A 66,923-nucleotide genomic window follows, 5' to 3' on the forward strand; every position below is an offset into this window, starting at 1 on the left:
AAAATCAACTATGTTGTTGAACACCCCCTTATTCTTTAGTAAAAATCAAACAAAGAAAGAGAAGTATTCATTTACTACAATATTCAAAAGCACAGTAATCAAGAAAATCGAAAAAATAGGTCCAAATAAGAAGTTATTCTGGAAGCAATACCAACCACAAGGTAGTCATGCAAAACCAAGATATTGGTAACAATGGAGGTCAACCACCGAAGAAACCCTTGAGAAGCATTGTGTATACATTCAAGCAAATAGTCTTCATGACAAACTTTATATCGTTTCCATGAATTTACCAGTGAGATGGACTTTGAAACCAGAGATCCAGTGTATAGAAGATAAGTCAAGTCAAGTGGAAAGAGCACAGCATACCACTGTTTCAAACATAAAATTGCATTTCAGCAGGCAGATTTAGCAACTATTCACCCCTTTTCCCAATCTGCAGGCCATAAAAGGATGGGATTCGATGACTACCACAAGCAAAATTCATTGTTGGGGATAATTAGATAAAAATATGAGAAAATCCGTGACCTAAAAGACAGATAACAAACTTTCAGTATTTTGTACATTACCATTTGATCCACATGGATACCATAAACACCGCATATTTTGGCAACAATAAACATCCTAATTACAGCAAAATTAAAATACCATGACAACATAACTCCATTCACAAGTATGGCTTGATTCACACGTCAAAGTGAACCAAATGTTTGCTTTCATTCACAAGTATGTTTTCAATTACATGTCCAACAAAAAAGAAGGAAACATATAGTTTCGATCACATGTATACTTTTATTTATCACTCCAATGAAATATCTATGTAAGGGTGCATTTTGATCTCTATTCATGTTCCCAAGTATAAAGCCTAATGTTAAGAACAACTTTATGTTGATAACACAGTTTGATCACCAAGAAGATATGCATCGGATTGCAGAAAAGAGATGCCCATCATATGAGTGGCCTTTCACCATGTGCAATATAACCCAAAAAATGGATAATTATGATCCTTAAAGGGGCTCGAACAGGCAAGCTAGAAGACAGTGAGCATGGAGCATCATATGAAAAGGAATCTCCTTACCATAAAAGCAAGGCATATTCAATCTTCAATTACTAACATCTTATTATCATAATGAAGAGATGAATCCCAAAGGACCCAAACACTGTAAGAATAACATAATTTTTATTATAAATAAACAATATATACAACAGAATGTTAGGCTGAAACATCACCTAACACCATGGACAATGCTTAAACCCCACTAAAACCCAGTATTAATGTCAACTGATTATCCCAATAATAATATGAACTGATTACAACATAGACCAAATCAAACTCTCTCTGCTCACCCCTTTGTTTGGCCATCCCATCTGCTAAGCCACTGTACTGTGTATATTCACAATCCTTCTTATCTAATTAACAATGAGTGATCATAATGAATTAGATTAAAACTGTCACCTGATCAGCACTTATTCCTCATTACACTATGATACACCTGTAGGTACTCCATGCATTTTAAAATTCAATCACACCATGATAACTGCTGGAACCAAACTTCTACCTCCGGTTGCTTGAGGCAAGCAAATATAACCTTGTTGCTGACAAAGTTACTAAGCTGGCAACAAACCAAAAGTGATTCACTTGGATATTTAAGACGATGCATGTTCCTTTCTCTATCCCTGGAAACAAACCTATCAACCAAGAACCAAAACACCATGTGTAAAAATATAAGCAAGAAAATGTAAAGGTTATTTTATAATTTCTTATCATGCCACAGGAAGTTTTTGCAATAACATACATCTTAGAACCATCAGATAGTGCCTGTTTAATGCTCTATCTGGATCACAAAACTGAATTATCATCCATGTTGGTTCTATAAATTCCAATGTAGGAGTGTACCAACTAATGGTGGCTCAGTTGGTAGGGTCTCTGGCTCATTGTAGTGGAGACTTGCAATCAAATCCCGCTGCTACCCAAAGGGTCATAGCAATCAAATCCCGCTGCCACCCAAAGGGTCCTGTTTAATGCATGTTTTTACTTGATTTTGTTTGCCTGGAACCTCCTAAATCAGATAGAAGAATTTGGTCTTTGACCTCAAGTGGCTCAATCTTATTTCTGTCCCTATGCTCTACTCCTTCCCCTTTGTTGTCCCAGTTAAAGAAGTTTGGTCAAGGCCAATTCCACCTAAAATTGCCGGTTTTTCTCTGGGAAGTGTATTAACTATTATGGTAAAATTAATATTGTGGACAACGTACAAAAAAAAGAAACCTTATTCATGCTTGTCCCCCAACTGGTGCATTTTATGTAAAGTACAGAACGAGGACTACTATCACCTACTAATTTCTTGCTCTTTTACTGCAAATATTTGAAATTGGGTTTTTATACTATTTGGGTACAGGTAGAACCTGCTTCCTAAGTAAATCTGCTTTTTGACCTGTTTTTTTTTTTTTTGTCAACAAAGAGGGGGAAGTTGATGTGAAAATGCATTAGGGCAGCCCTCTTATGACCATTTGGGAGGAAAGAAATGCTAGAATTTTCTAGGAGAAGGGGAGAAGCATTGTTAAATTAAAGGGGCAACAAAGAGGGGGAGTTAATGTGGAAATGTATTCAGGCAGCCCTCATATGGACCATTTGGGAGAAAAGAAATGCTAGAATTTTCCAGGAGAAGGAGAGAAGCATTTATGAATTAAAGGATTGTATACTAACAAGGGCAATCCTTTGTCTAAAAACTATTGATCTCTTTGTGGATTACTCTAGTGATGACCTTCGAAGGAGTTGGGCAGCAGTGGGCTCCACGTCATCCAAGAAAAATAAAGCACAAGCAAGTTGGTTACCCCCTCCGGAAGGGATTGTAAAGTTGAACTTTGATGGGAGTAATCAAAGCAATCCAAGACCTTCGGGTATAGGAGACTCTACAAGGGCTGAGATATGAGCTGCGGTACAAGGACTACAGATTGCCAACCAGCTTGGAGTGACTAATTTGATAGTTGAAGGAGACTCTAAGGTGATAGTGGATGGATGTCGGACCCAAAAACTGTTGTTTGGGGCTAATAGGGACATCATCAAAAAAGTCAAATGGATTACAAGAACCATGTCAGTTAGATTTCAGTGGGTTAGTAGATCAGCAAATGCCTTGGCAGATTCTCTAGCTTAACAAGGGGCTTCAAGGGATTCTCTGTTTTTAGGCTACTTTGTAATTGTAATATGAAAAGAATTGGGTTTGGAACCACCCTTAAGGGGAGGTAACACCTCGTGCCTCTTCTTAGGGTGCTTCATACTTGTACTATTCAGCAAGTAAGTTTGGAAATTAGGCATAAAGTACAGGACTGGAGATTGAAGCAGGACCAGGTTCTGGCCTGACCCTTTGTGTGATGAAAACACCTCAGAATTTGTATCCCACTCTTTTTGTGTATCTCAAGACAAAGAGGTAATAGTAGCAGATATGTTCATTAATGAGACAGGTGCAGTGTATGGAATCTCATATTTAGAAGAAACCTTAATGATTGGAAGGTGAATCAAGCAGTATTTCAAAAACGTATGTGTTTGCTCCAAGCAGTTCGGAAAATGACAACAGGGTTTGGAAATAGAGCGAGGATGGGGTCTTTTCAGTTAGGTCTTTTTATAACAAACTGATAGGAGACCCAGGAAGAGTGGCTTTCCTTAGAATAGAATCTGAGGTACAGTTGCCCTAGCCAAGGTAGCCATTCTGTTGTGACCGGTGGCCTTAACAGGTGCATGACTGCTGATAATATGATGAAGGGATGGACTGTAGATAATACTAACTGTATGTTTTGTGATGAAGAGTTAGAAATAGTGAATCACATTTTTTTTTTGCACTAGTGTGATTTGAAGACTGTGATCAAGGTTGTTTGATATTTTTGGAATTCGATGGTGTTTTCCATTCCCAGAGACTATGTTGGAGGCCTTAAAGGGCTTGTACCTTCATGGGCTAAGCAAAAGAGGAAAAGTTGTTTGGGGAATCATGCCTTTGGCCTTGGTATGGACAGTGTCGCTGTAAAGAAATTCTATAATTTGAAAGATGTGAAAAAACAGAAGATGAAATTGTCAAGGCTCTTTGGGACAGAATCTATTCATGGGTTGCAGTGCATAATTTGTTCAGAAACATACCTTATAGTACTATTTTTTGCTTACAATACTCTTTTTTGTAATTACCAAAGAGCAAGCTAATGCATAGACTTTTGTTTTGCACAGCTCCTTGCTGTGTTTGGGTGCTATTGCTGTATATGTTTAATCCTTTTATTTTAATATATTACTTTACCTTTTCTCAAAAATTAGAGAGAGAGAGAGAAGGAATGAAAAGAAAAGCTCAACCTGACATCTGCATCAAAATGCCTTGACTCCACTGCTATGTTGGACTGCATCTTCTTGTCTGGAAACAAGTTGCAAAAGAAAAATGAAATTGAGACATGTTCATTACATGTAAGAAATACATATAAGCATTTATATATAAAGTCAAAACCTGCATATACTTATTTCATCATCTACCATGAAGAGGGGTGAAAAAAGCTTTTCATGTGGCAGACAATGGCTACCATGCAGATTGTGACATACAAGATTTACATAAATCAGATGATCATAACCATGATCATTAAGGGGTCACCTAGGCCCCATCTAGGTGACAAGGCGAATTTTGGTGGGCTACCCACAATGCCAATGGTTATATAAAAAGGGAAAACACAATAGGTATGAAGCAACCACCTAGGCAACAAAACTTACAAGAGTGTGTTGTATTCTAACATTATTATGGATGCATATAATTAGCATGGTGATACACCCTGTCATATACTATGTATGTTTTTTTATCAATAACCAGAAATTTTCATTAATTAATGAAAAAGATACAAATGAGCACCATGGAGAGAGATAAACTCTCTTAGACCTCTCCAAGATGACAGAAGAATACAGAAATTACAAAACAGCCTAGAAAAAGTTGATCCCTTCGGCCCTTCCCACCCCTTGCTTTGCTAAAGCATCAGAAAAAGCATTTGCACTCCTTTTAACCCATTGCAACTTGATCTCTATATCTTGTGTTAAACACTTGAACTTCCTCCTTTCATTGACAAATTCCCACCAATCAATCTCATCTTTTTTGCAGCCAGTTAACTACCAACTTTGAATCCCCTTCTATAATCAATCTTCTGACATTCAGCTCCTTCGCCTTTTGGATTCCTTCCATCACAACCAAGATTTCTGCCATCAAAGAACCTCCCACATCTATTGGCCCTGAGTAGAAGCAATAATTCCTCCCTTCTCATTCTGGAAAACACCTCCAATACCTGAAGGGCTCAGACTCCCCTCACTACTATCATCGAAATTCAGCTTAATAAACCCACTAGGAGGTGGGAACCAAACCAGCCTGATAACAGCTTTTGGAAGAGAAGAATCAGCCACCTCCTCCCACTTCCTAAGCAAGTCATTTGTGGAAATATCATCAAAACTACTCAAGGGCTTAACCCAATGGATCACTCTGACGGTAATGGCTTCAATGCTTGCTTCTCTACTCCTCTAGTCTGAAAAAATTATTTGATTCCTTTCTTCCCATATTGTCCAGTATGCTGCAGCCCTTGTACATCTCCAAAGAATTCTCCCCCTTCTCTTCCTCCAATTGACAAATGAAGAACCAAACAAGCCTAGTACATTTGGCAAGGGGTTCCACCTGCACCCAAATAAAAAGAAAAATCATTCCCAAATAGAAAAAGCAAAAGGACAGGAGATTAATAAGTGGTAGATAGTTTCACCATCAGCCCTACAAAGGGTGCACCGATTTGGGGAAAGGCATCAATTCAGTCTCTTTCTTTGAAGAAGATTACAAGTATTGATTCTTTCCAAGAAGACTCCCAACAGAAACCACTTACCCTAGGAGGAATGGGCTTGTTCCAAATCTCCTTAACCGGAAAAACCATCACTGAACTATCAAAGGGGTGGGTCAAAGCCAAAACGAAGGAAGCACAGGAGAAGGAACCAGAAGAATCAATATACCAAATCCTATAATCCAACTCTGATGGGTTCAATAACACACCATCCAACTAATGAAGTAAAACTGAAACACTACTTAATTCAGCCTCCCAGAAGCCCCTTCTAAAACAACAAATTCCGGGCATAGCCTGACTTGAGCTAGAAGGTAAGAAGAAGGAAGACACAAACTCATCCTTAAGGTTGGACAGGTTAAAAAGAGAAGGAAATTATTCCTTCAAACGGGAGACACCCAACCACACATGTTCCCAAAATTGAACAAGGCTACCTGAGCACAGGTTGTATCTAATGAAGGGAAAGGAAACTAGAAGAATATCATGGATGGATTTCCAAGGTCAAGTTCTTGGTGCTCTATTCCACAGTCCAACATCCCATCCATTAGCCGCAAGCCCATGAATGCTAATAATCACCTTAGCCCACAATTTGTCTTTTTCAGCTAGCAATCTCTATAATCATTTCCCTAAAAGAGCCATGTTCCTTTTCTAGATATTCCCAACACCAAAACCCCCAAATTTTTACTCCTACTCACCACCTCCCACCAAACCCTATGATCCTTCTCCTCACCAGGCTCCTACAGAAAGTCCCTAATTAATTTTTCCAATTTTCCACTCACTCGTTCTGGAATTTTGAACATTGACAAGTAGAATACAGGCAAATTGTTAAAGTGGACCTAATCAATGTGATCCTTCCCCCCAAGGACAAATAGATTTTCTTCCAAGACGCCAACCTTTTAGTAAATCTTTCAAACCACAGGATTCCAAAAACTAGCACATCTTGAATTGTCACCCAAAGGAAGCCCCAAATAAATCAAAGGCCATTGAGACACCACACAACCTAAAACTTCAGCATTATCCGATATTTCCCTCTGATCCATATTTATCTCTGCAATGCAACTCTTATCAATACTCACCTTTAAGTTTGACATTCTCTCAAATAATTGAACCACCAATTTCAAATTTCTTGTCCACCTACTATCTCCCCCTTCACAAAACAAGATAGTATCATCTGCAAACTGTAAATAGGCGATTGGCACACCCCCCTACCCACTTTCCATCCCTTCACCAAGTTCCTAAAATCCACCCTAAAGATTTGTCTTCCAAGAACATCAACAATCAAAATGAAGAAGAATGGGAAAAGTGGGTCCCCTTGCCTAATTCCTCTAAGGGCAGGAAAATGATCAACAACTTTCCCATTCACCAAAATAGAATAGTGACAAGTCATGATGCACCCCTTAATCCATTTACACAATCTATCTCCGAACTCAAAAGTTTTCAAAACCTCCAATAAACAATCCCAATCCACCAAGTTTAGGCCTTCTCCGAATCTAGTTTTCAAACAAAGCATTTTTTCCCCACCTTTTTCATTTCTTCAACACTTTCATGAGCTATAAGGATCAAATCAATGATTTGTCTATCTTTCACAAATGCCCCTTTTTGGGGAAACAATGGTAGGGAGAACATGCCTTGTTCAAAGAGAGAGCACCTTTGCAATAATTTTGTAAAGGCTATTCACCAAACTGATGGGTCTAAAATCCTTAGGATGAACAGCATCAACCTTCTTTGGATTTAAGGAGAGAGAAGAAAAAGAATAAAATATCATAAACAAACCGATAAAAAACAAATTATTATTAGAAACAACAATAACAAAGCTGAAGGTATGTTATTTTTTTATTTTTTACAAAGAACACATCCTACATAATTTGTGTTTCTAAAACGGAAAATACCAGAAGCCGTTCATTGTTACAGTCAAATATGCTCTATTTTCTATGCAACCTAAAGTGGAATTCAGGAAACAAATAGATTGATGATATTTGGAGAAATTGGAATTTGTTGACTAGAAGCTCATCCAAGCAGGAAAAAATAAAATCTGTATGGCTGCCTCATCTTGAGAGCTATGTGAAGTTAAATTTTGATGGGAACAGTCAAGCTAACCCAAGTACCTCTGGACTAGGAGGGGTTTTGAGAGACACAGAAGGAACACCATTGCCTTGTTTTCTGGCCTAGTGGGTATGAGTGGCTCTGCTAGAGTAGAATTGCTTGCTGCCTTACAAGAAGTTCAGATTGCAAATGAATATAATGAGTGTGGTGATTGAAGGGGATTCAAAATTGGTAGTGGGGTGGCTAAAGGATCCACAGTCAATAATTTGGTGAAAAAGGAGCATGATCAAAAAGTTCCAATGGCTCACTAGAAACATGAATTTAAGGATACAATGGGTGAGGCATCAGCAAATGGGATGGCGGATACATTAGCCAAGCAAGGGGTGAATAGAAATCAATTGTATTGGGCTCAAATGTCATTTGCTTTTTCTTTGTTGTGGAGAGGTAGAATCTAGTGCCTCTCTAAGGGATGCTTGTAATGTCTGTAATGTTTTAAGTTATTATCTAATAAAATTTGAAGTTACTTATTGAAAAAAAGTTACATAGACATCAATGAGGAGAATAATCTCAACTTATCATAAACTATTTCAAACTCAAACCATTGGGCTAGAGTGCTTAGTGTGAGGATAAAAACAACCATTCCTATCACCACAGAAAGAGCTCTACCCAAAAAGATAATAAAAACTTTTCTCTTAAAGCAATCTAGAAGAAGTAAAACCATGAGTGTCTGGTAGCTGTAAATAGTTATATATTTGCCATAACAAAATTCATAAGATCAAGAAGAAATATAAATTACAAAGTTACGCAAAGAAAGAAAAAGGCAAAAAAAGAAAGGTAGGAATCATATTTAAAGATGAGAAATAGTTGGGACAAAGCTCAGGTGATGAAATGAACTTACAAAAAATACCACACAATATTGAACACAATTAATGTTGATGACATGTACCAGAGGCAGCCCATGATTCAGGAATGAAGTCAAAGAAAGAAAACACGGAAAGCTATTAATGTGTTTGGATAAGCTTTGTCACCAACTCCTTTTAGTTTCTTAGGAAAAATGCAAAGTTTGGTATAAAACATTTCCAAAGAAAAAAAAAAGGAAAAAGAAAAAAGTTCTAGTTTACTCAGAAACCAAATTTAATACAAAAAAGGAAAACCAGCAAAAATTTTCAGGAACCAAGGATTCACTACTCTGTGCACAAAGGAGAAATGCTTACCTACATTTCAAAGTACAACTCAAAAGACACTTCTGTAATTCTGATCAATAATCATATCCAAACATATGCTGCACTATGGAAAAATTATAAAAGAAAAACTGGCAATTCATGTGATGCAAAAATCATACTCACCCAGAGAAACACAGATTAACACCTTTTTTTTAAAGTAGATTAACACTGTTTGATATATGCAGATTTCCAAAATCCCTGAGGCATTCAATTATTATCTCCCATCATGAGATATCCAATATGACCATATATAATTAGTACCTAGATCAACAATCCATAAAGGATTAACCTATCGGGAAAAAAAAAACAATCCATAAAGGATTACATAACAAATAAGGGACTATATACATATCCATGTAAGGGACTAACATGGTTTTTCATGTGCATAGAAGAGCATATAAGAAGTGATTTTTTGCACGTTAAAGGGGTTAGAAGGGCTTGGGGTAGACCAAAAAGGACATGGATAGAAGTAGTAAGGAATAATTAAGCGCCAATAATTTAACGATGGAAATGAAATTAAATATAACAGAATGGCGAAACAAGATTCATGTAGCTGACCCCATATAGTTGGTATAAGGCTTGGATGATGATGGTGATGATGTATATCCATGTAAGTAGCCTGTCCAAAACATTCTCCAGATGTATAGAAAATAACTAAGCATCTTTTTCTTGTCCACCACAAATGGATAGGGGCCCTTTAACTGCTTCCTCAATCTGACCTCTCAAACACAACCTTGGCAAAATTCTGCAGGTGATTTCATTAGGATGAATACCCTTATCCACCATTTTTCTAAGAATCCTTGAGACATCATCAATCTGTCCGTTCTTGCAGTACCCAGTTAGAATGCAGGTATAAGTAACAATGTCAGCTTCAATTCCATTTTCAATCATTGAATTAAGAAATAATTCTGCTTCCTGAAGTTTTCCTGCTTTGCACATCCCATCTATAATTGTACTACAGGTGATTACATCAAGATTTTGTTTTCGAGACTTCATATGTTCAACAAGATCCAGAGCCCCCTTCAGATCATGGACCCTGCATAAACCATGTATCAATGTGTTGTATGTCACTACATTTGGTTCAAGACCATGTGCTTCCATTTCCTGCAACAACTTCTGTGCAGTCTGAACTTGCATAGATCTGCAAAATCCATCAATCAAGGTATTATAAGTAATAACATCAGGCTTGTACTGTTTGCTTTTAATTTCTTGGTAGATCTTTGTGGCTTCCTCCATTTTCCCAATTTTGCAGAACTTGTCGATTAATATATTGTAAGCAACAATATTATTTTGAAAGCCTCTCTCTTCCATGAGATGGAAGATCTGAAGTGCATCTTCCAGTCTCTCCCCTTTGCAGAGCCCATCAATCAAAGTATTGAACGTGAATTCATTAGGCTCAACCCCTTGTTGTGTCATAAGATCTAAGAGCCTCAGTGCTGCCTGTAAATGTCCCTCTTTGCAAAGACATTTCATGACACCTGTGTAAGTGAACACATTCGGACTGATTCCATGGCTCAGCATGTCAAGTATCATCTCATTAGCTTCTAGCCAGTACCCTTCACCACAGAGACCAAGAATTAACACTGTATAGGTATGAACATTAGGAGACAAACCTTTTTCTGGCATCTCGTAGAATAGCTTCTTGGCTTCACCAATCAATTTCTCTTGACAAAGCCCATCAATAAGAGCTGTATACGTTCGCACATTTGGTCTGAGACCCACCTTAGACATTTTACTAAAAAGTATTCTCCCCGCTTTAATTCTACCTTCCTTACATAAACCAGCTAAGACATTGTTATACGTATCCACAGTGGGTCTCAAACCTAATTGCAACATTTCCCCAAGTAATTGCAGCCCTGCCCCTGATCTTAACGAACTACAAAGATAATTAATAAGGATAGAATAAGTCCTATCATTTGGACTCGGCCCTTTCTCGTGCATTTGAGACAGAACATTAAGAGCATCACTAACTCTATCCTGATTACATAAACCCTTGATCAGGGTATTCAAAGTAACCACCGTGGGTTCATAATCACGGCTCCGAATTTCCTCAAACACTTGGTAAGCAAGATCGGTTCGGCGGATCTTAGCGTAGTAATTAATCATTATATTCAATGTAATCAAATCAGGCTCGATTCCGGATCCTTGAATCAAATTGTACAAGGACAATGATGCTTCGAATCGATTTTCCTTGACCAGAGAAGACAAAACGCAGTTACAGGACAGAATTGAAGGCTTGATGCTGGCCTCGAGCAAGCTACGGAGAAGAGAGACCGCTTCGTCGAGCATGCCAGACTTGCAATAGCACTTGATGAGGTCGTCGGTATCCAACCCACTAAGCTCGTCGGGAGAAATTGAAGGAAGAGGAGCGGAAGTAGAGGAACGGATCCAGAGGTTTCGAAATCTAAGCGGAAGGAAGATTATAGAACAATGGGTTCTTCTACCCGTAAAACCCATAGCTTTGGCGTAAAGCAGAGACCTGTCCCAAAAGCCCATACAACCAATAATAGGAGAGGTCCGAAGTCCTTGTCCAGAGAAGTTAAATTGAATTCTATGACCTATATTGGCTAACCAATCAGTAGCCTGGTTCCCTTCTCTCCAAATATGAGAATGAGATACACGGATGTTGAGAGCATGCTCCCTCTGGATCCTCATGCATTACGGAGGTTCTTCCTCTTTGTCCAGCAGGCAGTCAATGATGATCGTCGAATCCCCATCGCTTCACGTCGCTGACTCGCCAATTTCTGCAGCTAACTTCAAGAAATCATGAAACACCCAAATTGCCTGAACGAGCTGCAATGATTGCCCAACCTAATTTGAATGCTTGCAATGCAGACGCGGGAATAAAACCAAGCGCCTGATTTGATTTCATCGGTACGAGACGAGAGTCGATGTAGTGGTAATGGGGCCGGACCGGCATCATGTCGGTTCCATGTGGTCGCAAATGAAAGCTGGGGACGTAAGTGTCACACTGACCCCGGTATTTGCCCCTATTTCATTTCTACTTGGCAATTTGGCATATTACATCACTTTTTTACTCTGGTACAATGAGAAATATCCTAAATCTAAAAAGAGAGAAATTGGGTTTGGATTTTCAGTTTTTTGTGTGAATCTAAAAGTGTGAATGTATGGGTTAAATGGATCGGATTCTGATCCGATTAGATCCGAGATCCGTTCTTATTTTGTCGGATTCGAATCTTCTCTGTTCGGCTCTTCGGATCGAATCATATTAGAAATTATCATCCGATAAAAATGGATTGAATTTGGATCACTCCCTATCGGATACATATATATATATTGCATTTTTGTAAATTTGTCATATTAATTTTTTTATAAAAGAACATGTATATATGATGAAATTAATTGAAAAGATACTTGAATTTTTGCTTTTCTTTTTTTTAATTATTATATTTTATTTTCCTTTTAATAATTTATTAATTTTTAAGAAATTTAAATCAAATCATATCAGATCCGAAAATCTGACTTCTTCATCAGATTCAAATTTGAATCCATACTTATGAGATTCGATCGGATCTTCAAATCAGATTGGCTCAGCTTTTAATAGTGTTGGATCGAATTCAGATATATCCTAATTTGAATCCAGTCTAATCTATTTGCATCCCTATGTGAATGGGTCTTATTTTCTAAATTTTTTGTTAGATAGAATTTACCCCATTGATCTTGAATTATCATGCGGGCGAGTTTGTATTTTAATAAAAATTCTTTAATTGAGACAATAAACCAAATGAACAACATTAATAGAAAATTTAAGACTCAATATATATTACTACTAAAAGTGTGAATGAGAGTGGAATTTTTTTTATTTGACTAAAATACCCTATTTTTTTAATTTGGTTCAACTCTCATCGTAAGAAGTAAGAACATAACAGTAATTTGAACAATCACTTTTCTGCTCATTCAAATCCTTTTCATTAAGTCTTATATTTAAAGTATTAAATCCTTTTCTTAACTAAAATACCCTCGTCTTTTAAATTTGGTCGCTCCAATTTTGAGGGCATAAAATGTAATTTGAACTACTACATAGTTTACTTTCTCCTCATTCATTTTCCTCTCATTAAGGTGGTGCTTTAGAAAACGACCTTTTATTTGGCACCGCTATTCCATAAAAATGTTGCTTTAGACCACACCTTGGAAATCAAGAAAGTGTGGTCTGAAGCAACGCCAAATTCAATGTTTTCTCATAAAATAGCCTATTGATGCTAGTGGTGCAATGATGTGGCATCATCTTGGATGCTGGATAGTATAACCAATGCTGAAAATGGTTCTACAACACTGGTACCAAACAAAACCAGTGTTGTTTTTCTAGAAAACAACCTATGTAGCAGCATCGCTTCAAAACAAAAAATAAGCATCGCTTTCTCTATTTTTAAGAGAAAAATGGTGCGGACACATGCCCAACACCGTTTTTATGAGAAAATGGTGTGGTCAAACACCTACTAATTAAGTCTCATATTTAGGGTATTAATTCCCATTTTTCATTGACTCTTATATTAATTGACCATATTAAAAAATAAGTTTACAAATGAATAATTTTGTCTTGATTAATGATAGAAATAAAATACAAATTTAAAATCAACCCAAAACAGAATTGTTTCCCTATTTGGTAGAAAAAAACAAAAGTATAAAAATACAAAAAAAAATATAGAAGACATTTGGTGTATCTCTGATATCATATATTTATCATATTAAACAAAAATAAGTGTAATAAATAAGAATATAATTGTATAAACTTTTGGAAATGCATTATTTAATATATATATATATATATATATATATATATATATATATATATGGACTGAATAAACACTTACATACATGCATATATACATAAATACATATATTTATGTATGCATATGGATATTCATATATGCTTGTATGTAAAATATACAAAGTTCCTATTTAAAGCTTTAAATTAGTGATATTAGATAGATTTATGCAACTTTTTAGTACATTGGGCCTAATAGGTCTACTTGAGCCCAATTAACCATCCAGACCCAACCTCGGCTCAGGCCCAACTTGAATATGTCAATTTTCAGTTCATGTTAGGCTTGGTTGGAAAAAGTAGAGATTGACATCGGGCCTGGTCTGGGCTCAGACATTAGGCCCAATATTTAGGATTGGACTTGAGTTAACCTTAAACCCAACCCAACCTGCTTGACTTGCACTCTTTTCCTAATTTAGGAATGGCAATGGGGTGGGGCAGGGCTGGGTTGTGATTGCCCCATCCCTGACCCCAAACTCAAATGCCCCACCCAAGCCCTAGTGGGGCTAGAAATCACAACCCCATCCCTGCCCCTATGGGGAATAGGCATCCCCGAAATTGCCCCACCACGCACCGGTCAGGGTTAGGATCAGGGTAAAGGTAGAGTAGACAAATACCATCCCTACCCCATCCCCCATCCCCCATCCCTAGAGTTTCAGGTTTCCCCAAACCCCGACTAGTGGTCAAAAAACACATCCTAATTGAGGCAGGGCCCCATGGAAGTGGGTCAAATTGCCATCTCTACCCTAATTCTAGTGCATGAGTCTCCCCCAATGCGGGATCTGGGGAGGGAGAGATGTACACAATCTTACCCACATAGATACACAAAGAGAGAGACTTTCTAATATTTAAAATACACTCTAATCAAGTTTTAAAATATCAATAAAAACGAAAAAAAATTGCATTACCCTAAACTTTGGGGGTAGTGTCAAGTTAGTGCTCGAACTTTCGAACGTGTCACTGTAGTACCTAAACTTTCAAAAAGTTTCAAGTTGGTCATTACCGTTAATTGACCGTCAGTTATCTATTGAAAATGTCAAAACTACCCTTCAAAAGAAGTCACAGTTTATTGTCTTCTACTTTGAGAACAAGGATTAAAGTATCGGTATCGGGTATCGTATCGGACAAGTTGGATACGAATATGGATACAAATACAAATACGAATACGGATACGGATACGGATACAAATACAAATACGAAAACGCTTGGGAAACACATGGATATGAACGAAAAAACATGGAAACGCTTGGATACACTAAGGAAATGCAAACAAATTCTATAAATATATTAATAGAATTAAGTTTAATGTCAAAACAATTATAGATAATATATAAATATATAAGAATTGTATATTTAAATCATATATATATATACATATATATAATATAATATTAACTTAAAATATATTAGATCTATTAAAATTTTGAAAATGCATATCATATGAAAATACATAAATTTTAATTACTAAAATAATTATTCCATTATTAATATTTTATTTTTATAAAATTTCAAAGTCAAAAAAATATTTTTATATAAAATGTAGATTAATGGATTTGATAGACTCAGATTATATTATATTTTCAAATACTTTGTAAACAATACTTTTATTTTTGTAAATAATAAATACATTGTTATTTAATACAAATTAAAATATTAATTAATAATATATAAAAATTTATGATATATATACCATATGCAAATTTATAACATTTAAGTATTAAAATAATTATTCTATTATGAATATTTTATTTGTATAAATTTTTAAAATTAAAATTCATTTTTGATATATATGTGTATGTTTTTGGATTTTATAAATTATTTATTCCATTGATTTATAAAATACTAATTTTGAATATTGTTTTTTTAATTTATAGTTGAAGTTTTTGAAAATAAATGTATGTTGTTTTTTATTTGCATGTATACATTAAGTTTAATAAAAGTTATTCTATTACATGTATTAACATGAAATAATAAATAGCTTTGTGGTTAATGTACATGCGCACCTAAGCAGTGGGCGCTCACCAACTTGGGTTTGAGTCATGCCCCCTTGTTTTTTTATTGTGAGACGCTCGTTGATATGCTTTTGTATCGGTGTGTATCGGCCTATACACACGACTAGCAGGATACGCCTGCAGTCGTAGCATATCTTGTATCGGTGTTGTCCGATACCAATACGATATGTCCCGTATCGGGGTAATGTATCGATATTTTAATCCTTGCTTGAGAATCAAGTCAATAAACCAATTATATTCAAAGAAAAAGAGAGAAAAAACATGAAATATGATAAAAGGAAACAATAATTGAAAGCAAAGAAATAACTAGACATGAATATGTTTCAAATCTAAAGGTAGAAGACAACGGCTTCATTAGTCTAGAATCTCAAACACCTCAACCGGTTCAGTCTCAAGGTAGAAGACAATGAACAATATCTTCTTTTAAAAGATAATTTTGACATTTTCAACAGATAAATGACAATCGATTAACGGCAAAAACCAACTTAACACTTTTTTAAATTTTAGATACTACAATGACACATTTAAAAGTTCGGATACCAACTTGACACTACCCGAAAATTCAGGGTAATAAAATGGAATTTTCCTCAATACGTATCAATAATTTAAACCTTTGTTTCTAATCTCAATTGAACTATAGAAAAAATCTCTCCTAACTAGAAATGCTAGAACCTTCCATTGGTAGTTATTTAATGGGGGTAGTGACAGGGTGTAAATAGAGCCCACTAGCACAAAACATGAAGAATTTGCCTTTTACTATTCGAATTCATGCCTCTTATAAGGGATGTCTTATAATCAACTCCATATTCGAGTGGATTGATAAAACAATTTTGTTATAACATAAAATTAGCATATTTTTTTTCATGTTCAACATTTAAGCTATACTAGAAGGACCTATACCATTAAGGAAATATATGAGAAAATTTTACAGTGAGACCTCAATATTCTACAGTGACCAAGGGTCAATGGTCTTAAAACGACTTCCTTCAGTTGTTGCCTTGCCCTTTAATCATATTTTTATTATAAAAAAAATAAAAAAAAATGATAAGAGAGGAAGGATTGAATTGACATGGATCGGATCAAATATTCCAAGATCCAAAATTGATTATTGAAATCTTATTCATTTCTTCGGTAAAACAAATCTTATTTATCATGCTTAGATACCAAAAAAAAAAAAAAATTAATCTGGACCCACCCAAAATCTGATTGGATGTCGGGTCCTGTATCTAATTTGGATACCATTCGATGGATTTCAAATTGGATTCAAATTTAATCTAAGCCCACTTCATTATCTATGGAATAAATAAAACTAAAAATTAATAATTACTTTTTAACTTAAGTATATAAAATAAATTTATAAATATTAAATATTAAATTTATTAATTATAAACTTCTATATATATTAGGACTTGGATATTAATCAGATCAAAAGGGGTCAAATCCCCATATAGGAAGCTTCAAAATCTGAATCTAATCATATTATGTAAGTGGATCACCTAAATATGAAATTGCCGAATTGGATCTTGGATCATCTGTTGGACTTTTAGACCTCATTAATAATCCTAGCCACACGCCAAATACTCTACATCTCTTACCCACAATCTGTTCCCACATCCATACCCACGAACTATTGGACTCGATTGATAATCCTGAACAGCTAACCTTGGAATATGCTTGAATTTTTATAGTACTAAAAATTCTGATGGGTGAAGAAAATCAAAGGGAAATTCCTGATTAGTACCATGTATTTTGTGTTTTGTGTCACTTTAGTCTTCAAATTTTAAAATACAACAACCCAGTACCAAACTTTCAAAATGTGACAATCCAATACCTGTCATTAATAAGCAGTTAACCTGTTGTTAAGTAACATTTGAAAAGGACACAAATGCCCTACGAACCTCATTTAATTTTCTTTGTCAACCATCTAAACATTGACAAAAAATTAAAAGTCCCAAATCCTTGCTTCCTCCATTCAAAAAAGTTGGGGTTGCGTTTGAGTGGGCATTCTGGTGACTCCAACTTTATTGAATAGAAGAAGAAAGGATTTGAGACTACTAATTTTTTTGGTCAATGTTTGCATAGTTGATAAAAAAAATTAGATGACACTCAAAGGGCATTTGTGTCTTTTTAGAATGTCACTTAACGGCTGATTAACAGCTAGTTAACGACAAGTACTAGATTGTCACGCTTTGAAAGTTCAAGTACTAAATTGTCGCATTTTAAATTTTGGAGACCAAAGTAACACTAAACCCAAAGTACAAGGTACTAATCGAGAATTTTCCTAAAATTCAACTATTTAAAGACCGTGATTGATATGTCAACCATTTTCTAGATCAAACCACTTTGCAAACTCTAGCATCAAATCATTATTTCCTATAGCAAACTTCTCTCTTTTGTGTTCTTGCATCAAACACTTGTTGAGACTTTTTGTTATTGAGCACAAGCTTAGACAACTTAGGCCCCATTTGGCATGTCTTTTTGTGTGGGCTATCAACTGTGTTAGAAGTCTAGCAGCCCATGTTTTGGTCTTTTCCCGTTTGGTTGGAAAAAGATCTAGCCACCAAAAGGTACCTCCCCAAAAAGGCATGCAAAATCCATTTTGAGACTTTTTGTTACTGAGCACAAGCTTAGACAGCTTAGGCCCCGTTTGGCAAGTCTTTTTATGTGGGCTGCCAGCTGTGTTAGAAATCTGGCAGCCCATGTTTTGGTCTTTTCCCGTTTAATTGGAAAAAGATCTAGCCACCAAAAGGTACCTCTCCAACAAGGCACACAAAATCCGTTTTGAGCTATTTTTTAAAAGCTCCAACTCTAAATATAGCTTTTTGACTTTTTTCATCAATCACATCTTTACTTGAAAAGATGTGCAGAAAGACATATCTTAACCAAATAGTTTTCAAACTGTCAAGGTCTTAATGCAAAAGCGCACATTGTATTTTGGCTGTCAGGTCTGTCTGCTGGAAAATCTTTCAAAACACTTGCAAAAGAGCACCTTAGTAAACTCATACCCAACAATTAAAAGGATTAATTAGGAGACAAACTAATAATCATAATTGTCTTCCTGAACCCAATTCTTCCTTGATCCAGTGATTACTCTTCAAAATTTTCATTAGGAGGGTATGGAAAGTGACCCTTTCCAAAGGATTTTATGTTGTCCTTGAGTGACCTCTTATGTTTGAAATCAGACCCACATGAACAAAACCATAGCTTCCCACAGTTCTTCGTTCTCCAATCCCCCCTGACTGCAAAAGGTTTGCTGCATTTTTTGCACATAAATGGCTTCACCCCATGCTTTCTCTTGTAATGTGTTTGAAGGGTTGTGAAATCTTTCAGTGGCTTGGCTCGGGGATGGTTGATGTTGCTCTTGCAGCCATGAGCACAACAGTAGCAAGGAATCCTTAACATTGCGGTTGGTTGTGTTCCTCGAAGCGATTTTGGTCCTATTCTATATTGTGCTCCATGCCCCCACATATGCATCTACATCCCAAAATTTCACACAAATATTATTCTCTAAAGAAAAACTCGGTAAAGATATCCTTCTAGTCATGAATTCGAAAGTTGAACTTGAGATTTCCTTCACAAATAAAATGCAAATTCTATGACACAAAAACACCTTTTCTGATACTGGTACCATACAAAATCACCTTTATGGTATAATGTTGCACCCTGTACGCTTATAAACCCAATGCTGTAATGTTGCATCTGTTCATGGTGCAAGTTTCACCTTTACAATTCATAAATAAAGCCATCTAAATGACAAATTTTTATATTTCACCCTATTATGATCATTACCATAATTCCTTTGTTTTTTGGGTTTTTATTTGTTAATTTCATTAATAGGCTAATAATATTTATTAATTTAATTTCAACTGAAATATATGATTTTTCATATTAATAAAGTAATTAATTAAACAAAACAAGTACCTCTAAGATGACTGTTACAACTCTTATGGAAGTAAAAAATTTTCAAGATCTATACCAAAATCTTATTCAAGATTTTCTACTGGAAACCTTACTACGTTGTTCTAAGATAATCTCATGGAAAAACTTTTTTTGTGCTGCAAACATGAAATAATATGATAAAAATTCTCCATTTAATTGCAGTAAAATTTTCATTATTAGGATTTACGTCTACTATGGATCAGACCCTCTTACTAGTTACTATCAAGCTTACATGGTACAAAAATAAATAAATGATTAAATAAGAACTATTAGTTTGTTAGACAAAACGGACAATGACATACTGTAACACCTGGAAGTCTGAGATGCTTCAAGTATCTTGTACCTTTTGCTGGGTCATTAGTATTGCTGGAAAACCATAAAGAGACTTTTCTACTCGAATGGTAGAAAAATAGAATCTGAACTATTTATTCTCAGAATGTAATTTCTTTGATGCTTAGCACCAGTTAACAGTAATCCATGAGGGCGAATGAAAGAAATGACCTTGAAAATTTAATAGTCTAACTCAATAAATGGTATATCAATCAAATGACATAAGAAAGATGTGGATTAATTCTCATAGCGATGAGAATAATTCAGTAGCATCACACTTTGTATTAAAAGCTTACCGGGATAAGAAATATTTTGATTTATTTTTGGGTCTCTCCCTCTCTCAGCCTCTCAGGTGGTTAAGTTAGAGAAATAATGAGTTGATGAAGTAAATAAACACAAACAATAGTAGTCCAGAAAGCCAACTTGAACACATCAAATGATACCACAGAAAGCAACAAAAATTTAAAATGAAGAAACAGGGAATAAATAATTCCCCTCAAGAAAATCGATTAGAAAGAAAATAAAGACATATTTTCAAATTTTTCCACCATGTAAAAGGCTTACTCAAGACATTCATTATAGCCATAAATAACTTGAAAATTGTTATTAGCGATTACAAAATAGAAGGGAAAGAATGGAAAGAAGAAATTCTAATATGCAGAAATTCATCACTAACCTGCATGTTGTTGTACCTATTGAAGGTATTGTTGCAGATGGAGCAAGCGAACTGGGTTGGCCCAATAAGTATCTGAGCTGGTGTGGGGATCCAAAATCTACTATCAGTGTTTATTGAACAATCTTCTAGATTTTTCTTCATGGACTTGTCTTCCTTAAAACTTAAGGACTTGATTTCATCATCAGAATCTTCTATATTGGGGAGTCCAATATGCAAGGCCACAGTAATCTTCTCTAACTTCTCATCTTTAATACTAACACTATCCTTTTGCACTTCAATCTCCTCTTCTTTCAAGGGCTTAGACTCAGCAAACCTGCTTAGAAGAGGGAGGCACTGGGTAGTTTGATGAAGGAAATCTTCTTCTTGTTGTTGTTAATAGAAGATAGGTAGTTGTAAGCAGCTCATGGGGATTGAGAATTGAGATTGAGCTTGCTGAGTATTCGTGGAAAAAGATGATGATGATGATGATGAAAAGGGAGAGACTGAAGGTTTGACCCATTCAATGAAGGTTGGCGCTTGAAAGCAGAAACCCATATTATCTGCATAATAGCTCATGCCTATCTTCTCAAAGGTTTATGATCTCTCTCCTAAGAAAGTTATATTCAAGAACGTGTGGATTCAAGAAAAGTCTAAGTGGGAAAGCATGGACTCATGGTTGATATATGAATGGTGGTTTGGTTTGTCTTTTGGGAGGATGCCTTTCCTTCCCCCTTTCCCTCTCTTCTTCTCTTTGTACCCAGAGAGAGAGAGAGAGAGAGAGAGAGAGTAGTGGTGGGATTGGGGGAAATGACATGAACAAACAATAATAAATAAGAGAAACCTAGAACAGTCTTAAATCATGCTTTCTGAGCAGCATTAAAGACTGAGCTTACTTATCAGCTATGTGGAATTGGAACATCTAGCGGTGCATTGACACAGAGGCAATAGCCCCATTGTCATAAGCCTCTAGTAGCTGTACTTCCTGTTTCTTAATGCTATCTGTTAACCAAGCTTCCCTGATCACAGGTATGCCCCTCTCCCTGCAGGGATATAAGCAGTAGCAAACAAACTAACTTAACAACAGTTGAAGCAACTAGAAGACAACATGGGTTAATTAATTAATCTATGCTTCACACCAAACAAATCCAAACTAACAAGCTCACACCTGCAAAGACAAAACAAGGACAGTAGCAACTTTTTACTAAGAACAACAACAAGAAAGGTGATCACAAGGAATAAAAACAAGAGCAACTGTTTGTTGATACAGATTATTACCAAGAACTGTATTAGCTACCTTCCCTCCATGTTTTTCTATCTCTGTCCTCCAGTAGTGCTACATATGTTATCAGATGTTCAGCCAAAGTTGACAGTGAACAGATATAAACAATATTATCATCATCATCATCAATTCCAAGAGCAATGTAACAGAAATACCACCCACATGTGTTCGAGAAAACACAGGGTCTGGTCTCTTCCACACAACAAAAACACAGGTTCGCTGCTTGTTCCATCAGTGGCTGGCGGGCTGCATGGTGCAAACACGACATAACAATCACAGCAACAAGATCACGAGATTAGATAACCAAAATTCAGTTACTTTTTTTTGAGACTACTCGCTAAATGAATCAGAAACCCATCCTCAACCAGTTCGTCAAACTAATATATCAAAGGAAATTTGATTACAATTCAATGTTACAGCATCTGACAACAAGAGAGAACTTTCTTTTTTCATTTTGTTTTTGGTTAGGTCACTAAAATTGTTCCTGCTTCAATCACGTATTGTACAAGAGATGTATCATGTTGATTTAACGCTGACTATCATTCAAAATAATAATGCCAACCAACTGCAATCCCAGCCACCAAGGCAACCTTGAACATAAGCTTTGGATTCAATAAGGATGATGAAGATGATGATGACTGGGGTGAATCTTTATACTTTCCACGTAGCTTTGCAGACAACTTGGATAGAAGCTGAGGAAGCATACCTTTCCTCATGCTAGCTGCAAGTAGAATACAGCTAAATAAACTCAGCATCTAGCCAAACTGAACTAAGTAAATGAAACGTGAAGCCCTATACATAATCAATTATGTGGGTATCAGTGAAATGCTTATGTATGAACCATAAAGCATTTTTTTAAGGGGGAGCACAGATGCTCTAAACATCTACATGGTTTACATTTTGGGTATCAGTGAAATGCTTATGTATGAACTATAAAGCACTTTTTAAGGGGGAGCACAGAAGCTCTAAACATCTACATGGTTTACATTTTGGGTATCAGTGAAATGTAAAGTCCTATACATAATCAATTATGTGGGTATCAGTGAAATGCTTATGTATGAACTATAAAGCATTTTTAAGGGGGACCACAGATGCTCTAAGCATCTACATGGTTTGCATTTTTCTAAAGCTCTATACATAATCAATTATGTGGGTATCATTGAAATGCTTGTGTATGAACTATAAAGCATTTTTTTAAGGTGGAACAAAGATGCTCTAAACATCTACATGGTTGGGTAATCCTAACAAACATATTGTTTGCTTTTGGTTGACCTGATAGGAGATTTAGGGAGAGAGTAGAGCTTTTGCATGTGTTCTATCTACAGTATGAGCTGTAGGTAGATTATGATGATGGTCCACAAGGAAACTTCTTTCCATCACAAGGAAGATGGTTCTCTCAAGAATGGTTTCTCAAAAGGTGACAGCTAGACATGGCAACTTTGAAGATCAGTAAATTTCATTAACATGAAAACAAAATACCAACAACGAAATAAGAGTCCAGATTGATGTCCGCAGATTTAATGGTCAGGATTAACCAATATAATTGAATTTTCACTGGGACTTCTTGGTTGGACAAGACTTCTTGATACATATCAACAAATTTATAAAGGGAAAATAAGTAGCCAGTGGGAAGAGAGAGAGAGATGATCAATTTACAGAGATAAGATACAAACCAAATTTAAGGTTTCTAACCATATTTTCACTGTGGATGCTACTAAGTTACTAACCATATTTAAGGTTCATGTGTCATGTGCATAGACTGCCAATGACTGAAACAGTGAAGAGTGACTTGGTGTAAGTAGAAGGCTCTAAAAAAGCAAGGGTAATACCAAAGAAAGCATGTCCTGAAGTGGTAAAAATGATTTTAAGCACCTAACAATTTGAAAAAAAATAATAAAAAAAAGACTCTTGATAGAGCATGATGGTGGCACAGGATTCGTGTTACCTATCCTGCTTTTAGTATTACCTTCTTTTAAGAATCTTTCTTCCTCGCCAACGCGCCTCCTTAACACATTGAGCAGTGATCCAAAATACAAAGCAAATACTGTGCATGTGATTGTTATGACATTGTAAGGCATGCTAAAATCAGGGGTAGCAAGAGGCACAAGTAAGATTTCTGTATAAGACAGAAGAAGATTCTTTTCCTGCATGAGAAATCCATACAATCAACATATTTTTTTAAAGAAAGGTCAAAAGATCTCCCAAATAAATTACCAGAAAACATACCCAAGTAATTATTTACCTGGAATTTTGACAATAGGGCTGACTTTCTTGAGTTGTCTTTCAGATAATATGTGCTTGCTTGGAAGTCAGGAAATCTAACTACAGCTGATGGAATGTCAAATCCCTGATTAGCATCTGGAGGATATTCGTCGATGTGTAAAAATCCCTACAAATATATTACAACTTTGTAAATTAGAAATTAACAAGAAGTATAAAGGAGGAAACAATAGAGGCTCAGGGCCGTCTAACTTAGGTTAACTTTTGGTTAATGATATCTCTGATGTGGAAACCATATATTAGCAAGCTCCAAACCATCCCTTGGCATATATAATTTGGACAACCACATTTACCATCAGTTGTAACAACTGAAACAGTGGGAATTTTCTTTGATAAATTTGTGGTACATATTGTAGCTTTATAAACTCACCAAAGGGAGAAGATGATGACATAATGGTAATGATAATGATAACGATAATAATCATAATCATCATCATCATCATCATAATAATAATAATAATAAGATCACACATCATGCACACAATCAAACACTAAGAGTAAAGGTGAAATAAAAATAAAGAAAACCTAATAAGTCCTGTAGGTACATAGATCGCTTAGACCATCAAAGTATAGAGGATACCGAATTGTACTACATGGACGCTTGCGATGAGTTCATAACTCATCGGTTACCTGCAATGAGCTTATAACTCATCAAACGTTTGCAATGAATATACGACTCATCGCACGCTCACGACAAACTCATACTTGACACAAGTCATGATAAGCTTTGGCTAACGTGAACCCACGGTGAATTTTAAACGCACGCAGTTCTGCGATAAACCTCAGATGCACGTAGCTCTACAATGAACTTCGAATGCGTGCAGTTCTGCGATAAACCTCAGATGCACGTAGCTCTACAATGAACTTCGAATGCGTGCAGTTCTGCGATGAACCTCGAATGCATGCAGTTTTGCAATGAACTTGAGACCATTATAGAACCGTGGGATCACTGTGAACAAGAAATAAATATCGGCTACATGTGTAACTTTAAGTTATGCGCGTGATAAGGCGCCACGTAGGTCTAATAAAGGTGCGTCCACTAAACGATGATGTCACCAATGCCACGTCGATTAAATAGGTCACGAAAGGAAGTAGCACACACAGATTATGAGAATCCTCAAACGAAAGGAAAGTTCGTCCTTGAAAGATCTCATAAGACATGTGGCAAAACCCTAGTAGTGCTCCTTAATGACCGACAACGAATCCAATATTCCCTTTCCTAGTGGGAATCAAACACTTTTGGCTCCTTCCTTTTGGAACCTCAGGATCCCTCCTTATAAATGAGGATCCATCTCATAACGAAATCATCATTCAATCATTCTACCTTCTCCATGGTGGCCAAAACACAACTTATTGAGAAGATGTGGTACAATGTCAATCAGGGCCATACACAATGGTATTCCTAGCTATCCAGTATCTTGGGAGGGGTTGAATGGATATGGACCTAAGCTTTTGCATTTTATTTCCAAAACTCGATCTTTCACTTGTCATCCAGGGTGCACAAAGCAATGGCCCCTTAAGATACTTGGCCTCCAACCAAGGGATGACCTGGAATTTGGGTTCAAGGAGGGGTTTTGGGGACTTTGAAACTCTGGATATTATTGCATAATTGCATTGTCCGACCTGTTGGAAGGGATCTTAACTGATACCAATTAACCCAACAGCAGAATTTGGACTTTGATTGCTTCAAGATCTTTTTCTTGTGTGTTCTTCTTTCATGCTCTTTTAGGGGACCCCCACCCTAACCTTGTATGTTCAGTGAAAGCCATTTGGAGTGGACCAGCACTGCCTAAAGAGCGAGTCTTCTGCTAATGTTAATCATTAGTAAATGATGATTGTTAGTTGCTATGCAACCTAGGGAATTAGCCTAGGATTTAGGTTTTTCTTTAAAACATCACCTATGTGACACCTAGGTAGGTGCCTAGGTGGCACCTTGACAACTTTTTTTAAAACATCACCTTGACAACTTTTTTTTTTTTTGATCATTAGCACCTTGACAACTATTAATCAAATCTTTCCAGATACAAATGGCCCAGTTTGTCTAATGACTCCAACCAGAAAATTTCCCTGCCCAAACAGAAAGTTTTCATCCAAGTCTAGCAGGCTTGCATCAAGTTCAAATAAATGTGGGCCAAGCCTGGTACTTGTGATTTAGAATATAAATTTAAATTTAAATTTCTACCATATATTTAATTTCATTAGTTTATGTGGACAAGCCCAGATGTTTGGTCTGGCCCACAGAAAATAACCAGGCCCTGGCATATAATATGAGGCCCAATGTGCATACAGGCCTGGGCCCAGGCAGCTGGAAACATTGCTATGACCATATAAAAAGCAGGCCCAGCCCATCATTGCCTTTATTATGGTCATGCTGATTTTTGGTAAAGGCACCATGTAAGCAGAAATCATCTGTCAGTGGCTTTGAACCTTTGGAAATGCTGCAGCAACCAATGTAACCCCAGACTGCAAACCACATGTTTGTAGCTCTTGATTCCTATTTAAGATTAAAAATTTATGATCCATAGAACCTTATTTTAGAAACCTCTTAATTATTAATAAGTTAATTGGATTCTTCATGTAATAATTCCTGAATATTACACTAAATTTCTTCTCAACCAGCAGGATTTGGTAATTCCTAAGGGCAGAATTAATGGCGGTTATGCAAGGATTAAGGTTTGCAACTTTGCACAGGTGAATAATAGAAGATTTTAACTGTAGAGGGGAAGTGTCAAGTGGTAATCTCTTGTCTGCGTACAGCAAGTGTGGTGCCATTGAAATTCAGGTTCTTAGCTAGGGTCCTTAGGGAAGCTCAGTCATTGGGAAGAAGTCTAAATTGCTTAATCAGGCAGATTCTGAGTAGTGCTAATAAGCTGGCTCACAACTTTGCTAAATCAGGAACATCAGAGGAACCTTTAGGGTATGTCTGGGACCTTGCAAAACATTGTAAAGCTATTTTCTGATATTTATTAAGGAAGACTGATCAACTTTTTGCTTTGTTGTATTACACCTGCTATCCAATTTTTGGGCAGCAAGGTTCTTTTGATAATAAATGAAATTAATTCTGTTGATTACCAAAAAGAATATTGCACTTAATTTCTGGTCTTCGGATTGAACCCACATGGGTGCCATATTATCCAATCTTCCCAGCCATCTGTGGCCTTGGGAGGGGTCAAATGGATAAAGACCAAATGGTGGCATTTTTTTCCACACAAAGTGGTTGTTCTCAGACTCAAAACGACATTCTCATGCTTTTCAGCCTGAGCTTTTACCATTACACCAAGCACTGGCCCATATGGGCAACATATCAGCTCTTTCCTTTTTTTGGTTTCAATCGAATCCCAATGCAACATTAGTGCCTTCTAAGAAATAGCAGTCTTCAACATGCCAATTAGATCGTTGTGCCGGACATTTAATTGTGGGTCTTTGTGGGTACCATATCAGCTTTTCCTTTTTTTTTGTTTCAATTGAATCCCAATGCAGCAATAGGGCCTTCTAGAAATAGCAGTCTTCAACATGTAAATTTCTTCAAAAAAAATTACATTAGGACAAGAACTTACATCTTTTCATTCTTCCTTGTGGGTCTTTGGTGATATTTAGAAATTTAGATATAAAATTCACAAATTTATTGATAGTCAATTTATCTAGGTAGCAACATTTTTTTTAAATATATCAACTGTTAATGGAACAGTTTCTAGAATCATCTAATCAAACAAGTTGGTTCACTAGATTCCTTTTCTAGCTACTGTATCCAAAGATCATGTTAATATCTAATTAAAGCAACACATTTGTGTAGATATTGCATGAAAGCTGAAGTCAAAGCAATTGCTGAAGCATACCTTGTCAAATTCAATGGTTAGTGTAGCTGACTTCATACTACAAGGGAACCTCAGGACCATCTCCATAAGACCGGGTGACACCTTGTCTTCAGATGGTGAGACATGAATTTTCTCCAGTGCATCTGTAACCCTCCTGTGTCGTCCGTCAACAAAAACTTGTAGAGTATGGAAGTAAACTTTGACATACCAAGGCACAACCTGGAAAACATCAACCCGCACTGTACACCCTTCTCTAGCAAGATCGCTCATAAATCCCTCACCAGGTTCTGTAGATTTCAAGGAAATTGCAATAGAACCCCTTTGATTCCCACTTCCTATTAAAAACCTACTAGCACGAAATGGTGCTTGAGGACTTGACCACACTACAGGAAGCTTCCATGTTAACCCTACATCAAATGGTTCATAATCAAGGTATTTTTCAGTGGAGAACTCATAAAGAATAGATGAGCTATCACCATGTGTTACATTCATCTCTTTAATGGTTTTGTCGGGGGTAACAGACAAGTCAAAAAATGGGTCAGTCCAAGAATCAGAAGCAATTTCAGCAACCCCACGTCTTCTTCCTAGCTTCTTGAGCTCAGAGACTAAATTCCTTTCCACTTCAATGAATACTGTACTATACTTTGCAAGAACACATCGTCCACTGATTTCCCTTCCAAAAATTGATCTAAGAGACCAACTTGGTTGTAATACTCTTCCACCAAGATGATTCGTGTTAGGTCTTTGGGCATCAGGTTCAAGGACAATAGTGAGGGTCTGTTCAAGTACTATTCCGGATTCCATCCCTTTTTCTGAACCAACTTCAGTTGAGGTCAACCGCAGCCGCTGTGAATGATAAAATCCTCTATAAATTGATGGTCTATCCAATATTGCAGCAAGCCCTGCTTTGTCACGGCATGGCAGCAACTTCAACCAAGGAGTTAGGTTCTCAGTGCAAACAGCTTCTCGTGGCAATGCACCATATCTAAGACTTCTTGATGATGGCTGAAATGCCCAATCTGGAGAAGAATAAGCAGTTGAAGACTCTAGGAAGTTGATTGAAGCACAAAAAAGACCTGAAAGAGTGTGAGTTAAATTCTTCCAGCTAGCATCAACCTGATCAGGAGGTACATCCAAAATGGCCCACAACTCTACTCCAGGAGGCTTGGCATTGGCACTTGTGATGGGGTTGAATCCACCCCATCGTTCATAGTTCCAGCGGCCTTGTGTAAATGACAACTCCATTTCCCGAATTTGGAACTTTTGGACCTGGTCAAGCAGCATTGTCTTGTCAAGCATCTACTAGTAGTCCAAATTTTTCACAATAATAGGGAACAAGTCCACAATGCAAATTGAAATAAACCATTTTATCTAGTCAGTAATCAGTAAGTAAATATACACTTCAGTGATTTATCCATCTTTACAACTTGAAGTCCGGTGCATATGGACTACCAAATTACAGCAAGCCAAATGCCCGGGATACATAATTGAGTGTCATAAATATCTTTCCCTTTTGCGAAGAACAAATTATAGGCAATTTGGTTGAACAAGGAAATCGGCATTCTAGGCTATCCTCATCATTTGTGCCACAAAGAAAATTAGAAATGCCGGAGTCCTATCCACGCGGGTCTATGCTAGAAGTCCCAAGTCGCCTAAACCCTAGGCCTAAAGCTTTTATACTCGAGGTTTTCAGCACAACAATGAACAAAACAAAATAACAAGAATATAAAGACTAAAATCAGAGGAGTATTTATGCTGTTCAAATACCAATTACCATAAGGCTGTGTTTGGTTGCAGTGAAAATGAATTTGCACTGGTGCGAAATTATAGTAGTGCAAATGATTTAGGTGCAAGTTTCGATTTTTGTTTCAAATTTTACCTTACTTTGTTTGGTTGCAGTAAAAATGAAGTAAAATAACACCCAGAGTAGAACAAAGTAAAATCCAGAACAAAATAAACCAAAATTTGCATTTCTTTCGTTTGCACTTCCATATATTTGTACCAGTGCAAATAAAATTGCACTGCAACCAAACACAGCAAGAAAAAACACCTAGCTTTTGAGAAAACAGACAGAGGAAATGTACCAGCTGATAAATGGCTTTTGGGAAGAGACGGTGATGGTGGCCATAGATCTCCGTAGGAGGTGCTCTGCTTTCAAAATGGAAATGAGCAAGGACCTTCCGATCAGGCAAGGGCCTCAGGAGCAATTCCTCAGAGAACTCTTCTTCCCCACTGGATCCGGCGAAGATTGGAGTGAAGGAAACTTGCAATAGAACAAGGAAGTATAGGACTGACCATTGAAACGCCATCAACTGCTTCAACAAAATATCGATGATGAGAAGGACTGCAGGGGATTCGCCATTAAAAGTTAAAGACTAAGCTTGAGGATGGAATCTCCGATCTGGCTTGCAACAGTGATAGTAGAGGCTTGCAACCGACAGACTGACAAGGGAGGAGAGATCGATGGAAGTTTCGTTCAAAGTCGAGACGAAGCTGGAGGTGATGGCTACTGCTAATGATTTTGCTCGGCCGGCGAACAACACAGGGCTTCGGTGGTCGGTATTGGGGAGCCCAAACGATGATAAAAACCGATGTAAGCGTCGAGTGATAAGAAGGATTCCAGTGTAATTTTAGGACTCCAGTGATAAGGAAGGGGCCGCGGCCGCTGTTTGGCATTTTGGTAATTTTAGGGTTTCTAGGGGTAATTTTGTAATTTTGGAAAATAGGGGTAATTTGGTCAATTCAGATCTAGGGGTCAAACTGGGATTCCTGATGAACGGCTGAGAATTTGAATCTGAATGTGAAGGACTGGGATGGGTCTAAGTATATGCAGAAAGTTTTATGTGTGGGGATCAATAAGATTAGACAAAATGGAATCTTTTTAGATAAGTGGGCAAACAAGGGTATTTTTTATCGAAATTTTTTCAAGCTGGTGTTTTTTGACATTGTGCGATTGATTGGTGGGGTGGTCAGATTGGAGATCGGATCACTTACCCTCTACTAGTATCATCTCACACCACACATCTTATATATAGCGGGTTCCACTATTACGGTGGGTCCCAATCTCAAGTTAAGATGTACAATGTGAGATGACATTGGTAGAAGGTTGGAACATGTGTTGGCAGAAGATCCCAATTCGTGAGATTGGCCCAATAGGGCCCAGATCAAGCAAATTTGAAAGGGGCTTGATTTAATTATTTCAAAGTTTCGAAATAGAATCTTTGTGTGATGAAGGGGCAAACAAGGATATTTTTAGTTAAAACTTTGCAGGTAGGAGATTTAAGATGTCTGGGATCCAATGGAAGTGTTTGATTGGTTCAAGGGGTCTAGATTGGGCAAATCTAGAAAGAGCTTGATTTGATTAATTTTGAGCTCTAAAACGGAATCTTGGTGCACTAAAGAAGCAATCAAGGGTGTTTTGGGCTGAAATTTTGTAGGAAGGGACCTTAGGGTGTCTAGGATCTGATAGTAATGTTTGATTAGTTTAGGGGGTCAAGATCTTGGAAATTTGGGTTAACGAGAGGATTTGAAATGGAATATTGGTTTGATGAAGGAACAAATGGGGGAATTGCGGGTTAGAATTTCAAGGGTAAATGTTTTAGTGTGTCTAGGGTTCAATCGTATAGTCTGATTGGTCCAATGGTGTTAGGATCAAAGAGATCTAGGTTGCAGGTGCCTCAGGTTAACAAGAGGGCTTGAAAGGAACCTTGGTTTGATGGAAGGGTAACTGAAGGAATCTTAGGTTGTTGGTATGTAAATGGGGGTTAATTGAAGGCCATCGAATTGTTATCGGGGAGATTTAATGTTGGATTTGAGGGATTTTGAGCTAAAATTCAAATTCTTTAAGTTTTTTGATGTTTCAAAGAGATCGAAATGATCTTATTGGGTGCTCAAGAAAATTGGGGTTTCAGGTGGTAGACTAAACACAAATGGGGTACTAACAATTGATATTGTAAATTTTAGAAGTTGAATACTTAGGAATTGGAATGCATTGATGCGAGTTTTATTGTAAATCTTACATTAGTCCCCTTGCTCAACAATGGGAGTTTTATATGTTGGGCATAAATTGGGTCATGCATTTAAGCTCTTGCTCATAACAACTAGCCCCCACTTTGAAAAAAAATTGAAAGATTTCGACTTTTAAATTTATAATATTACAGTAGAGATTCTAAGGAATTCTTTTTTTTTTAAAATAGCCTATAAAGTTTTGAAGAATTTTTAAGAAAGATTAAACCATAAAATTCAAAAAAACAAAAAAGAAAAATCAACCCCATAATTATAAACATTTTTAAGAAAATTTAACCCCAAATTTTAGAAAATTTATTTTATTTTAATTAAACAGAATTTATTTTATTTTATTTGGATCAAAACTATATAAGTGTTTTAGTGAAATAAAAACTATAGGGTAAGTGTAATAATCCGTAAAACCATGTAGGTCTTGTAGTAAATGACCCAAATGAAAAATCAAGAGATCCAAATGCAGATGAAGTGCTCCCTCGTCTTTTGGGTAGATGCTCAAGGCATGGTAAATCAAATAGAAAAATATCCTCTCACCAACTTCTGAAAGTGTTCCGTCATCAAAATTTCAAGCTTAGTCTTAACTTTTAGTGGTGAATCCCCTGCAATCCTTTTCATCATCAATATTTTGTTGAAGTAATTGATGGTGTTTCAATTTCCTTGTTCTATTGCAAGTTTCCTTCAATCCAATGGGGAAGAAGAGTTCTCCAAGGAATTGCACCTTAGGCCCTTGCCTGATCGGAAGGTCCTTGCTCATTTCCATTTTGAAAGCAAAGCACTTCCGATCTATGGATACCATCACTGTCTTTTCACAAAAGCCATTTATCAGTTGGTACATTTGCCCTGATTGTTTTCTCAAAAGCTAAGTGTTTTTCCTTATGATAATTGGTATTTGAACAATGTAAATACCCCTCTGATTTTAGGCTAAATATTCTTCTTATTTTGATTTGTTCATTGCTATGCTAAAAACCTCAGGTATAGAAGCCCCATGCCTAGGGTTTAGGCGACTTGGGACTTCTGAAATATACCCACATGGATAAGACTCCAACATTTCTATACTATGATAATTATAGTAATAATATTGTAGGTACGTAGTACTTGTTCAATCTATGAAATATCAAATTGATATCATATGAATGCTTGCAATGAGTCCATAACTCATCGATTACCTGTGATGAGGTTATAACTCCTCGAACATTTGTGATGAACATACGACTCATCGCACGATTGCGATGAACTTGTACTCAACACGAGTCAAGACAGATTTTACTTATGGAAAACCTGCGATGAAGTTTAGACACACATAGTTCCGCGGTAAACATTGAACGCACATGGTCCTGTGATAAATCTTGGATACACGCGGTTCTACGATGAACTTCGGACGTGCACGGTCTTGCGATGAACCCGAGGCCATTACAGATCCACGGGTCAATGAGAACTAGAGTCAAATAATGGCTACACGTGTGACTCCAAGTTACGCGTGTGATAAGGTGCCACATAGGTTTAATAAAAGAACGCACCCGTCATACAATGACGTCACCAGTACCACGTCAGTTAAATAGGTCACAAAAGGAAGTAGCACACACGGATTATAAGAATCTTCGGACGAAAAGAAAGTCAGTCCTTAAGAGATCTCATAAGACACTTGGCGAAACCTAAAGTGTTCCTTAAAGACCAACATCGAATTTAATATTCCCTTTCCTAATGGGAATTAAGTTGTTTCAATGCCTTACCTTTGGGACTGCGGGATCCCTCCTTATAATTGAAGGTCCCCCTCGTAAGGACTCATTCATTTGATCATTGATTCTCTCAATTATTAGATTCCCCACTCATTCTACTTGGCTGTCTCACCACTCCTCTTTGCCCTAATCTCCCCATTGATTCCCTACCTCCAGTCTTCCTTTGTCCTTCAAGTATTTTTTCTTGTTTTTTATTATTAATCAAATGCATATTGCAAAATTCAAATCTAATTACATAAACACCTTATCCAAATATGTGATAATCAAATCAAATTGTGAAGTTTCAAATATTATTAACAATCCTATCTGCTTGGCTAGACTCTTCTTTTTGTAGTGTTTTATTTTTTTGGCATATCTTTTTTATTTTGTTCATTTGCCAAAAAACTGTAAGATTTAAATAGAAGGGAATTGAATGAGGTGAAAAGTAATTCAATTTACAATTTAAACCTTACAATTACTAGGGACTAAATTAAAAAAAATGAGTATTTTAGTCAATGTTTTAAAAACCGGACAAAACCGGATGGTCAAATTGTTTGGCCCCATGAATTGGTTAGGTCACCAATTCCGTTTTGGCCTGGAACCACTATTTTACAAAAAAAAAATGATTGAAATGGTTAGAGAACCACTGACCTGAACAATTTAATCATTAAAATGTTTGATCCGGTTAATGGTTCTTGGGATTCTTTCAAACTAGCTCCATAATTTTTATTTATTTTAAAATATAAACTAGAAAATAAATTAATTGAAAAAAGAAACTTTCATATCTCATAATCTTGTTCGATTATTTTCAATGGCAAAATTAGTTAGGGTTTTTAGTTTTTTCATTTTGATTTTCAAGTTGTAGCAACAAAAAATTTCAACTTTGAAAAATTGATGCAAGAGATTAGAGATTAAACACTTATTTTATATTAAAATATGAGATACACCAATGAAGCAAACGAGCTGGGATTTGAGAGAGATTTTGAGAGATGTAAAAAGAGGGCAAATGGTGCCATATCGGTGGTGATGATGAACATGGAGACAGCCATTGCCGGCGATTCCTTCTTCTTCTTTTTTTCAGAGCAAAACGATTCTGCAACAATGACCGGTGAACATGGTGACAACCACCTTTGACGATGCTTCTTTCTCATCATCATCATCATCATCATCATCATTATCTTCTTCTTCTCTTTTTTTTCCACTTCTCAACTTTAACAAGTCACCTCCTTATCAAAGTCTCACACTCTCCTTTCATAATAATGTATATATATGGTGGATTTTAACCTAATCCTAATGTAATAGTTAAAATAAAAAAGTTATATTATATTTTACATATTACCGGGTTGACCCACTCAAACTGGATGGTTGAACCGCTGACCCAGAAATCGGAAGCCAAGTGGTTATGTTTCTGCTTCTGATTTTCGGCTCGGTTTTTAAAACCTTGATTTTAGTCAAAAGAGAGTTCCACATTCTTATTCATATTTTTAATAGTAGTGTAAATATAGAATTATAGATGTGTTCAAATTTTTTCTATATTTTTTTTTTGTATTTTTTGTGTATAAAAATAGTTTTGATATGTTACACTTACTTTTTGTTTAATATGATAAATACATGATATTATAAATGTGCTTGAATGTTTTTTTTTGCAAAAAAAAATTATATATATTTTTTTATTTTTGTATTTTTATATTTTATTAATCTTTATTATTTATTTATGACATTAAAGGTTAACACATTTAACCCAAAAGTATAACTATTTATTATAAACTTTTATATTTAATTTTTTGTTAGTTCTAAATTATGTATTTCATTTTCATTATCAATAAAAATACTTTGTGTTGATTACACTTATTTTTTTAAAATTGATTAATAAAAATATCATAAATGTGTCTAATTTTTCTACATTTTTTTATAAATTTCTATATTTATTTCTATTTAAAAAATTTTATTACCTAACTATGACTTCATAGTATAGATTTATATCCATCTTACCCTAATATTCCAATCCAAGGGTGAGATGGGATATACATGTCATGCTTTAATTGTTCAACCTTTGAACTATTTGACGAAAATGGTTGAACCACTAAACTAGAAATTGGTGGCTGAAGTGGCTCCATTTCCGAGTTGGTTTTTAAAACCTTGCTTTTAGGTTGAATAATTCCTTGACAAGGGTAAACTCCATATACCTCTTATACCATTGGGGGGTGTTTCACCTAGCTAACTAAACTTCATTTTGTTAGATCCCCCCTATCGCAAGTTAAATGGCATTGAAAGTGAATGCATAATGGCTAAAATAAACCTACTAACATCAATGAACTCTCTCTCTCTCTCTCTATTCTGTTCTACTCTACTCTACATCCCCCATATTCATAATCCTCTAACCTTGGTGGCAATGGGATTTCATCTCAAATCTCCATGACAACCAGCCAAAGACCCTACCAACTATGCCACCATCCCCCATGTCGATTCCCACTCTCATTGGCATCTTGAATAGGGGTACAGCTTGGGTGAGTTTATCAGATTGAGATTCAACCCAGTGCGCCTAATATTAAGATGAAAACTTCAAGCTTGGATTGGCCGAACTTGAGTTCAGGCTTGATTTTTCCAACCCAGGCCAATCCAAACTTACCTCAATACAATTCGCATTGGAATTTGGAACTAGGTTGGTTGGTTAGGTTTGGAAGAGTTTATTATTATATTTTTGTATTGCCATCTTTTATTGGGTTTTAGAGCCAACTTAAAAGTAGAACGAATTAAAAATATTTATAAGATTCATTAAAAAATATATATATGCATACTTTATACATATACACATGTATATATGTAATTAGAAAATATATTTTATATAAAAATAAAATGCATCAATATATGTATTTGCAATATCATGCTTAAGTTGGGTTGGGCTTAAGTCAAGCTAGGCCAGAGTGGACTACTACCCAAGACTCAACCTATGCCCAACTCGAGTTTTCTAGCACAAGACCAATTCGAAGCTTAAAAATTCAGGCCCAATCCATGTAAAAACTTATTTGGATTTGGCGCCTAAATTGTAGTTCTATGCTTGCTTAATTTCTTAGATTTCCAACATGTCTGTACTTGAGAAGTTTTGCTTGGAGTCAACACTCCTTTATTGTCTCAAGCTCTCGCTCATCCATTCTAGTGCACGATTGAGTATGCATTCATCTTCCAACTCCCATCACATTTGTAGGAGGATGTTGTGATTCCCTTAGAAAGGATAAATCAAGTATGGAGACAATTTGCAAGCAGCACCACACGATGCATTGGAAAGGGCCTCCCTCAGCCCTAGACCTGTTCACAGACCGGGCTGGGTCGGGTTTGGGCCGAGCTTTCACTCTATATTAACAGATTTTTCTAAGGTCCGACCCCGAACCCGGTCCGACCATCGGGCCTACAACTTGGGCCTGAGCTCGGCCCTCATAAAAAGCCCGAAGCCCAGGCCTGGGTCCGAGCCCAAAATTTAGCCCATACTGTTACTACTACTGAAGCGGTTGAATAGAGAGAGAGAGAAATTATAAAGAAAAAAATAAAATATATATATATTAAATTATAAATATATATATTTCAATAAATATTATATTATTTATATATTTTATATAATATATAAAACACACATTATGTATTTTATAAAATATATAATGCTGAATCGGGCCGAGTCAGGCTTTTCTGACAAATCCCGAGCTCGGCCTGAAACACAATCGGGCTTACCGTGTTAGGCCCGCGGGCCTAATTATATGACCAAGCCCGACCAGGGTGCGGGCCGGGCCATCGGGCTACCCGGCCCATGAACAGGTCTACTCAGCCCCTCCCCTTTCTAACAACTATTTTTACTTTGGGGAACCCTAAATGACACCCTAAACTATAAAAACTAGTTAGGGAGGCATTTTGTATTTAATCATTTGCGATTTTTCTTTTCAATTTTATTATACTATTTCATTGTAATTTTTTTTCATTCTCATTTTATTATTTCATATATGAACAATTGTATATATAGAATAAAATTTTAAGCTTTTTTTCCTAATTTGTTGCTTATCTTGTTAAATTTTTTTTTTCAAAATTTCATTTTTTCTTTCAAATTTTCCTTTGTAAAAAAATTCATGTCATCACATAGCTCGGGCCTTATCCCCACTCTAGCGTAGCGTGCCGGTATGACCCGCAAAAGCAGTTGTGCCATGCCAACACGGATGAGCCATGTGGCTGACACGACAAAAGTGAATTGTGCAAGCCCAAACCTGCCCACATTACACCTCCAAATTAAAGTAGTAAAAAATAATTTAAGTGCTAACAATAACAATAGATATGGCACAAAACAAAACAAAATAGTGAAACATGATTCATGTAGCTGATCCCATGTGATTGGAATAAAGCTTGGATGATCTCATGTAGCTGATCCCATCTATATTATAGTTTCGAATATTTGATGCACTTTAAATCAAAACTATCACATGGTTTATTTATTTTTCATTAGTTCACGTTTTACAAGATGCATTTATCATTAAATACCGTAATAATGTTAAAGATTCAAATGTGACATCACTTTATCACTGGTATAAGTTTTCTATGAATTCATAGTACATTTCATGCACTAGGTTTGCAAACTTTGAGATGCATTTAAAATCAATGTCTTTTCTCGTTTTATGTTGGGTTCCAGGCCAACTCATTGATACATATTGGAGAGTGGTCATGAATTCAAGTGAAATGACTATTTATTGTCCAATTCTCTTAATATTTTATAGTTGTTGAGTCATACCTGATCAATTATTATGGGAATATCTCCCGATGATAATCTTAGAAACGATGATGTTATCATTGAGAGATGTATTCAATACATGGCGGGGATGTGCTGTAGGATATTGTGAGAGGCAATCTTGTGGGGAGCTGATTTGAATTCATATCTGCCATGCATAGGAATGGCAACGGGGCGGGTTTGGGGTGGGGCACCTCTCCCTGTTCCCACCCTTCCCCATACCCACCTTGAAGTCACGATACCTTGCCCTGTACCCGCCCCATCCCCAATGGCAGGGCGAGTTTGAGGTAGGGCATCCATTCCCTCGTGGACGAGGAATCCCCGAATTTTTTTCGCTCCAAGGCAATTACTTAAAAAAATATATATTTTATGGACAATTTATACATAGGATATAGGAATTTGGGGGTATTTTAGAATTGAATTATAATACTTTAGGGATAATTCAAAAATAAAATTATGGGATCCTAGAATTTTAAAAATTTAGAGAAAACTTAGAGATATTTTAAATATCAATATTAAACCTAGATATATTTTACTAATTTACCATTGAGTTTGGGGAATTATATACAAAACCCACCCCGCCCCACACTCGGTTCGGAAAAAAATTAATTTTCCCATCCCCACCCTATCCTTATTTAGGGTTGTGGAAAATCTGCCCTATTCGGAACGGGGCCTCAGTTTTACGAGGGAAATTGCCATCCCTACCTATGCGCTTTACTCGATCCCCACCACCAACCCCAATTATGTGATATAACACAAAAGATATATTAAAATATTGAACCTCTTTTTAAGGCACCTCTAGGCGGTTTGGTCTAAAGATATAAAATTGTTCTTTGGGAATATAAATGATACCTCGGAAGGTTGGTGAAGACAGCAAAAGGGGAACTGCCATTCTAGCTCTCCAGCCCGAGAGAGATAATTTTCTGATAAATAGATAATCAAACAAAATATAGAACTTCATTAGGGAAAATGTCTACGTGGCACTAAACTGACACCCGTTATATCGAACCAAACACCATCTTAAATACAACTATACAAAGGCTATTAATAACTTGTACCCAAAACTTGTTTATAATTGTTTGATTAAAGCAAGGTTTAAAATATTGATACAACCCGACATGCTGATAGAGGCGTATTAGACTGTACGGGGGCTCGCTCTTCTAATTTTTTTAGTTTTTTCTTAATCTGATTTAAAGGGATCGATTTCAGGCCTATCTACATACTCTACCCCCTGAACTGGGTTAAACTCTGAAACATTCCTTGTAGGGACGTATCGGAAAGCCCCAGATATGATATACATCAGGCCGATATAAAAAATTTGAACCTTCGATTGAATATGTCAAATGTCAGATATAAAGCCTATTCTAAAATGTATACTGAAACTGAGGAACCCCACCAAAAGGAAGTAACAGTATAGCACACGTTAAGCGACTTCTACCATTTGAACAAATTAATTAATAATAAAGCTTTTTACCCTGTTGCTCCTCACTTTTGTAAGAAATCAGATTTGGTCCTCACAAACTCACCCTTGCAGCTAGCCTTGCATTAGAAATTTCTTTCGATGAAAAAAAAAACATACAAATAGAGTAAAGAGATATTCCCAGCACACGGCTGTAGAAGGTTGTAGTCTTGTAAACACCGAAGCCGATCTCCTTTTGTAATCCAGATTTCATGCTTAGTTCTCTATTCAGGTCCTTACCTACAGAGTACACTTCATCTCACAATACAAGAGAATTGTGGGCAAGATACCACTTTTGTGGAGTTGGATCTTATCAAACAATCTTTAGTTCAATAAGAAAGCTACAAGCTTTTTTTTTTGCCTAGCGAGAGAGATGCTGAGTTAGAAAAGTCTGCCTGCACAATCTGCCCACAGAATTGATCTATACTGTCGCCTGAGCATGACCGTTTATAATTTATGGCTGAGTTTAGAAGCAATATAAATGCAAATATGTAAAATGCAAAACCTTATAATTTGTATTATTTTGGCTTGTAGCAATACTGTCGCGTATAATTTATACTAGCTCGTGCTCATACGACGCATACAAATCCAACGGTCTAATAGGCCCTTTTATTAAGACAAGTAGGCAAAACTAACCTAGACATTCTGGGCTATCTATTAGTATTATGAAAAGAAAGAAGCCACAGTTGCTTTGAGGCTGACGCTGAGAAAGCTAGAGATAGACACTGATTCAGCCCACAGAATCGAATGATTTGTTGTGAGTTGTGACAAGCAACCACGCCATGTTCGAACTATTCAAGGTGGTTGATGTTCGGCAACTAATCTTGTACATATATTATAGGGAAAATTCCGGATCAGTAACTACTGTATTTTGGTTCGAGTGATAATTTGGCTCCCGAACTTTAAAATTTAATAATTTAATATTTAACTACTTAAACGTAACAATCTAATATTTGCCGTTAATTAGTCATTAAATGGTATATGAAAAGACAAATGTCTTTAAAGTGCCACTTAATTTTTTTACCAATTATTTGCTAAAATCAGAACCAATCCTCAAATTTTTCATCTCTGTGACAATATTTAGGTAATAGTCCATCATCTTCGGACCAAAATCAAAGCAATTTCTGGAGTACAGTTTTCTTTTAACTACTGTAATTATGTTATCTAAAAAACAGAAAAAAAGAAAAGCTTACAGTTCTTCTCCTCTCTTTTACCTGTAGGTATAAAAGATTAGTATGTTAAATTAAAAAAATAAAAATAAATTATATAAAACTTAGAATTTTCTATTCTTGGCAAAGACTTGCAAAGACTTTGCCTTATTTAACTTAGGCTTGTCTTGCAAGTGTTTGTGACAGAAAGAGAGCTGAGGCTCTGTTGTAAGGGTTTTGAAGTTTGTGATAGAGAGCTTAGGCTTTGTTTCATCTTCTCCAAGAAGAAGATGATAGATGGTGTATTTTATTTCCAAGATAAATTTTTACATTTTAAATTTCGAAAAAATTCAAGTAGAAAAATTCAAGATTATCGCTCAAACCAAAGTAAAGGGTACTGATCGCAAAATTTTCCTATATAATTATATATATGTGCATGCCCTAATGTATTACAGCCAATCAGCCATGGCTTCTCCCAGCAGCTCACAGACTACATATTAGGCGGAGCATCAAACTTCCAACAGGTGAAGGGTCAGAGGATACAAAAGTCGACGGTGATCACTTTGAGATCGACTTGGAAGTGGTTAACAACCTCCCACCACCTTTCTACGGGGATAGCAATTCCACTGCAATAGAGTGCGCACTTCTTACCAATTGCCTACTACCAATTTCAGACGTTTCCGGCGCTGTTTCTGATGAGGGCGGATTTGGCCCTCTAGTGAAATTGTGGCACCTGACACCTCATGCAAACCAAGTGCAGCCTCTTGACAACTGGGCAGCTCGGGAAGCTCAGGCAGTTCGGCAGAGCTTGCCACTTACAGACAACTCAGCATGGCTCGCCACAAGCAGCTTGGCATAGCTCGGGGAGCTCGGTATAGCTAGGGGCAGCTCGGCATATGCAGCTCGCCACAGGCAGCCTGGCGTCTTACGAAGAGCTCGCCACTTAGGGGCAACTCGGCACTTACAGGTAGCTCGACATAGGTAGCTCGCCACTTAGGGGCAACTCGGCGTATCGCAGGAAGATCTCCTGCTTGACACGTACCTGACAGATGCGGAGACCTGCACTCACGTCTCTCGCTAGGCGGCGCCATGCCTGCCAGCCCTGAGAGTTGTCCCTTGACTGGCAGAGCCGTACTCTGTAGCAGCCGCCTGCACCCGCCACCTCAGCTCTGGCAGTAACGGCTGCGGCAGAGAGACAGAGGTGGTTACGCCTGACTTGACAGAGGCTGTTACGCCTGATTTGACAGGACACCACTATATAAGGACTCTGACCCCCAAAGACAAGAGGGGGAGAATAAAAAAATGGAGGTAATCCCTGCTCTCTAGCTCTCTCATTTCTCTCCAAGCTCCCTACAATCAGAATGCTAACTTAGGCATCGGAGAGTCCCCGCCGGGAAAATACCCCCAGGTCCTCTGATTCAGTTATCGCAGGTTCCTCAGCTCCCGCCGCCTACAAAGAGGAGGAAAAGATGGAGTTCTCGCAGGTCCCTCAGCTCCCGCCGCCTACAAAGGAGAGGAGATCACCTCATGCAGAGGGCAGTCGGGTTGTGCTACACCAAGGAGCTCCACCATCCCCTGAGTTACAGGCCGCCTAGGAGCAGGTCAAATGACGAGTCCACCCAGGTAGTTCACCACCAGGGAGCTCGTCACTAGGTAGCTCACCACCAGGGAGCTCATCACCAGGTAGCTCACCACCAGGGAGCTCATCACCAGGTAGTTCACCGCCAGGGAGCTCGTCACCAGGTAGCTCGTCACCAGGTAGCTCACCACCAGGGAGCTCGTCACCAGGTAGCTCACCACCAGGAAGCTCATCACCAGGTAGCTCACCACCAGGGAGCTCGTCACCAGGTAGCTCACCACCAGGAAGCTCGTCACCAGGTAGCTCACCACCAGGGAGCTCGTCACCAAGTAGCTCACCACCAGGGAGCTCCACCATCCTCTCCTAGGAGCAGGTCAAATGACGAGGCACTTAACCAAAAAAAAATTGATACATCACAAAAAATTGGTACGTGACCAGAAATGGTTACATCAGTTTCGGTTTGCCTCAACTTGAAGGCAACCACCGCCCATTTTCATGATGATTGGACCTATGCTAGTTGAGTTTCTCGCATTCCCCGTCGAGGGCTTTGTGTGCCTCTCGGACGAGCAGCTGAAACACTCCCGACTACAATACGGTAACCAATGGAGAGACACCAAACCACCATGCACCGACCTAGAAAGAAGATGGAGCTTTGGGCAAGGCCAGGGAAAAGACTACAGAAGGCAGAAGGCAGAAGGCAAAAGCCAAACGACCGCTCCTGATGAGCACTTTCCCACTTTGACACAATAATCTAATGAATGATAAGTTGCAGAAAGTTATTTAGCATTATTTCCCAGCAAATCCTTTCTCGGACCTGTACTTTCCAGCTCTTGAAATCTCGCAAACCCACATAACTCTCCCCGTTTTGATCTTCATTTCCCCATAAAACTAAAAGCAAAAAAAGAAGAAACTGCAGTTATAAGATTGCTAATGGTCTGTTAACAGAACAAGGTTCGGTTGCGAAATTCCCGAAAAGCCAGGCTGGCAACCCACAGTTGTAACAAATACGTGGCTAATTCGTTGGGCCCACTTGACCACTTGATCCAAAACGGTTGGAGCATGTATATATATGTGTGGCAAAACAATAAATTAGTACACAACATTTTATTCTCTCATTCGACACCTTTTTCATCTCATCGCATTCCCCTCCTCTGATACAAAATTCATCGCACCGTTCCTTCTTGTGATAACCTTTTTACATGGTATCACAACCATTTTGGGCTTATGTATTTTGTTCTTTCATCTATTTTTCCTGCAATGGAATTAAACCATGATTTACCCTATTTCCTGCATACTTTGGAAAATCCAGTAACTCTGTTGGTGTCTTGTCCTCTCAATAGAAACAACTATCCGACTTGGCAGCGTGCGATAAGAAATGCCTTGAGAGCTAAGAACAAGTACTGCTTTGTTGATGGCTAACTGTCAAAGCCTGATACAGGATCACCACAAGAATCACTTTAGATCAAATGCAATTCAATGGTGATTTCTTAGATTTTCAATTCACTAGTGCGTAAACTCCATGACAGTATTGTCTACACAGACACAACCAATGAAATATGTTAAGATCTTGAGGAGAGGTTCTCATAGAAGAATGTGCCAAGAACCTACCAACTCAAAAAGAACCTTGCAACATTACAGCAAGGAAATCTTTCGATAGCAGCCTACTTCACCAAATTGAAGGCTCTATGAGACGAACTCCAAATAGTGTTTCATGTACTTGACAGCCAAACAATTTGTAGCCATGCGAGAAGATGAGAAACTACATTAGTTTCTCATGGGACTTGGTGATGTCTTTAGCAATGTTATATCCAACATTCTTAGATTGGATCCCTTGCCAAACATCAATTGGTCATACGCTCTAGCTGTCCAAGAAGAGAAACATCTTACCGTCGTTAATACATTGATGAATGCAGATCTTGATGCCGGAGCAGCACTCTTTGTGAATTCTTCCAAGAACCTCTCGGGGTCTAATACCTAGGCCAAGTCTAAAGTGAAATGTGAGCACTACAAGAAATCTGGACATACGCTAGACCGTTGTTTTGAGCTTATCAGGTATCCACTGAACTAGAACAAGGGTAAAGCACAAGCGTACGGAAAAGAAACAAAAGCCGCATTTGCTTCAGTCAGTACACAAAATGTTGAAGCATCTCCCGTTCAAGGATTGAGCCTAGAACAATACAATTGACTTATGACACTCATATCAATGGATAACGTTACAGCCAGTGCCTCTAGTAAGGTTTTTAATAACTCTCCTCACCAATCTTCTTGGATCTTGGATAACTGAGCTTTAGATCATATGGTCTCTAATCTGAAATGCCTTATTGCTCATAAATTGTTGGCCCAACCCAAGCCAGTTTGCTTGCCCAATGGAGTGGTTTTGCAAGCTACACATCAAGGGTCGGTTATGCTGACCCCCGATATCACTCTTCATGAGGTTCTCCATATACTTGGTTTCCATTGCAATCTGATCTCCATTAACAAGTTAATTAATCAATTGCGATGCACTATCCTTTGTTTGCCAACTACTTATGTGATTTAGGACCTAATGTCGAAGAAAGTGATTGGCACGAGTGAAGCATTGAATAGAATCTATCACTTCACTGTTGAAGACGCTCCATGTTCCTCTACTTTGGTTGCTCACAATGTAGTCATTGCTGAGACGTGGCACAAATGACTAGGTTATGCCTCTCGGCACTCTCTTTCTTTAGTTCCTGGCATCTCCACTCTTCCTACAGGACTGCCGTGTGACACTTGTCATCGTGCAAATCAATCGCACATGTCATTTCCTATAAGCAGTTCTCGAGCATCGAGACTATTTCATTTAGTCCATATTGACATCTAGGGCAGTTACTCTACCCCTTCTCATAGTGGCATGCGATACTTTCTCACTATAGTAGATCACTTCTCTCGTAGCAGTTGGTTGTATTTGATGCACAGTAAAACTTAAGTTCTTTACTATTCTTCTCAGTTTTGCAATATGGTAAAAACATTGTTTCAATGTTCTGTACGAATCATGCGGATGGATAATGGATTAGAATTTTTTTTTCACATCCCGTGAAGAATTTTTTGTTACAACAAGAAATTGTTCATTGAGATTCTTGCATTGACACATCGCAGCAAAATGGTGTGGTCGAATGCAAGCACAAACACTTACTTGAGTTAGTCCAAGCACTTCATTTTCAGGCAAGGTTGCCTCTTTCTTTTTGGGGAGAATGCGTGACCACGACAGCATATTTGATCAATTATCTCCCAATTCAAGTACTTGGTGGGAAGACTCCCTTTGAATTGTTGTTCAATTGACTGCCATCATATGACCATATTAACATATTCGGTTGTTTGGTTTATGCTAAAAACCACAGTTGTACATGCGAAAAGTTCACTGTTCAAGTAATCAGAGGAGTATTTGTCGGATACCCTTTTGGGCAAAAGGCTTACAAAATCCTTGATCTGGATTCCCGACAGATCTTCACCTCACGTGATGTCGTCTTCTATGAAGATCATTTCCCATTCATGCTGAATGAGCCAACACATGCACAAATCAGGGTTTGATGATATCGTTACCCACTTCTGACAACATTAATTGCCTTCTACATAGTGAGCAAACCATTCAGCCCAGCCCAACTCAGAATGTCTCAGTCTAGTCTGATCTAGTTTGCCCTAACCAAGACAACTCCGACATAACTAATATGACTCGACCTCACCATGATTGACAATTCTCTAGACACTCAACTAGTTTTCTTCATCATGTGGACACTCCAACTGAGCCATACACATACAAACAAGCAGTTCTTGATCCATGATGGGAGTACAAAATTAAATATCGAGTTGATGGAATAGTTGAGCATTATAAGACAAGACTTGGCAAAGGGGTACACTTAGGTCAAGGGCTTGGACTTCCATGACATATACGCACTAGTGGCCAAACTAGTTACAGTTTTGTTAATTGTTGCTAGTCCAGAATGGACCCTCTACCAACTTAATGTTAATAAGCGTATAGGCTCACTCAATCATTAAATGACTATGGGTTCATAGCAGCAATCTTGATCAAATTAATGATCTAAAATAATATCTAAACAAGTGCTTGGGGATTAAGGTCCATTTTTTTACATCGAACAACAATTATGGTTTGATAAACAGAATCCCTTACTTCACGCCCTCAAGTCAGCCTTACGTATCCTCAAATATCTCTATGCTTTTCCAAACAATAACAAATAACTTTAATGTTCGAGCCTATTGATATCTCTATGCTTTTCCAAACAAAGACATTCTCTTATGACTTTAGTATGCGAGCCTATTGCGATACTGACTAAAATAATTGCCCCAATCTCCACTATCCACAACAAAGTATGTGATTTGTGTTAGTAATTCACCTAGACAAGTCAAGACACTCATCAGCCAAGGCAAAATATCGTGCAATGACATCCACCACCACAAAATTATCGACTCAAATGCCTCCTCGTAGATCTCAACATTCTTACCGCTCAACCTTTATTGCATTATTGCGTAAACATATTCAAGCCAAAAAAATCAAGACCTCTCACCTTCCAACAAGAAAAATAATCGGCTGAGCACTTAATCCAAAACGGTTGAAACTATATACATATATCAAAACAATAAATTAATACACATCATTTTATTCTCTCATTCGACACCTTTTTCATATCGCATTCCCGTGCAAAACTCATCGCACCATTCCCTTCTTGCGATAACTTTTTACATGGTCACTGATGTTTTTGTGCTAAGTGGGTCGAAGTCCCTCACAAGAGGGATGGATCAAAAGCACCTCGCAGTGTTCAAGAAAGAGACAAGAGAGATAGAGGAACCTGGCTAGATCTTTTGCCTGTCTCAAAAAGTTACAGAGTTCGTGTAAACTTTACAAAAACATGCACAGGTTTGCTGCTTGCTGCTACCTAGGCCTACCTATGAGAAGGAAACAAGAAACAAGGAACAGGGCGAAAAAGACGTATATGTATGTACATTCCCTTCTCCACGCTCTATCTTCCCTTCTCTTGGGATCTCCATTTCTGCATCTTCCGATCATTCTTCGGTATCCATAACGGCGTCTTTCTCCTCGTATTTGACAGCCACCAAGAACCTTATGCTTACCTGCACACTCAATACCAAGTTATTATCCTTCTTCTCTTTTCTGGCCTTCTGGGTATAAACATAAATGGCTGATTTAACTTCTCTGAATCAGTGTCTGTACCTGTTTTGGGTCGTAGACAGCGTACTCGTTGAATTCAAGGGGGCTGTCCTCTTGCCCTGTTGGGATTAACTTGCCACAGGGGACCCTGATGTCATCCTTCCATGTCGTATGCTCCGATTCATCTGGTTTCTTCCTTCCTAAAGCCTTCACACCTGCCTTCTTCTCTTCCAATGTCTTGGTGTCCTGCGTATGCAAAATACCAGATGCGATGACCATTAACTAATTTTAACAGGGCAATTTTACTCATCTGGGGCAAAGGAATTGCAACTTCCTTGTATACCTCGGGTGGGCTCTTTAACTCGGTCACTTTGTTGCCCAAGGAAGCAATGGCTAAGATCAGGAACCCTTCTGGTCTGTCAACAGCCGTGAATCCATACCTAGCAGCTTCTGCTGCGGCATCAGAACAAATAATTGCCTTGCCAAACTGAAGAAAAAAAAAATTGCAATTGTCATCAATAGGAAACGAGTTATACAGGAAAATTTTAGTAAACAAGTTTGTGTTAGTACAAACCATATAGCCTGGAACAGGAAGAGAACATATTGCAGGTAAGAACCCTTTATGCAAGTGCCTGAGTAAATTAGAACTTCTAGTACCTATCAAAGAAAAATAGAAAGCAACTAATGGTATTTAGTTACTTGACAATGTAGTCCCCCAGTTACTAAACCCAGAGATTAAAAATAAAAAACAATAGTAACATATATATCTTACCACACCACAAGAGAACCTTGTTTGGTAATTTCTTGATTTCTTCATAAGAAGGGAGAGCACTTGATTCAACAGAAAAAATGTTTTCAACTGTTACTCCATAACTCTGCAAGTATATAAACCATTAGACAGTCAGATTTCCAAGACATGGCCAGAATTGAATTCCCTTTGAATCTGAAGTCATATGAAAAGAGAGATATGCGCCTTACTATGTCGCCAAGTTTAACAGGTTCGTAAGTCTTCTCCAGGTAGTTCAAGATCATCTTGTAGTCATCAGAGTCCTTTTCCAGAGGATGAATTGAACAGCCCAATTTCTTGTACCGATCAGACAAGGGGTCATCGATGGTGGATCCAGTTAGGTCTCCTATGAGACGTGAGGCCACATTTATGTCCCGGACAGTCTCTAATGCAGCTGCTGCCTGCAATCTCCAATAGACTTATGAGCTTCTACTAACTATATATACCAGAAGTATCCAATTCTGTACGTGGGCAACAGGTTTTCAATTTTCACTTACATGGTCAGCAATATCTTGACAGTCCCTGAAGATAAAGGGCCTGGTAGAGTGCATGAGTGTAAACCATCTCTGGCTGAAATCTGACCAAACAGCATGAGCCTTCTGTCCCGTCTCATCTGTTGATTTCACAGTTTCTATGAACTGTAAGAGAGTTTCCTCACCTGAAAAATTAAATGATCCTCCCATTTCTTAGCTGCAAGTTTAATAGAATGATCGGAGAAAACAGTGAGTGCAACAGAATAAACGAGAGAATGTGGTCATGCAGCCTTCCCCTACATCTTTTTAAATGGAGATCAGAGAGCATTCCCATAGGTAGATCAGGAGAGTCCAATGCCATCTCCATCATGGCATATCTGTTAAAAATGCAAGATTAATTTCAGAGACCCCTTTGGATGTTAAAGGGAAAACAAAAATAATAAATTTTGAAAGCCAGAAACAAGACTTGATACTCTACTTGTAAATCTCCTGGCTGCATATAACTTTCATAAAATTTGCCACCAGTGGCTCAAGCTTGCAGTGAGTGACTGCAACTCCAAGTTGTCGAAGACCGAGGCCTCCATAACGCACATCAACCCCATCGTCCTGTTCAAAATCCAAGAGTATAGTTACACTTAAAAACCAAAAAAGCCTACAAAACATATGATTTCAGAGAACCCCTTCATATATTTCAGTTCAGACCCCCAAAATGTTTCACTGCAAGAGGCGCACAAAATCTGACAACATATATTAGAAAAAGTACAGAGGGCGGACCATATCAATTGGGTAGAACTTGAGAGGCTTTTTCTGGAACTTCTTCTCCCTCTCCCATGGCTCAAACTCATTACCAGTTAGTTCCTCAAAGAGCCGAGCAAACTCTTTCACAGCATTGTCAACATTGTCCCATTTCTTTAGTCTTTCCTCTGCTTTGGGATCATCACCAACCTTTCCTTTCTTGTAATAAAAATGCAGGCGATTTTCTGGTACCATGATCAGTTGCATGATACAGTAACTGTAGGAAGTAAATAAAGATAAAGGTAAGCGGAGGATAACTGAAATTCAAAATAAATAGAATATTAAAATCTATCATCAGCTCTGCATCAATCCCTATCAATCTTGTCGGCCAAATTGGATGCACAAAATCCTAGGCAAAACCATAGTTTGTCACCAAGAAATGATCCATTTTCACTAACCAATACGTGAAGAAAAAAAAAAAAAAGAATTTGGAGAGATATCTTACTGGTTCAGTCCCCTTCCTTGATCACAGATGGAGAATGCACAATTGAAAATGATACCATCCTTCTCAAAGATTTTACCACCTTGGTCCTGCAACAGACTGTCCTTGTATACACTTCTCTTTCCATAAATCTTAGGCTGCAATAAACAAACAGTTCATTGAGAGGTTTTCCAAGTAAACTAAGAATTAAGACAGCCTCAATTATCTAGAGAGGTTGCACTAAGGGCACATACTTCAGCTGACAGTGATTCAATCGATTCTTCACTAGGATCTTGCTTGTCCCATGGGATTCCTTTGCCATCCACAGAAAGGTCTGTCACAACGTCATAAACCTCTAGTGGCTGTGCTTCCTGTTTCTTAATGCTATCTGTTAACCAAGCTTCCCTGACCACAGGTATGCCCCTCTCCCTGCAGGGATATAAGCAGACAAACTAACTTAACAAACAGTTGAAGCAACTAGAAGACAACATGTATGGGTTAATTAATTAATCTATGCTTCACTAAAAAAATCCAAACTAACAAGCTCAGTTTATGAACTCACATGGCTTCAGCAAGCTTGGATGAACCACCACGGTCCCGCTCAGCTGGAGATACAACTAAACAAGTCACACCTGCAAAGACAAGACAAGGACAGTAGCAGCTTTTTACTAAGAACAACAACAAGAAAGGTGATCACAAGCAATAAGAACAAGAGCAACTGTTTGTTGATACAGATTATTACCAGGAACTGTATTAGCTACCTTCCCTCCATGCTTTTCTATCTCTGTCCTCCAGTAGTGCTACATATGTTATCAGATGTTCAGCCAAAGTTGACAGTGAACAGATATAAACAATATTATCATCACCATCAATTCCAAGAACAACGTAACAGAAATACCACCCACATGTGTTCGAGAAAGACGACCGCTGAGAGAGATCATCATTCCGAGGAATGGCTTGTCCACTGGGGTTAGTGTCCTGTGAGGGCGATGACTTGGGTTCTGGTGCTGCTTAATCAGCTGCACAGACAGACAAAGCTCCAAATATCAGTAATCTCAATTACCTCATGCAGTATTATGATAGGAAAAATGTGAAAACGAGATGTGCCTACGTCGGTCTTGATCCCCTCCGGCAATTTGATGGGTTCTTCTTTCCTTGTTGGGTCTCTTGTTTTATAGATGCAGGTCGACCATTCGCTGTAAGCGCCTCTGCATGAATAGTTCCCTCCGGTGCACTCCATGTGGCCATTACAAACAGGGCATCTGCCTAGCGGTCCATAGAATAACATATCTTGGCTGTAAAAAATCATTCTCCAATTAGACGTTTTCTTTTAATCTGGAACGGAATTTTAACCAAACAAGTTGCGTGTTAAAACTATTCTTAGATAAGGAGTCGATTAAACTACCATCGATGGACAACAGCATCATCAGACCCCGAAGAGTCCTGGTCATTAGCTTCCAGTATTTCCTTCATTTGCTGGATGGAGAACTGCTCTTTGGTGGCCTTACAGAACTCATCGAACTCGGCAGGGACATCTGCAGTACTTTTTCCATTTGGGTGCCCGTTGACACAGTTCTCAGACTTTGTCTTCTTGTTCTTATGCTCCAATTCCTGCTCTTTGTGCTCTGCCTTAACAGTTTTATGCTTCCTCGTCCCTACCTTCTCATCTTCATCAGCACCCGCATAAGCTTGGGACCTTGTTTCCGGACCCTTCAGCAACACATTAACCATACGTTACTTTAGCCACCGGCCAACACCACATAAACTCCAATAGACTGTAAAATTAACAAAGAGCAACAAGAACCGAAGAAAAGAGAAGCATTCTATATTTCCCACGAAAACTTTGGAAATCTAGCATTCATTGTTCCAGTTCTGAGCTTTCCTTACAGAAAAAAAAAGAGTGAAACGAAGAATGAAAGAAACAGAGAGAACCCATGAAAGAAATTAAGGGGAGAAACAAAGAAAAGCTACTGAAAACATCGATCTAAATAAACATTCACCTTCATCATTCGGATCCCCTTCTCACAGATGAAAATACACAGAACCCTATCGTCCAAACGTCCTCTTTTCGTTAACAACTAGAACCAAATAAGGAAAGACAAATTGGTGCAAGCTTTAGTTGTATAAGTAATGGAGGAGTAGTTGAAGACAACATCAGTTCCTACGGCTTACAGGCGACACGTAAGTTCTGTTCCTGTAGGGATTTAACGATTCTGTCTTTCTACAAACACAACAAGTGGATTGCTTGAAGCTTTAAGCGACAAGCGTCCATCCACCTTCTCAGTTTGGATAATGGATAGCTCGGGCGGTTTATAGTTTATAACTTTTTAGTCGGGAAAATTGGGCGCCGCTGTCTCTGGTCTCAAGTTCTGTCCATCGAGCTGGACGTCCACATGGAGGTTGCATCTTTCAGCAAATCAACACTTGTAAGTTCTTGCTGTTTACACTTTGATGTTTAAATTATTATTATTATTTTTTTCTTTCAGGTATCATTTGATAATCACTGTTTCTTTATAGCACGAGTTGAGTTACACGTGTAGAAACCGAAGAGAGAGATGAGGAAGGTGCCGAGAAAGGAAAATTGGTGGAACAAAATTCTGGGATGGTCGTCGTTGTTTTGACGTGAGGCCAAGAAACAAATTTAGGCCTAGCTCTAATTGGGGCGGGACGGAGATGGGGATTAGTAGGCATATCATTTTGGATTGGGGACGAGCGGGGAGTGAAATCCCCATCTCACCCAACCACCATTATATGTATATATAATATATTAAATATATAAATAATCATGGCAATGCACTTGTTTATTTTTCACTAAAATAGGGGTGTTTTAGGTTAAAGAGAGAGCCATCAAACCGTATTCGAGTGAATAATGCCAATGATAATTTATTATTGGGGAGAATGACTGATTAGTCTATGTCAGAATTTTGTAGCCCCCGTATAGGGAGATAAATTTTGACCGTGAATTGATGCCAAATTTACAGAGAGATGCGATTACTAGTAAATTCAGAATTTTGCATTGGGTTCCAGAGTACTTAACCCTAGTTTATTGCATGAAAGATACGAGTGAAATCGATTGCTTTTTCTTGTTTTTTCTCCGATTCCTCGTAGCTTCTAGTACCATCCTTTCATCTCACATTGCAGTTTCCAGCACCATTCTCTCTATTCTTCCGTCAATCATCTTTCTCAACTCTGTTCTCCCGTCGATCTAAAACATATATTTTATATAATAGATCTTGCTGATTTAACAGGTGAACCATGAGGGAAAAACGGTTTTATCGGGTTCTGGTTGACCCAAATCCATAAGGACCCCCACCCATTGACATCATAGTGAGGATCATATCCATGGAATCTGTTGAAGATTAACAAATATATTCAAATGCTCACCTAAAATACAAAATATAGAAACACAATTTATACTGTAGAATTCTACATAATTCGGCATGATGCCTAATGATAGGGGTGAGTAAAAAACAACAAAACCAAAAAATCGAATGGATCGAAAACCAACTAAAACACAACCGAAAAATCAATTAATTGAACCGATTGGTTGAGTTTTGGTTCGATGTTTTTAGAAAAATCGAAAGTATTGATCTGGTTTCAATTAACCAATATAGAAAACTGATAACTAACCAAACTGACTGATATACATATATTATGTATATTATATATTATATATTTTATATTTTTATATATTATAAATAAATAAATATGCATTATATATAAATATATATTTATAATATATAATATATTATTTATTATTTAAAATATAATATTATATATTTATAATTTTTTATTATATATTATAAAATTAAAAAACCAAAAAACCGATTGGCTTCGATTTGATTTTGGTTATCGATTTTCCTAAAACCAATAATACCGGTCGATTAATGATGATGGACATCAACGAAATGGTACAGTGGATCACCCAATGATGGATCGGGGCTGTATATTCAGAGCTGCACCTTATTGTATGCATTGCATTTTTGGGTCTTGTCGGGCTCAGGTGGTTCTAGGCTCGGACCCATCAAAACATATTTGAACACAATTCCTAATTTATCGACCCAGGATGGGCCCAATTATGTTTGCGTTCAACCGGGATCTGGTTAATTGCTTTGGGCCTAATTCCTAATTTATCGACCCAGGATGGGCCCAATTATGTTCTAGCTCTAAATGATGGATTTATATGCCACAAACATCTTGCGTTTGTAGTCCAACGGTGAGGATAATTGCCTTCCAAGCAATAGATCCGGGTTCGACTCCCGGCAAACGCATTAATATTTTAACTTTCATGAATAAAATCAGTATTTCAAATACTGATTAAGAGGCCAAACCGTTTTTGTCTTTGGTTCTCAGTCACCAGGTTGAATGAGTGAAATATTTTATATTTAATTTATGTTTTTAATTCGGTTTTAAATTTTTATTCATAAAAAATATTAAAAATTGAAAATTTAGGCTAAAAAGGGATTGTTTGGAAAAAATAATGGGGCAAGGCGCCTATAGACGCATAGATCTCGAAAAGTTACTCAAAAAAAAAATCACCTTAATCAGACATCAAAGTGCAAAGTTATGACCTCTTGAATTTTGCATACACAGTTAATATACAACCCGCGACTTGATTACTGGGTTGAACAGGTCAATGGTCCAACCATCTGGATCATATGGTTTTTGACCTTCTCCGAGTTTTACTCAAATCCGATCCAAAATCTTGATCAAGTGATGGTTTGAGCGGTTCAACTGACTAGGGCAATAGTTGGTTGAAAATACTGAAATAAACACATATACAAAAAAAAAAACTAGCATTGAGGCGATGTTTGCCAATATTTTCTATTTTTTTCTTCTAAAACAAAATAAGGCTCCTTCTAGAAGCTCTCTATGGTGGAAAAAGCACATAGCTTGCTCCTAAGCCTTGTATAGATTTCCTTACTTTTCCCTTCCTTTCCCTACTTTTTCCTTTAAACCAAACATAGCCAAACTCAATGTGAAAAATTAAAAATGGAACCTCAGTTTCGGCTTTTAATGTTCCATGGGTTCCTTCCATACCTAGTGGTATTCCCCAAATTGCTTCAGTGGGCCAATCTCATTATAGAAAACTCACAGTAGCAGACTTAATGACTGGGCTAAATTGAAACGTAGAATTGCTTCATACACTAGTCGACTCCATTACTCTCAACAAGATAGTGCACATCACCCCAAACCAAAACCTTGTTGAAAATCTATATCTATACTACTTTAAAAAGCACAAATGGCCTCAAGAATATTTCTGGATTTTTTTGAGAACAAAATTTACTCCTCTATATTGAAATTTATTTATAAAAAATGAGGGCAAATAGGGTAATAGGTTATTGATGTTAGATGAGTTGAAAAGAGGTAATTTTAAGATATTCAGTGCATTCAATTCCCTCTCATTAAATCCAATATTTAAGTTATTAACTTGCATTCATGTTCATTGAATCATATGCTTAAGTCATTTTTGTTTCCTCTCATCATTAAGTTCTATTAATTAAATCCATACTTAATAAATTAAAAATTCTAATAACATAAAATCTTAATACTTTTAAAATCTACCTAGAAAAAAATAGTGTTTTCATCTAGGTGGTGGTAAGAAATTAAATCATTTTGGGTCAAATGGGTCAATCCATGTTGCCACAATTAAATAATAAAATGAAAAAATAGAAAATAAAAAATGGGAACATTTTTAACATACATATAAAACAATAATAAGTATGATAAATAATAAAAGTTTTTATTAACGAGGGAAATGGAATGTAAAATTTTAAACCAATTGAAAATAAAAATATTTTTCTATTCTCTCTCATTAAATCCTATATTTAAGATATATTTTTCACATCATTAAATTCTTGTAATTAAATCCATAATATTAATTTTAATAGTATAAAAATAAATATTTTGAAAAGTAATTTGAAAACAAAACCATTTTCTTCCCTCCTCGTGGTGGGCAAGTAATACGACCATTTGGGGTTAAATGGGGTAATGAATAATGCCATAATTAAATAATAAAAAATTAAAATAAATGAGTTTGAAATGTAAGAAGTATTTTTATTAATGATGAAAATGGTATGTCAAATTTAAAATCTACCTAGAAATGCAATGATGTCATAGTCAAATAATAAATTTTTTAAAAGTAGAAAATACAAAGAATCACAAAAGTAAAAAAGATAGAAAAAATTTGGACACATAACTAATGTTATATAATTATGAAAGATAAAATATTGGGTACATTTTCTAATATTATGCATTCATTATATTGAACAAAAATAAGTATTATACATAAGAAATAATTTTATCAATGATAGAAATGTAATACAAAATTTAATGTCAACCTAGAAATCAAATTATTTTTCTTTTTTGGGTGGTGGGATAGTGGCTTAGGTCAAATGATATCATATACAAACAAAAATTAAGTGTGACAAGTAAAAATTATTTTATATAATATAAATGAAATATATAATTTAAAAGAAAAATTATAGTCAAAGCCATACATTTAAAAGTAGGTTGCAAGTTGGTCTAGAAACTAGGGTTGGCAAAGAGCCGAGCTTTTCACAAGCTGCTCAAGCTCGGCTCCTAAAAAGCTCAGCTCGGCTCGGTTTCAACCGAGCTCGAGCCCAATTCAGTGGCTCGATTATTAAACGAATCGAGCTTGAGCCTATTAGAGCTTGGCTCGTGAGGCTCGCGAGCCAGCTCGAATATATATATATATATATATATATATATATATATAAAATAAAATAAAATTATAGAAAATAATATATATAATAAAAATATTATAATTCTTAATTTTTTAAATTTAAAATAAAAAAATTATATATATAATTTTTATTTTTATAAAATATTTTTTTTTCAAAATCGAGCTCGAGCTAAGCCGAGCTTGAGCTCAAGGTTCTAGCTCGAACCGAGCTTGAGCTCAAGGTTCTAGCTCGAACCGAGCTTGAGCTCGAGCTCAAGCCTTGTGGAATAGTCTCGAGCCGAGCTCGAGCTTGGTACTATTTGGCTCAACTCGGCTCGAATCCACCCCTACTAGAAACCAACAAAACTGACAATTGGCTCTACATTTCAAATTATAAAAGCCCCTACCATGTCATTAGAGGCTTATATGGTTGCTGTCAACATGAGACTCTTAATCCATGTTGGACACAACAAAAAGCCCATATCGAAAATAAGTTTTCAGTTTCTCCCAGTTTCTCATCTTCAGTTTGGAAGCAAATCAAAACCTCTCTCTCTCTCTCTTTCATTCTTCACCCTCACTCTTCCCTCGGCCAATATCTCCTTCTCCCCCAATCTCTATCATTTCCCTCAGTCTTTCTCTCACTCCCTCTCTCGTTCTTTTTTTTTTTTCTTACAAACTTATACAATATTAATAAAACTATATAAAAGAACTAAAGGGACCAACCACTTGTACGATCAATTTATAAATTTCTATCAAGTTGGTGTAAATTTCATAGCCAAGAGTTTCTTGTGAATTTTTATCAAATTGATGTAATGTTTTTGAACCATACCAAGTTGGTCTCATGTTCTTTTATACGATCTAATTAATACCATATAAGTGTGAAAGAAAATAAAAAATAAGAACAAGAGAAGGAATTGGAGAGAAATTGAGGGAGAACGATGGAAATTAAGGGAGAATGAGGGATCAACCAAGAAAGAGATTGAGGGAGAACGATAGGTAGAGAGAGAGAATGAGAGAAATTGATTGACAAAACATAAATATCATTGAGCAAAGAGAGATGACTGTGAGAATGAGAGAGAGAGAGAGATGGTGGGGTTTTTATAATTTGAAATGTAGAGTTGATCGTTAGAGTTTTGTTGGTTTTTGGACCAACCTGTAGCCTAATTTTAAATGTACAACCGGCTCTGACTATAATTTTCCTTAATTCAAAACTAATAAAAAAGCAAAGCTATTTTCTTATCTAGATGGTGGATTAATGATCCAGCTTTTCAAAAAAACCCATGATGTCATAATTGAATAATAAGTATTTAAAAAAAGATAGAACACCAAAAATCAAATTGTACATAATTTTGTTGAAAACATTTGAGAACATTTCTAATGTCATATATCCATCATATTAAATAAAAATAATTGTTAAAATAAAATTTATTTTTATTTATGATAGAAATGAAATACAATATTTAATAATAATAATGATGATGATGATGATGATTGTTATTTGCTACAAACATTTAAGTTTATTTTTAATCATATTGTTACTTTTGTTAATTTTGAATTTCTATCTTAACTATGAGATATCTAAAATTCAATTAATTAATATGAAGAAAAATTTCTCACGTACAATGCATATGCTTAATTACTAGTTTATTGATATGGGAGGAATGACAGTGAACCAATCTCAAATCGACTTACAAAACTTTCAAAGTTGCAGATCCTTCGTCCTTTGGAACATACTTTCACTAGTCTCAACTTTGGAAGTTAAAAATACCTTATAGATGTGCACTCTTACATCCAGTGAGCAACCAGTAACCACTGCCACAAACCATGGTTTTCAAAACCGGACCGGACCAGATGATCGAACCAAAAAACCGGAAACTGGTCACCTGACCGGTTCTGTTTTACCCCATAACCATCATATTGTCCCAAAACCATTTATTTGGTCAGTAAACCGCCGACCCAGGCGGTCAAACCGTTCAATGATTTTTGGCTGTTTTTTTTATTTTTTTTTATTTTTTATTAGAACAGGCTGTTCGTTCAATTTGAACAGTCGAACCGTTTAACCCAAGAACTGCCTGAATGGTTTCTTGTCCGGTTCGGTTTTAAAAACGTTGCCACAAACACACCGGCCCAAAGTTATGATACACAGCAATTCACTAATGGTTCATATGATAGATAACATTACAAGAAATGCAGGAAAAAGTTTCATCCTCAAAAGTCTCTCAAAGGGAATCATCTCAAGGAAAATAATGCTGGGCCATTAACAGTTATGATGGCTGCAGAAGTGTAACCTAATAGCAGGTCTGGAAGCAGCCACGAGTTTAGGCATAAACAATCTACAGATATGCTCTGACTCTCTTCAGTTAGTGGATTTTTTGAAAGCCAACACGAAGACAAAGTATTGGATTGAGAGGCTTCACAGGCTGAAAATCAGTAGTCTCCTATCTAATATAACATATATGTTTCTTTTGCTCATGTAAATAGACAACAAAACAAAGCAGTACATACACTAGCTTATGTTACTTGCAAAGTGCAGCTACAAGTAATCTACCTACAGGAAACTCTGTAAAGTTTTCTATTACTTAATCAATGGCAAGGCTGCTTACATTTTTTTTTTCAACAAAAAAAAGGAAACAATAAAAAACAACTAAAAATCAAAATAAGGCTCAATTTGTTTAAGAGTGCAAATAGGCTTAACTTTGCTTCAAATTTGACTTGCGATTGGTGTAAAGGAATTGGATTTTTTATTCTTATACGCAAACAAGAAAAAAAAAAAAAGCCGCATTGAATATTCTACTTGTCAAAGTCTTATGATATCCCCGTAGTTAACTTATCTCTTTCCCTTTTTACTTTTTAAACTAGACTTTAGACTTTAAAGCAATGTTTTGAAAATCGATTTGGAATCGAAACCATTTTGTCCATCGATTTTTTGGTCAGTGGTTTGATCATCTAATTTGAATGGACAGTTCATTCTGATTTAAAAATAATAATTAAAATAAAATGGCCAAAATTGTTGTCTGGGTCAACAGTTTGATCGCCCAGGTCAACGGGTCATTGATCAAGCAACGATTCTTGGCCCATGAATGATTTTAGGGTGAAATACAACTGATTGCCTAGATGAATTCTAGGTTGAATGGTCTAACTGTCCAGGTCAACGATAGTTCGAAAACCTTGCTTTAAAGTAGGGATGCAAATAGATTGGATTGGATTAGATTCGATCCATTTGCACCCCTAGTATAAATTATAGAGATAGGAAACAAATACAACAAAAACGACAAACCACGAGGTGTCTTGCCAATTTCTTCTATTTTGTTTTCTAAAACAAAATTAAAGGCTCAATCTATTTGCAGTTCAAACTAGCTCAAGAATGTATGAAGATATGCAGATCGAAAGAGGAGAGAATGGGAACTTCAAGTTAGCTTGAATCCCCCAATGGGGCCATTTGAATAGCAAAGCCCCACACTAGCTTTTACTTGAAGTCCAAGGGGACATTTGGTTCCATTGATATTTATTGAAAAAATGTCACCGCATCAGCACCACATGGGTGTTTGTGTTTATTAAGCATGAAACCACTGTTTGGTTTCACTATTTATCAAATAAACACTAAAAAGCACAAACACTTGGATTTATGTGCATGAGACAATTTGAAAAACATAAAATTCTTGTTTCTCCCAACACCTAGGTATTTCTTTAAATGAAATGCTTATGTAGCATACATTATAGGGTGCTAATCTGAGCTATAAAGTAAAGAAAAAAATATTCAAAGTTATGCTCAACCAAACAATAAAAGCAAGAAATGCTTAAAATAAAATTATTAAAATAAAGGTTTAAAGCAATAAACGCCCACAGAATCAAACATATAGTGAGTATATATTGAAATCAAATGCCATTAGGTGAGAGGCATCTTGGAACAAAAGGTGGTGCAATTAGAAAAAATCCATATTGATAATGATGGTTCACGTATGATAACTAAGGTATTATTGAGGGAAAAATGCAAGTTTTATAAGAAATGAGTAGGCTTAGAGATTGCTCATTCCTCTTCATGAGTCGAGAGAGGGAGATTTTTTGGTTCCCTCCTATGAAGGTGGGGCCTACATACTCTCAGATCATTTGGAACTTAGTGGTGATCTCACTTCTAATGTTGAATATCGTAGCTTAGCCTCGTAGTCAGATGGATCTCTACAAGATGCGAGATCATATTCACGTAGTTGTTGATATTGCAATGCTTATAGATCATAGGCCTATGGATCGCAACTTGTGGGGATTGCAGGATTGCTCTTTGCAGATCTTGCAGACAGGCTGACCTCACGAGGATTGAATCTTTTGGGCCTTGCTACTGTTAGGAATTGCTTTAGGCCTTGCTCCCTGATTCTCACATTAGTTCTTCCATGGATCTGACGACACTTTATTTTCCGCCGCTCTACTCTATGTACGAGGGGCGGAGTCAGGAAATTTTTATAAGGGGGTCAAAACCTAAATGAAATATAGATGGACTCATGGGGGGCCAACCATTGAGGTGAACAGTGGAGGGAGAGGGGAAATTTTACATAAAAAACTGTATTATTATGAAGATTTTCTAAACCATAGGGGGGCCATGGCTCCCCTGGGTCCCCCTAGCTCTGCCCCTGCTGTGTATGCAATACCTGAGATGTTGGAAGATGAACCGTCATGCTTGTATATATATATATATATATATATATATATATATATATATATAAGGATTGGGGTGCTCTCTCCATGCAGAAAATGAAATCTACTCATGCAAATAGATTATCACGTGAGAACAACTTATTTTCTATTAATTATATAAATATTGTTAGTAATTAGGTATCGAACGACTTTGACCATTTTTTTTTATTTTTATATTTTTTTGTTAGAACGGGCCAACCGTTCGATTCGAATGGTCAGACCGATCCGGTAACCGGACCCCTGATTGGTTCGGTCTCCGGGTCGATTTTAAAAACCATGATGTTATGTCATTCAAGCGTGTGACTCATACGACCCGAAAATGGAACGGTTCGACCATCCAGTTCAAGCAGATGACCCGTTTTGACAACAAAAATTTTAAAAAATAAAAAGAAAAACGAACAAAAACCATTAAACGGGTCAACGGGTTGACGATTCAACCACTCAAATCAATAGGTCATTAACTGATTCAACGATTTTTTGCCAAGGACTAAATCAACAAGTCGACGATTCCATTCCAGCCCCTGCGATGCAAAACCCTCCATTAGTCCTCTTGTACAAAGAAGAAGAGGATTCTGTCTTGTTGTTAAGCTAATCCTCTAATTAACATCGGAGACATAATCCCATTATTGTGGAGTAGTGGAAGTTCTATTTGGACTAGTGTCCCATGATTTTTCCGATCCCTTCATATTCTTGAATGATTCTTCACTGAAAAATCGTGTGTATTCCGTTTTCTTTTGTTTCTTGCATTGTCCATCATTCGTTTAACTTCACTCTTGATTTACAAAGTCTAAAGGTCACCTAGATCCTAAAAAATTGCTAATTGATCATCTACACAACAAGGCCATTGGCTAGGACCTAATCCTATCCATTGCTTTACTCCCGCTAACCCACTTTAATTTATTTACACGTGTGCATGCAAATAGTGTTTGTGTTTTTGTTTATGTTGGGTCAGTGACGACTGACGAATTGAAATCTACAGCATACAACTCGTTGGTTTGATTCATGATTCGACTATTCAAACTCTTTCACCTTCTCATTGGCTTAGCACAACGACTGGTAGCGGTGAAAAAATGGTTTATTCAGTTAAAAATCAAATCGAATAAACCAAAAATTTTGAATGAAAAACCAAATCGAAACTGAAACTTTTAATTCGATTTTCGGTTACAAATGAATTTCAATACTATAATATAATACAATATAATATATATTATCGAAAAGCTAAAACCAGAACTGAAATTTCATAAAACTGAAAAAACGAATCAAAATAACCAAAAATTGAAAAATCCAAAATCAAAATTTTTGGTATAGTTTTTCAGTTTCAACTGAACAATGCTTACCTCTATCCACTTAGCCAGTTGACCTAAATCATCCTTAAGACCTTAATTGTCGCTGAATGTAATTCAGAATCAGTAGCTTAACCAAGCCTCTCTTGTGGCACCAAAGATTGGCTGAAGAGTGTAGTTGAGCTGATCAACAGGCCAATGTGAAAGGCTTCAACTTTCTCCCCCAACAAAACATGGCGGTCGTCCCAACTCTAGACATCCGATTGGAAATAAATCTCCTTTTTGTAAGCATTTGTTAATAATGCATTCATCCTCCAACTGAAATCAACTGATATCCTAGCCTTCTATATAGGCCGTTGGTTTGGAATTAAATTGGGTTCTGGAAAAGCAGCAAAGTGACTTATTTATCAATTAATCAGTAAGTAAAAATAATGTATTTATACCGAATTAACAAATCTTAAGGTATTTTTACCTATTTAGGGAACATAATTTCCATCCTGATGCAAGTATTCCACCAATAGAGTTTTACCTAGCCTTCGTCAAAGTGATATGTATTTTAACTTGTTGAGCATCTTTTAATGCCATCGCTATTGCAACTTGGGGGAGTTTATTGAAGATGACTAGTTTATGTATACTCTTGTGTTTATTAAAACATTTGTAATTCTTTTTTGGACTGTTTTATGCTTTGTTTTTATTTCTATAGGTTGTTTTGCTTTGGTCTATTTGTTTTAAAGCATGATCGTGAAATAGTGCATGGATGTATATTAGATAGTATATGTCCTTAACTCCAATCATATTGTTGTACATAAATATTTATGAATGAATAGTGTAAACACATTATTGTTTTATACATAAATTGGTATATTTTTGTAAATTATTCCTTAAATTGGACACTTATGAGACTCATATTAGTTTAAAAAGTTCTCAGCCATTGGATAGACTTGGGGAGTTTATCCTGATAAGATTGATACTGGTGTACTATCAAATTGGTAGAGCGACTTATCTCAACTACTAGGATTTGACTCCAAGCATAGCCAATGGGTGTTTAGAAGAAATATTGAACTTGGACCAATTTCTAGTTATACTCTAGACCTTGAAAATAAATGGGAAAAACAATAAAGTTGCACTTAACCCTGACTTGATTATGATATTACACTAAGTTTTTCGACTGAACTGTTTTTGATATGCCAACCAATGAAATCTATCAAGGGTCAAATATCTGGGCATATTGGGACAGTAAAGGAAACTACTTGAGAGGGTAATCATAGTGATAGGATTGACCCTTTTTTCAGGCAAACTGAATATTAGGGTTTACACTCTCTATGATGGAAATGTAAATTGCTGATAGTAGATTTCAATCGTATGTGAAATCTGATTTGCAAAATGTATTTATATGTTATATTACTATTTTATGAAAAATGTTTGCAAAATGTTTTAATCCTGTGATCCATCTGAGCAGAGAGTGTACACTGCATTTTGCAATCAAGGAAGAGGGCATTCTTCGTCACTAGTGTGTTGATGATTATGGGCTGAAATATTAGGTGTAAAAGACTATTATAGGGTTGATTACCTAATAGACTTCATTTTACATAAATCCATCATCCTTAGGTCTTCATAAGGTGGTTGAATCTAAGGATCATTTATGTTCAAATGTTGGGCCCAAAGTGAGCTCAAGCTGATTAAATCAGGGCTTCACTGCCCTTAAGCAAACATTATGTGAGACCTTTGTGGGTCTTATGCCATACAATGGTCAAGCCTATGTGGCCTTGCAATGCCTAAGTTAATGAGCCATTAAATAAAATGGGCCTAAGGCCCATTTCTAATGTGATTAATTAATTGATCAAGTTGTTATGTGATTTGGATTGAAAATGGGTATGGATCTGGGTTTAGAGCACCCATTCTCTTAAAAAGATAATTTTTATCTAATTGTCTAGTTGTAAATTTCCCTAGGGCTATGGAACAATGGATTATCCCAGATGTATGCCGAAGTATTGACGATAAGATAGAATGCAATAGAAATAAAGATATGGAACAAGTTATCTACTCCTAACGGTCAAAGTAAGCCCTTTCATTTTGAATCCTTTAATTTAGAATGAATCAAATCTCCCCACCTATGACGAATCAGTTAATAGACAACTGCTCTACCATTGAGTTACTAAGGAATAACGGAGGATTAGATTTCATAGAGTTCAATTCCCATTCTCAACCCATGACCAATATGAGCCTAAAGCTTCCTTTGTAACTCCTAGAACTTCTTTGTAGTGGCTTAGTTCCTTACCTCATTTCATAGGGAACCTCAAAGTGGCTCTATTTCATTATATTCCATTAATTTAATATCCCTTTGGTGTCATTGATATAAGAGATGTCATTTCTAGTCTATATCTTTCTATTTTTATATATGAAAAGTTAAGAAATCATCATATAATAATTGAGAAATTGCAATAGAAAAGAAAAAAAGGGAGGTTTGTGATGATTTTGAAAATTTTTCTACTAGTAATCTATTCTCCTTATGCATGAAGATAATCAATTCGATTTTTGTGGTTGGAATCTACTATGGATTCCTGACCATATTATCCATAGGGCCCTCTTATCTCTTCCTTCTCTAAGCTCAGGTTATGGAAGAAGGAACAGAGAAGGTGGCATCAACAACAACTAATTTTATTACTGGACAACTCATGTTGTTCATATCGATCTATTATGTGCCTCTACATCTAGCATTGTATAAACCTCATACAATAACCATCCTAGGTTTAATGTATCTTTTGTTTCATTTCTTCTAAAACAATCACAAATAATTTTTTTTTTTACTAGTAAGTATGCACGTGTTTTGTATGTGGGAATTCTAGATCATGATAATGATAGTAATAGTGTATCCAAAATTTTCTATAAAATTCATGTATTTTTTAATTTTTTTTATATTTTTTTTTTGTTTTTCACTATTAATCAGATGCAGATTGCAAAATCCAAATATGATTATGTAGCACCTCATATTGGGCTGCAAAGTTTTGGGTATCATTGACAGCCTACCTACTTGGTGGTCTTCTTTTTCTAATGTTTTTATCATCTTAGTGTATTTTTTTTTTGTTCACTTATAAAAAAAAATGTAAGATTTAAAGAGATGGAATTGAATGAGGTGAAAATTATAGTTCAAACTACATTTTAAATATCACAATTAAATAGGGATTAAATTCAAAAAATGGATATTTTAGTCAAAAGAAAGCTCTACAATCTTATTCAAATTTTTAATAGTAGTGTAAAATATGGAGTTATAGATGTGTTCAATTTTTTCTATATATATATTTTATTTCTATATGTGTAAAAATAATACTATTATGTACACTTATTTTTTTGTTTAATATGATAAATATATGATATTGTACATGTGCCCAAATGTTTTTTGTAAAATTCATGCATTTTTTATTTTTGTATTTTTATATTTTATAAATTTTTATTATTTAATTATGACATTAAAGGTATTGGACATAGATCTAGGGATGACATTTTTCCACATCCCCGACAAGGACTCAACTTCCCCAACCCAATGGGGTCAGGGATGGGGATTGTTTTGGCGGGGCGGGGACGGGGATGAAGATTAATAGGAATCCCCGATCGGGGTTGGATCAGGGATGGGGATTGAGGTCCTTGCCTCGTCCTGACCCCTATTATATATATTAAATGTTATTTATATTAAATATATATTATATTATTTTTATATATCAAAATATATTTAAAACATTATTTATAATTTAATTTATTTATTTATTTTTCAAAAAAATACTGTTATT

General features: G+C 36.6%; 3 protein-coding genes, 1 non-coding gene and 1 pseudogene across 7 annotated transcripts; 1 reads left to right on the forward strand and 4 right to left on the reverse strand.

Annotated features, from left to right (window-relative positions):
* Positions 1-1,163: 1,163 nt before the first annotated feature.
* Positions 1,164-11,881, reverse strand: LOC104607699 (uncharacterized). 2 transcript variants are annotated; one of them, XM_019199480.2, is made up of 3 exons: positions 9,648-11,881; positions 4,328-4,385; positions 1,164-1,686 (listed from the first exon to the last, which is right to left on the reverse strand). In XM_019199480.2, the coding sequence occupies exon 1, from the start codon at positions 11,742-11,744 to the stop codon at positions 9,744-9,746; it is 2,001 nt and encodes a 666-aa protein (XP_019055025.1). In that variant the 5' UTR covers positions 11,745-11,881; the 3' UTR covers positions 1,164-1,686; positions 4,328-4,385; positions 9,648-9,743. The 2 variants fall into 2 exon arrangements, with proteins under 2 accessions (XP_019055025.1, XP_010271694.1); XM_010273392.3 differs by lacking the exons at positions 1,164-1,686; positions 4,328-4,385 and adding an exon at positions 4,811-5,672.
* Positions 11,882-18,811: 6,930 nt separating this feature from the next.
* On the reverse strand, positions 18,812-21,585 carry LOC109115447 (zinc finger protein WIP3-like; annotated as a pseudogene). The gene is made up of 2 exons (XR_016082546.1): positions 20,830-21,585; positions 18,812-19,358 (listed from the first exon to the last, which is right to left on the reverse strand). The product of XR_016082546.1 is annotated as a zinc finger protein WIP3-like (transcript).
* A 199-nt stretch (positions 21,586-21,784) lies between these two features.
* LOC104607698 (GPI transamidase component Gpi16 subunit family protein) lies at positions 21,785-30,806 on the reverse strand. Of its 2 annotated transcripts, XM_088898200.1 has the most exons (6): positions 30,267-30,804; positions 28,204-29,451; positions 24,330-24,476; positions 24,054-24,231; positions 22,103-22,333; positions 21,785-21,973 (listed from the first exon to the last, which is right to left on the reverse strand). In XM_088898200.1, exons 1-6 carry the CDS (start codon positions 30,489-30,491, stop codon positions 21,939-21,941), a joined length of 2,064 nt encoding a protein of 687 aa, XP_088754326.1. In that variant the 5' UTR covers positions 30,492-30,804; the 3' UTR covers positions 21,785-21,938. The 2 variants fall into 2 exon arrangements, with proteins under 2 accessions (XP_088754326.1, XP_010271693.1); XM_010273391.3 differs by lacking the exons at positions 21,785-21,973; positions 22,103-22,333 and adding an exon at positions 22,430-22,808 and having other exon boundaries at positions 30,267-30,806.
* Positions 30,807-47,679: 16,873 nt separating this feature from the next.
* On the reverse strand, positions 47,680-52,641 carry LOC104607697 (poly ADP-ribose polymerase 3). The gene is made up of 18 exons (XM_010273390.3): positions 52,485-52,641; positions 51,890-52,194; positions 51,596-51,779; positions 51,390-51,503; positions 51,227-51,284; positions 51,047-51,116; positions 50,739-50,913; positions 50,509-50,642; positions 50,043-50,280; positions 49,747-49,874; positions 49,569-49,645; positions 49,293-49,453; positions 48,987-49,196; positions 48,781-48,883; positions 48,583-48,665; positions 48,352-48,495; positions 48,072-48,254; positions 47,680-47,971 (listed from the first exon to the last, which is right to left on the reverse strand). The coding sequence occupies exons 1-18, from the start codon at positions 52,491-52,493 to the stop codon at positions 47,903-47,905; spliced, it is 2,445 nt and encodes an 814-aa protein (XP_010271692.1). The 5' UTR covers positions 52,494-52,641; the 3' UTR covers positions 47,680-47,902.
* A 2,042-nt stretch (positions 52,642-54,683) lies between these two features.
* Positions 54,684-54,755, forward strand: TRNAG-UCC (transfer RNA glycine (anticodon UCC)). The gene has a single exon. It is a non-coding gene; the product is annotated as a tRNA-Gly (tRNA).
* The last annotated feature ends 12,168 nt before the right edge of the window (positions 54,756-66,923 follow it).

This window comes from Nelumbo nucifera, chromosome 2, assembly GCF_055504915.1.
Source record: "Nelumbo nucifera cultivar China Antique chromosome 2, China Antique-T2T, whole genome shotgun sequence".
NCBI classification, from domain to species: Eukaryota; Viridiplantae; Streptophyta; class Magnoliopsida; order Proteales; family Nelumbonaceae; genus Nelumbo; species Nelumbo nucifera.

Coding starts and splice junctions, on each gene's coding strand:
- LOC104607699 (XM_019199480.2), bottom strand. CDS start 11,744: ATGAGGATCCAGAGGGAGCATGCTCTCAACATCCGTGTATCTCATTCT.
- LOC104607698 (XM_088898200.1), bottom strand. CDS start 30,491: ATGGCGTTTCAATGGTCAGTCCTATACTTCCTTGTTCTATTGCAAGTT. Junction 29,452..30,266: donor CAAAAGCCATTTATCAGCTG/GTACATTTCCTC, acceptor CTGCTTGACCAG/GTCCAAAAGTTCCAAATTCG. Junction 24,232..24,329: donor CCCTATTGTCAAAATTCCAG/GTAAATAATTAC, acceptor TTTCTCATGCAG/GAAAAGAATCTTCTTCTGTC.
- LOC104607697 (XM_010273390.3), bottom strand. Junction 48,884..48,986: donor CTGTTAAACTTGGCGACATA/GTAAGGCGCATA, acceptor ATATACTTGCAG/AGTTATGGAGTAACAGTTGA. Junction 48,666..48,780: donor CAAGGTTCTCTTGTGGTGTG/GTAAGATATATA, acceptor TTTCTTTGATAG/GTACTAGAAGTTCTAATTTA.